The following is a 72089-nucleotide window of genomic DNA, read 5'->3' on the forward strand; positions in this document are numbered from 1 at the left end:
GTGAGAATAAAACTCCCCTCTGGGAAGGTCGTCCTCCTGTTACTCCAAGCTGGGTAACAAGCAACAGGAGCAGAACTACGGAAGAAAAACTAGACACAAAATCCTCATCAAGAGTCAGAGATCAGACATACAAATTGCCAACAGATACAGAAAAAGGTATTCAACATCACTGATCATCAGAGAAATGCAAATCAAAGCCACAAGGTATCACCTCACACCTGTTAGAATGGCTGTCATCAAAAAAAGAAGAGAGAAACGTGGGAGATGATGTGGAGATAAGGAAACACTTGTGCACTGTTGGTGGGAATGTAAATTGGGCAGCCACTATGGAAAACAGTATGGAGGTTCCTCAAAAAATTAAAAATAGAACTACCATATGATCCAGCTATTTCACTGCTTTGTATTTATCCAAAGGAAATGAAATCACTGTCGAAGAGATATCTGCACTCCTATGTTCATTGCAGTATTATTCATAATAGCCAAGACATAGAAACAACCTAAGTGCCTGTCAATGGATGAATGGATAAAGATGTGATGTGTGTGTGTATATATATATATATATATATATATACACAATGGAATATTATTCCTCCAAGAGAAAGTAGGAAATTCTGCCATTTGCAACAACTTGGATGGACTTTGAAGACCTTATGCTAAGTGAAATAAGCCAGACAAAGACAAATACTGAGTGGTATCCTTATATGTGGAATCTAAAACCAAAAAAGGTCTAAGTCATAGAAACAGAGATTAGAAAAGTGTTTTCCAAAGACTGGGGGGCTGGAGGAAACAGGGTAACTTTAGGTATAAGATGAATAAAGTTGGAGGATCTAATATAAAATATGGTGACTAGAATTGATAACACTGTATCTTGTAATTGAAATTTGCTAAGAAACCAGAACTTAAATGTTCTTACCAAAAAACCCCCCCCAAAAAACAGATAAATACGTGAAGTGATGGATGTGTTAATTAAATAGATGAGGGGGATCGTTTCACAATGAATATGTATATCGGATCATCATGATTTACACTTTAAATATCTTATAATTTTATATATTAATTATACCTCAATAAAGCTGAAATAAATTAATGAAGTGAGCCAGAGATCCTTTTAGGAGGATGGGATTGCACTGGGATTGGCATTATTCTTTGTCTTTATGCTTGTCTCTCACTGTCACCATTTCTTACCTTTAAACTGATTTATTGCTCCAAGGCAAGAGGAAAGAGGGTAATTCATTCCAGTTGTCTCTCCTTAAACTTGAACCACCCAAGGACTAGCATGAACAGATATTTAAACAGACTTTGAAAATACAGTTATTTAAACGATGTGGTACATTGGTCCAACTAAACACAACAGATAGCTTAGATTATACTTCAATACATGTGAAAATTTAACATGATAAAGAAGGAAAAAATGAGATTATTAAATAAATTCTTGGGGGATAAATAGTTAGCCATGCGAAAAGTCTCTTCAATGTTATGCACTGAAACAAATTCCAGATAGACCAAAGAGTTATTTTTTTAATCAAAGCATAAATAAGCTACAAGAAAATAGAAATGAACATTTATCAAGCTTCTAGAGAGAGGAGTGTCTAGATTTAGACAAGATTAAAAAATCACAAAGGAAAAGATGAGCAGATGTGATTACAAAAAATACAAGTCTTCTGTACATAAAAAGCATAATCAAACTTAAAAGGAAAGTGACAAACACATTTGAAGCAAATCCATCAGAAAGGAACCATGTATTTATATATTTGAATTAATATAAATCTTTAAGAAAAACAAAGATGCCAATGGATGAATGGAGTAAAGATATAACAGACATTTCCCAAAAGAAGAAATGTCACTGTAACAAACGTGGAAAAATTTTTCAGTATTACTACTAATCAAACCCATGCAAATAAAAACAACAATATTTCATGCCTTTCAAATTAGCTGGTCTTTTAAAATGATAATAGGCATATTACTACAAGCGTAGAAAAATGGGTATTTTCTTACATTGCCAATCAGAGTGTAAATTGGCACAGCCTTTTTAAAAGAGTAATTTGTAAACGTGTATTGAATGCCGTATAATGGTCACATCCTTTGATCCAGTAATTACACATTGGACTACATAGCTTAATGAAGTAACCCAAAATTCTGGTGGTGGGCTGGAGTCGGGGGGGGAGGGGTGATTTTATGCAATAAGATCATCATCACAACAACATAAGTAATAGTGAGATAAAAATTTTTTAATTTAAGTGTTTGGTTAAATAATCTGTGCCATAATCCTAGCCTGGAACATTATGGAGTCATAAAATGCAATGTTCACAAAGACTGTATAATGTGGAAAATGCTTATGATATAATAGTCACTGAAAAAAAAGATAAAAATTGCCTGTAGAGAATGGATATAATTATGTCAAAAAAAACCTATGCATAAAAAAAGCCCTGAAGAAAAGACTTTAAAATGTAAATAGTGGTTATGCATGGATGATAAAATTATGGATGATTTTTTATTTTCTCTTCTGCTTTTAAGGAATTTTCTATTTTTTCCAATAATATGAGCAAAAAAATGCACCTTTAATGCACCTCCAATAATATGAGCAAAAGGCTCCTTTGGAGGGCTTCACAGCGTGGTTCACACACAAGGTAATATCCAGTAAGACATCTAACATCAAACCTGTGTCTTACTGCGGGCTGCTCTGACAAAGTCCCATAGACTGGGTGTTTTATACACAAAAGAAATTTATTCCTCACAGTTCTGGAGGCTGGATGTTCGAGATCAGGTGCCAGCATGGTTGGGTTCTGGTGAGAACCCTCCTGTGGGTTGCAGACTCCTTGTTGTATCTTCACATGGTGAAAAGAGGGTGAGGGAGCTCTCTGGGGTGCTTTTTATATGGGCATTAATCCCATTCATGAGGGCTCCACTCTCGTGACCTCATTTCCTCCCAAAGGCCCCACCATCACATCAGGGGTTAGAATTTCAACATATGAATTTTGGGGGAACACAAACATTCAGTCCATTGCAATTTCTCAATGTAAAGTTCAGGTAGATGCACAGGGCTGGTTATAAAGTCATGCACAGTAAATAATTGTCAAATGAGTGAATCATTCAATGCTAACAGTTAGTACTTATGTAGCACTCACCATTTGCGTGGCACTGTCCTAGGATCTTTATAAATATTAACTCATTTAGTCTTCCAACAAGCAAGAGATAAGTGCTATTACTTTCCCCATTTTGTGAATGAGCAAACGCAGATGCAAAGAGGTGAAGCAAGTTGACCAAGGTCACAACGTGGCAGAGTCAGGATTCAGAACTCAAACCCAGGTGGTTGGCTCTGGGGCCAATGTTCTTTCCCTCTCCTCAAGAACTTACACAGCTCTGCAACATACACAGCCATAACAAGGTTCGCAGAATTTGTCTCTAACACAATTGGTAGAAATGGTGACAAGCGATTCTTTGGTTAACCCCAACTTGGCTCTAATCTTCACTAAAGCAAGGCTACAAGGCGGTAATTGGTAAATGTCTTACTTTTCCTCAAATTTTCGGGAACACAAGGTATCCATTCTGTTTAGGTCACTCTCAGGTTTGTTGCAGGGTCACATGAAAGAAACTCTTAGCCCATAAACTCCAAGAAACAGGTTTCCTGGTAGCACACTTAAGATTCCTCACACCCCGACTGGGTCCACCCATGTTCTCGGAGGAGGTCCCACCTGGTCCCTGTGTCCTACTGTTAGGTAGTAAAATGGTGGACACTATACTACCTACCTTACAGGACTGCTATAAGTATTAAATGAGTGAAAACATAAAATATGCTTAGAACCATGCCTGGCACGTAATGAGCATTCCATATGATTTACCTATTATTGTTACTATTATTACAATCATTATTACAGTACGAGTCCTCCCAGTTGACACAATTGGGATGAATAATAGATTAATTGAAAAAATCCATTAAAATCACTAAAATAATGCACTCTCCTTAAATGTTTTATTTTCACTTAACCAGAAAATGTATATTCAATCACCAATATTTTGATGTAGGTCAAAAAGCCTTTTCCTTCTGTGTGGAGCCACAGACTGGAACTCTCTCGTCTTCTGACATAAACCACACCCGTAAGGCATCATCAATGATTTCCAGCTTGGGTTGCTATAAGATGGAGTGGGAACTTACAGACATTTCAAAAACAATCTAAAAGCAAAACCTTATAGAACTGGATTCTTAAAAAGTTTGGCCACCATAATTCAAGAAATTGGTTTTAGTCATTCACCTTTATTTGAGCATTTAAATTTGATTTCAAGATTCAGTAACTTTTCCTTTTTTATATTTATATTTTGTTGGTTTGCATACTAATGAAATTGGTTAATTACAAAAGAAATTATTACAACTGGCCTAATTATGTGTGAGAATAAATGTAATGCCTGTTACTAAACACATAAGCCAACTAGTTGAGAGAAGCATATGGAGCGTACCAGGGGGTCACACACTGACCAGTAGAGCTCACTGAGGCCACTGAATCTGAACAGTGCTCACCATATGAATCAGTTTGGTAAGGTTGCCAGAACAAAGTTGCACCAAGTTGGTGGCTTAAAACGCCAGAAATTTATTCTCTCACAGTTCTGGAGGCCAGAAGTTCAAAATCAAGGTGTTGGCAAGATTGGTTCCTTCTGGAGGCTCTGAGGAAGAATGTTCCATGCCTCTCTCTTTACTTTCTGTGGCTCCAGATAGCCTTGGTTCCTTGGCTTGTAGATGCCTCGCTCCAATCTCTACCTCCATTTTTTCATGGCTTTTCCCTCTGTACGTGTCTGAATTCTCCCTCTCCTTTCTCTCTTAAGGAACTAGTCTCTGGATTTAGGCTCCACCCTAAATCTAGTATGATCTCTTTTTTTTTTTTTTTTGAGGAAGATTAGCCCTGAGCTAACTGCTGCCAATCCTCCTCTTTTTGCTGAGGAAGACTGGCCCTGAGCTAACATCGTGCCCATCTTCCTCTACTTTATATGTGGGACCCCTACCACAGCATGGCTTGCCAAGCGGTGCCATGTCCACACCCGGGATCCAAACCGGCGAACCCTGGGCCACCGAAGCAGAACATGTGCGCTTAACCGCTATGCCACTGGGCCGGCCCCTAACATGATCTCATTTTAAGATCCTTAACTTAATTACATCTACAAAGTCCCTATTTCTAAATCAGTTCACGTTCATAGGAACCGGGGAAGACACAGTTCAGCCCACTACACTGTTTTCCAGAAAGAATGGACAGTGTTGGGAATCCCCGGAAAAGGTTAAGTGGAGGTCACTTGAGAGACTCTTCTGTGTGACAACGTGATCTAGTTTTCGGTCTCCACTACTAAACTACGAGTTCCTTGAAGGCATAGACCAAATCTTCTTTTCTCATGTCCCCAGGACTTGGCATATTGCCTGACGACACTCAGTATCAGTCAGCTCGGGCTGTCATGACAAAATACCAGAGACAGGGGGTTTAAACAGCAGAAATTTATTTTCTCAAGGTTATGGAGGCTGGAAATCTCCTATCATGGGGCCAGCATGGTTGCGTTCTGGGGTGAGCTCTCTTCTTGGCTTGCAGACGGCTGCCTTCTCACGTGTAAAGGGAGAGAGAGAGTAAGATCTAGCTCCCTGGTGGATCTTTGTGCAAGGACACTATCATGAGCATCCCACCCTCATCTGAACCCAATTACTCCCAAAGGCCCCACCTCCAAATACCATCACATTGTGGGTTAGGGTTTCAACATAGGAATTGACGGGGAAGTGGACAGAGGCCTTTAGTCCATAGCAAGCTCATATCTGAGAGCCAGGAGGCCTTTGGAAAAGACGGCTCTGTCTTTTAAAATTATAAAATTTTCTTCATCTGTAGAGGGATCCATCCTCAATGTTGGATATGGGATAAGCAGATTGTTATCAAAACTAGAGCTCTCTTTTCTTGTACACACACAAACTCTCCTGCCTTGACTCTTCTCAAGATCATTATAAAATGTAACTATACAAGATCCAAAGAAACAAGCACACAAATATGGAGCCGGAGTCAAGAGTGCATACAAAAAGCTCTATGTGGATTCAAGAGGTTGATATTAGTCTTGGATGCAAGCCTTCATAGATATAAACCTGCTTCCCTACTGCTGGGTTCTGGGATTTGCACTGTTTCTCTGCAAAATACCTTGTTCCTTTTACTCTCTCTCCTTCGCGGAGACCAGATCTTCTTTTGATGGCTATTTTAAGTATGTTCCTTGCCTGGATCCAAGAAAGCTGAGGAAAGAGAGATTTAATAGGTCATTCCCGCTCCCCCCACCACCAATAACACGGTGCTTGAACATTAGACCAAGAAATGGCCTGACAGCTCAAGGCCACTCCTAAATTAAAGCAACTTGAGACCTCCAGAAAGAGAGGAAGCGTTCTGTCCAGCTACCCTAGTTTGAAACCCAACCCAAGAATAATACTCCAGCCAGGCACTCAAGTGGAATTTTGCAAATGAACTTTTAGGTCATGTGGGATAGTCCAACAATTTTCCAGAAGGACTAATAGTTTTACATGGCTACTTTTTCAAAGCATTGTACTAAACCAGAAATTACTGTATTTAGATGTTTATATATTTATTATCTGCTTCCTCACTCCAAAATATAACTTCCTTTGGGAAGATGGGATCTGTCTTGTTTATCACTGAAGCCCCACTGCCTGGTACCTAGTGAGGATTCCAATAAATAGTTGACTGACAAATGGACACACCTAATCTCTCCCACCGCCTAGAAGCGACAGAAGAAGTTAAACGTGGTGAGTGATATGGCTAAGATACTGATGGGAGGCCTCTTAGAGGAGGTGGCATTTGGGTGGTATGATATTGTGACTTATAAAACAAATATATATTTGGTCTTTGTCCATGGTTCCTGGCTCACAGCTCCCAAAACTCTTGAAAGTTCCTAAGCGTTGAGAGTGATAAACATGTCTTTTGGTACATTAATGAGGTGACTTTTGGACCACACCTAAGGTTGGAGGCTTGTTGCCAGGGGAACCAACCAGGTGATTAGAGGTTTGGAACTTTCCGACCTCCCCTCCCCCACCCCAGCCCTCAACCTCCTGGGAGGGAAGAGGGGTTAGAGGTTGAATCAATTGCCAATGGCCAATGGTTTAATCAATTATGCCTAGGTAATGAAGCCTCCATGAAAATCCAAAAGGACTGGGTTTGGAGAGCTTCAGGGTAGGTGTACACATAGAGATCTGGGGAGAGTAGCGTACTCAGAGAGAGCATGGACACTCCGTGCCCTTTCCCCATACATTGCCCTATGCATCTCTTCCATCTGGCTGTTTCTGAGTCATAGCCTTTGCAATAAACTAGTAATCTCGTAAGTAAAATGTTCCTCTGAGTTCTGTGAGCTGCTCTAGCAAATTAATTGAACCCAAGGAGGGCATCATGGGAACCTCTGATTTATAGCCAGTCGGTCAGAAGTACAGGTAACAACCTGGGCTTGCAACTGGTCTCTGAGCGGGAGGGGTCAGTCTCATAGGACTGAACCCCTCATCTGTGGAATCTGACTCTATATCTGGTAGATGGTGTCAGAATTGAGTTGAATTGTAGGCCCCCCGGCTGGTGCCCAAAGACTGCTTTAGGAACATTAGAGCCAGTTAATTTGAACTTGTTATCAAAATTCTGTGTGGCCAAAATTTAGTACCAAAATTCGGTTTAGTACTGAGCTACGCCTTCCAATTAAAGATGACTGTGTGTGCTATAAATGCCACTAACAGGGAAGTGACAGAGAAACAATGTACAGAGAGAACTCTCAGTTGCTTTAACTTCCAGGGGGAGGAAGGGCTGCACTGAAAACCCTTTGCATTAAAACCCCTAGTGTCGGTTATGGGCTGAATTGTGTTCCCCCCAATTTCACATGTTGAAGACCTAATGCCCAGTGTGACTGTATTAGGAGAGAGAAACTGTAAAGAGGTAATTACGATTCAATGAGTTCATAAGGGTGGAGCCCTAATCTAATGATTGGTGTCCTTATAAGAAGAGGGAAGAGACCCCAAGGATGCACGCACACAGAGAAAAAGGCCATGTGAGGAGACGGCAAGAAGATGGGCCACCTGCAGGCAGAGGGTATTGTACGTCTTTAAAACTTCTTATTTTCCTGATGGCTCGGCATCCCCGCAAACAGGCTATGAGCACCCGCCCAGAATACGAGGTACCCCAGGGTGGTAAGGCTGGTCCCTGCCACAAGTCCTCTTCTTGCTCTCCCCTGACTGTGACCCAGTAACCAATGAGCCTTTTACTTGTATGTTCCACCCTGACACCTGATAAGGGCACTTCCTGTGGGTTCTCATTCTCTGTCTCTCTCTCAGCTCCTCACCAGTTCGGTCTGGAGTGCACCTGCTCCATGGCATTCCTCCCGCATGGCCGCCTGTGTGGTGTGCTTGCCTCCTTCTTCTGGGACCTGTAAATATAATAAACCCTTTCATTTCATATGCCTTTCTGTGTGTAATTTCTGTGCCTGGGTTGGAATAATCCTTAAAGACTCCACAATAAAGACTTACTCTTCTATTTACAACACACAAGGAGAGAGGCCTCAGGAGAAACCAACCGCACCAGCACCTTGATTTTGGACTTCCAGCCTCCGGAACTGAGGGAAATAAATTTTCGTTGTTTCAGCCACCTAGTCTGGTGTTTTGCTACGGCAGACCTAGCAAGCTAGTAGTCTCCAATCCTACACTTATCCCCACAAAACCCAAACATCGGGGTGTCTTGTTCCTGTTGGTTCGCCTGAGACTGAGGGGCTTCCCAGAACTTGAGACTTGCTAACACCTGGAAAGTCCCAGACAAGCTGGGACGAGTTGGTCACCCTATCCTACCACAACCTTCCCACATCCAGTCCTTGAGAAAGGACAAGAAAGAGAAGAGGAAAAGATGGCCATAGAGCCCCATTTTCTACTGCTTGTCATCCAGGACATACCATCGACCCAGACCTGTGGGAGACGGCACAGAGTATCGTCTGTGCTGAGAAGCTGGGGCGGTTTTTGAAGGTTTTAGGTATGGAATACTTATACGGCCTTTACAACGTGCCAGGCACTGTTCTAAGCGCTTCACCTATTGACTCACGTGGTCCTCTCCCAACCCTTGAGGCTGGTACTGTTATTGTCCACATTTTACAGATGAGGGAACCGAGGCCCAGAGAGAGGAAATGACAAGGCCCTGGGGCACACAGGCAGAAAGTAGCTGAGCTAGGATTCATTCCAGTGTGTATGCTTTAAGCTACAGTGCCTGCCGGAACACTGCCTTTGGGTCCAGAGAGTCTCAGGCATCCTTCTTTGCCACTCTGGTCACCAGTGGGCCAGTGTCATCCATGAGTAAATCTAAGCACCTGCTGCAATCTACATGAGAAGTCTCCCTGGTTGATTTTCCACGGACACCTGTGGCAATGGCTTTGATACCGGGTAGTAAGAAGGTTCTCAGAAGCATCAGATCTGTCTGGCGAGGTTGGGCGGCCTCCCGACAATCTCACAGGGTTGTTAAGAGGCTTAATGAAGATCGTAACTCACGCAAAGCACTTAGCAGAGCACCCAATGCACAGTGGCCATTCAACAAATAGTCGCTAACATTAATAACAATAACAATAATATAACAGTCACCTCCGCCATGCCCTGCTTGTATCCCTTCTATTGTCAGTCTCTGCATTAGCTTTAAGATTTTCTGATTTTTCAAGCAGCTACTTGAGAGCTAAGCCATCTTCCATCTCAACACCTTGGACAGACTTCAGTTGAATGGATTCAAAACACAAGGTCAGAGTGCCCTCATGCCCAGGACAAGCACTAGGAAGAAAAGAGGCTGCCTGGTCCTCGTGATGGAAAAGCTCTGGTTCTGCCCAGCCTGCACGAGAGCAGTAACCTACCCCGTCTCGCATTTCAGAGATAACACCTTAGAAGGCACAGGTTTATTTACAGCTGACGTCCGGCTGCTGGTCTTCTCCAGTGTAAGTGAATTTCAAAATACTTTAAATTCAGGATAAAGCAATGAAATGGGAAAATCTTTACACTCCAATAAGACATCATTACTGGCAAGCATATTGCGCTTTCAATATCAGACTGAAAACCACCAGTGCATGAAAGGGAATGAGGACATCAGCGTGGGCATCGGCCAGCTCAGTAGATAGGGTCCTGCAGGGAGGGAAGAAGCTCTGGGGGACTCTGGATGAAGGGCTCCCCCCACCTTTTCTGGACCATTAGAGGTCTCCAAGATGGCACGGTTTTGAGCCCACAACCTGGACAAGGGGTGGGAGTAGGGAGAATAGACCTGTTTGCCTCTGTACAGTGTGTGTACAGAGGCGTGCTCAGTGTATCCACAGAGGGCGATGAACGGGTAGGTTAGGCAGGGATCATTAGCATTTAGATTACACAACTAAGAAACTGATGAGTGGAAAGTACTGGTTGCCGTGACACACAAGAGGAGAGACCAGGAAGTCCCTGAAATTGATCAACTGTTCTTAAATGGAGGTCTCAAGTGTGGGTGACGGAAGGGAGAGAGAGAGGAAAGGCAGGAGGTAGAGAGGAAGGAAGGTGAAAGGAAAGAAGGAAATAAAAGCAGGACAGAGGAAGGAAGGGAGGCCACCAGGGAGGGAGCAAGGGAAAAAGGAGAAAGAAAGACAGAAAGGAAGAGAGGGAGAACAGAAAAAGTAAAGGAAATAAATAAGAAAAGGTGAAAGAAGATGAAAGGAAGGCAGTGAGAGAGGGAAGTATATTTATTGAGGGTGCCAAGCACGAGGTAGACATCTTTTGCTTATTTATGTAAGGGAAGGACCTATTGCCCCCATTTATGATGAGGAACTCAGTGAAAGTCAAGTTCTTTATGGTCATATGTATGACTCAGATCCCAAAGCTCTTTGTACCCCAATACGCCACTGGCTTTCCCCCAGTTTTCCCTGAGCCAAATGTTTAAGTGTACCTGCTTGTTCAAGGCTGGGAAAAATTACGGGAATGCTTAGCATCACAATTTTCTGTTCCATGTCAGATGCTCTGCTAGACATTTTCAAACAGATTAATCCTTATAACATTACACACATTTTATAGATGAAGACACAGAGGCTCAGAGAAGCCCGACGTAGACCGCGCAGCTATTCGGCGGGGGAACCAAGACTCTTACGGAGACTGCCTTAGCTTAGAACCATTAACCTCAGTTCTAGTCGTGACTCAGCTATTGTCTTAAGCAGTGACTATGGGGCTTCTACCTTTAGAAGCCTATGGTAGGCTGAATATCGGCCTCCACAAAGATAACCCTGTCCCATTCCCTAGGACCTACAAATATGTCACCTCACATGGCAAAAGGGACTTTGTAGAGGTGACTAAATTTAGGATTTTCAGATGGGGAGATTTTCCTGGATTATCTGGGTGGGCTCAATATAATCACAAAGGTCCTTACAAAGGAAAGAGGGAGGAAGAAGGATCAGGATCAGAGTGGGAGAGATTTGAAGATGCTGTGCTGCTGGCTTGAAGATGGAAGGGGGCCAAGAGCAAGGAACGCAGGTGGCCTTTCCAAGCAGGAAATGGCAAGGAAAGAGATTCTCTCCTAGAACCTTCAGGAGGAATGCAGCGCTTGCTGACACTTTGATTTTAGCCCAGGAAGATTCATTTTGGACTTCTGACCCCTAGAACAGCAAAATAATAAATTTGTGTTGTTTTAAGCCATTAAGTTTACGGTAATTTGTCACAGCAGCAACAGGAAACTAATAGCAGAGCTTCAGTTTCCTTATCTTTCAAAGGGAAATGATCATCTTGAAACTGCTTATTCTATGTGGCTTTGATGAGGATAAAATGTTGTGTTCTTATGCTGGCTCTGAATACCACCTCTGCTAGGACACCTCACATGGACTGTGGTGCCCAAACTAGTCTTGCCCTGTCCAAGGAAGCTCTTATCTAGATTTTCCACATCTCAGCCTATATTCTTCCAGTGCTCTGTTCTGCTCCCTCCAAAAAGTAGCCAGCTAGTCTGCTGGGATCAATGAAGAATGAAGTCAAGCACAGAAGAAAACAGAGGCCAAAGATGGAGAAAGACTGAGTCCTGAGACATCGTTTGAGCCCCTGGATCCAGCTATGCCTGAAGCTGGTATGCTCTTGAAATTTTCAGTTAGGCAAGTCAAGAAATTCTCATTTTTGCTTAAGCTGGTTTGAGCTGAATTACTGTCACATATAACCTAAAGTATTTAACCTATCCTACTATGTATCAGGTCCTATTTCACAAATCTTTGCTGCAACAATCCCATACAGTAGGATTACTTCCTTTAATAGATGAGAAAATTGAGGCACAAATTAGTGAAGCAACTCGCCCAAAGTGCAATAGCTTGCATAAGTGAGTAACAGTACAATTCAAACCCAAGTTTGGGTCCAAAGTCTTTGCTCTTAGTACCAAATTTTTAACTTTCATTTAACTTGAACACAATTTGGGGGGCCATAAAGTCAAATTGAAAATGCTATTTCTCTCAGGTCTTTACTCTTGCACTAAAATAATATATCACAGTTGTTGTTAACCCGTATGACGGATCCTCTTAAAATCTCTGCTGAAAATCTTATTAAGTTGTTTATTCAGAATTCGATGCTCGGTAGTAAAAAGATACAAGCTCTTTGTGAAACAGCTTGTATCAGAAAACGTTGTAAAAGCTGTTGGCTGCAAGGTAGTCGTGGAAGGAGTCATTTTACTTAAATTCAAATAACATCTAGAACACTTAACAGCTGGCGATTTCCGTTAGGAAGGAGCTGTTGGTTCATTACTACGTAGGGGAGATTGAAGCTTGCAACTAGCAAGGCAGGAAATATCAACACATAACCCACAGCTTCCCCCTCCCCTCTCCCCTTCTAAAAAGGTTTCTGTGTTGTCTGATCAACTGGGTTTTTGTTGTTCTGTTGATCTCCACTTTAAGGTGAAAAGGGGTCTTTTTCTGTTCTGTTCATCTAATCTAGATTTCACCAACTCAGGTGCCCACAAGAATATGTAAGTGAGTAAGCAGCCACGGTTGTATTCCTTTTTCAAAGACACTTGATCTTTTTCTTCTTCTTTTTTGAAAAAAATCTTAAAACATAGAGGATTACTATTTGCATCCACAGTGAAATATGGGATTTTGAGACATGCAATGTCTTCTCTCTCCCTTTCGTTTTCCTGTCTTTAAGGAGACTCGGAAACAAGTAAGAATAGAACGAAGCCTTGTGATGGAGAGACAATAAGGATGAACGGTGGGGACGAGACTGACTGGAGAGTGTGTGTGACGGGGCGGCCAGTGATGCAGACCTACTCTTGCTAGATCTTCTGGAAACCAGGCAAGGGCAAGCCAGAAATTGGAAAGTCTGTGTGAAAGCCACTGATTTTTCGGTGTTGCGTAAGATTGTTTTAAAAATTGTGTTGGCTGAACAAAAACATATCAAGTGGTTGAATACAGCCCATGGGCTATGGGTTTGGGGCATTTGGCATTGAGAGAAGAATTGGATAAAGCCAAAAAGGTTTGATGGATTTTCATCAGAAAAGGCACAGAATTACTCCCATGAGAAAAGAGATCTGCCATGGAAGGAGCAGGGGAGGGTGAGAGAGAGAGAGAAATAGTGATGGGGAAGTTTAGAGGAGACCAGGGGAGAAATGGTAGGTATCAGCCATGCTTGTGATGTGTGTGGTCTTGGGAGAAGGATGGAGAGAGGGATTATAAGAGGCTTCCGTTTATAGCTAACAATGGAATTCCCTTTGCTGCTCCCACAGAAGGAAGACTTCAGTATCTATTTAAATTGTTTGTTTGTTTGTTTTTGACATAAGGGTGAATGTTTTGGCTACACTACACAGGGGCTGGGTGGCCTCGGACCCAGCATGTCACTCATGTCTCTGTGCCCTAGTTTCTTCATCTGTAAAATGGGAATCCTAAGAGCACCAAACTGATAGGATTATGATGAAGATAATGTTGGTAAAGCACTCGGCAGTGCCTGACCCATATTAAATTCTCAATAGACGTGAGCTGTTATTTATTACCTCATTTACTTTGGTAAGTTGTCTAAACTGTCAGAATTTCACTTTCCTTACATTTCAATGGGAGCTTAAAAAATATCTGCCCCTTGGGGAGGATTATTAAATGGCCTGGTGTACATAAAGCTTTAGCACAGTGCCGCGCACATTGTAGGCACTCCACAAATAGTTCAGTGTGCCGGAATCTCCTCTTCCTCCTGTCTCCCCTCTCCCTCTACTCTGTTCTTCTTTTTCCTTCTTCCAGGGAAGCTCTGCTGGGAGTTACTTGCAAATACGTTCAGGAAAGCAGTCCAGGAGCAGATGAGGCATCCGAGAGGCCCTGGTTGGGGTTTATTTCAAGATGATGGGGGGGGGGGGCGGGCCACGAAGGTTATTATATAACAAAAATGTTTGCAATGATTTTGAGCGAAGGGAGAGAAAAGATTAGAAGCTATACAGCTGAGAGGTGATGAGAACTGAACTAAGGCGGTAGAGATGGGAAAGGAGGGGAAGAATCGAACACGGGAAGTTAGGAGGCAGCATCGATAAAGCTGGGCAACAGAATCGATAGGAGGTTATGAGAGGAAGGGGTGAAGAATGAGGATGAGGTTCAACCCCACGTGACCAAGAAACTGTGATGCCCTTAACAGAAGTCTGCCAGGCAGAGGACAGGTTGGATGGCCAAGATAATAAATCCAGACTGGGACGGGTTTGGGGCACATGAAAGCCCAAACATCTAACAGATAGCTAGAAGAGTGAAGATGGAAGTTCCATGAGAGCCCACTGTGTCTATCTGTCATATGCCCAGTGCCTAGGGTAGGGCTGGGCATAGCATAGATGGTAAATAAATGTTTTCTGAATGAATGAATAACTGGACCAGACCATGGGCCTGGAAATGAGTGTTTTGGAGTCTTTTTATGTAGATCCATTAGGTGAAAACAAGCAATTTAAGGGGGTAGCTCAAGCAGAGAGTGAATAGGCAGAGAGTCAGAGGAGGACCAAGGAGAGATCCTCACCGTGAAGATGTTGAGAGGCGCTGGCACGTCTTTAGAAGGACTAGTAAGAGGGCAAGGAATGGGGATGAATACACAGCAGACAGATCATAGCAAAAAGTGGGTCTTCTATTCTGAGGCTTAGAACCATTACATCAGCCTCCCAAGAAGCTACAGCTTGGAATCCTAGAAGGACGAGGGCCTGTTGGCACCTGAACAAGAAAAGAGTTGCAGAAAAAGCAGCAGAGCGAAATTCTCCCCAGCTTGTTAAATCCTCCTTGAGGCAAAAAAATTCCAGCAGATTCCAGGAAATTGTCAAGAGGAGGAATTGCCCTCCCCAAGATAGCCTGGCAACCACATCCCAATAGGGCCAGGACATCTCGCCAGGGTGTCATGGAGCAGGACTCGCAGCAGCAAGAGAAGCCAGTCTGCCAGGGCCGTGGATCCTCCATTGTCTCAATCTGTCCCTCCAAGCAGTTCCAAAGACTTGCCTGTTCCCCTTTGGTTTGAGCTGCTTGCAACAAAGTGAAAGTATTTTCCCACTCAGCAACTATGATCCTTGCTAGTCTCGCGTGGTCTTTGACGAATGATTTTGCTCATCATTTAGTCATCTCCTTGCTCTTTCCTGGGTAACCCTCAAGTTGTTGCCATTGAGGTAGAAGGGCCATTGTACTGGTGCATGTGGAAAGTCCTGAAGGGGCAGAGCTTGACATTGATCTTCAAAGGGCTATGGTGTTACTTCTTTTTGCTGTGGACGCTTTCACTGTTCTTTAGAAGAGAGGAAATATCTTTTCTGGTTCTGTAGGAGGAGAGGGAGAGAGATCTAAAATATTCAGTTCCAAAGACTTTCTTGACCTTCATGCCTTACACAATCCCTTGTTCCATGTTGCGCCACCAAGGGCTTAATAAATGGTTGGTGAAGTCAATTCATGCAATCAGAGGGCATTCACACACAAACAACTCTTACTGTGGGTGAAATACAAAGATTTAAACCTTCAAGGTCAAAAAGTACTCTCCCAGCTGGTGCTCTGTCTGCCCCATCTAAGTCAGCGGCGTCTCCAAGCCAAACACTCAAAGCCATTGTTGACGTTCCTTTTACTTTGTCATTTAGCCCCTCACCAAGCTATTTGATCTTACTTCACAAGTCCCTTTCAGATCTGTCCTCACCCTTATTTCCCTACTGTCACGGCCTTCTCTTGGTGTTTCTCATCCTGAGCTAGGAACCATTACAATAACTTTCTCTCCCTGTTCTAGTCAAGAGGGACTTGTCCTAGTAACTCTGTCCTTTACTTCTGCTAGTTATCTTTGTCAAATAAAATTAGATCCTTATTCTCTTATTTAAAAACCCTCCTAGGAATCAAAATTTTTCAGAATAAAATCTAAACTCCCTACAAAGTTTTCCAGTCACACCCCTTGCTCTTCTCCCATGTCAGCCTGTGACCCAGCCACTCTGAGCTTCTCCCCACGCGTAGAACGCATCTGCTTCTAGGACGCTCTTATACTTTTGTTCCCCCTTCCCCAGAATTCCATTCCCCCTTTTTCTTGCAGAACAATTTATCGTCTATGACCCCCTTGCCAGTCCTTCATGGGTCGGAAACTTGGTCCCACTCACCCTAACTTGCTCTGCCTATACCCTCAGTGTTGAGCAAGAGATTTGTCATGCCCTGTCCTATGGGAGCTGCAAGAGAGGACACAGTCTTCCAAGATAGCCAGAGTTCAACTCCACGGTTTATTTCTTCAAATGTTCCCAGAGTGGAAACGACAAATAGTATCACATCCATTCGATATGTGGGGAAGCAAAAGGTGACGGTGTTGGGTGGGTCATAGCAAGGTGAGATGAGAACAGCAGCACAAACTTGCTTTCTGGCTCTGTATCTTCTTTGTCCACTCACTCTGCAGCTCCACAAGACACCACCTCATACCCAAGAGCTGTTCTCATCCAGAATCCCAAGAAAAGAACCACAGCTCTCAGCAGGAGCCCAGGACAACCTGCTCTGTCCTGCCAGCCAGGTAGCCTTCTAGAAAACTGTTCCAGGGGATGTAGACATTTGCCTAAAAGGAATGAAGCAGTCTCCGGGAGAAATTAAGCCCGAAAGTAAGTGCACACAACCACACAACTCGATTTTTATTATTGAAAACAAAAAACATACATAAACATGGTAAAATAAGCAAATAATACAGAAGGACATGCAAGGAAAAGTATGTCTATCTCTCAACGCTGGTGCCTCAGGAGCTCACCCCTGCCGTCGTTGTTTACCTCCTAAAAATATTCCACCTTATAAAAGCATAAGTGAGTGTCTGCACATTTTTTAAATGAATAGAAACACAGTACAAATACTAACCAACACCTTGTAATTTTTCCTTAATATACTTTGGAGCTCATTCTGTATGAGCTGTAGACATCTTCGTCCTTTCATAGCTGCATGCATTCAATTGCGTGGATGTGCCACAGTTAGTTCAACTTCCCTACTGATAGGCCCTTAGATGGTTTGCAGTCTCTAGTTATTAAAAATGTTGTCACACGCAGCAGTTAAGTGCGCATATTTCGCTTCAGCGGCCCGGGGTTCGCCGGTTTCGATCCCAGGCGCAGACACGGCACCACCTGGCAAGCCATGCTGTGGTAGGCGTCCCACATATAAAGTAGAGGAGGATGGGCATGGATGTGAGCTCAGGGCCAGTCTTCCTCAGCAAAAAGAGGAGGATTGGCAGCAGATGTTAGCTCAGGGCTAATCTTCCTCAAAAAAAAAAAATGTTGCCACAAACTGGTCACCCATATGCCATGGTGCACATATGCCAACTGTGACATAAATTCACAAAAAAGGAGAGTAACGGTCAAAGATATGAAAGTACAATTTCTTCTTAAAGATGAAGATCTTTCTGTGGATGGTCCATCCCTGGAGTCGTGACCCACTGCACATGGCTCTGTGGCCTTCAGTGGGAACTGCTGACTCCAAATACAGGGGCTGGCATGACATGACCCTAGGCAGCAGAACTTGGGGTGCTTTGGAGCTTTCAAACCTGTTGTCCATATATAAACCATTAGCATGGCATTCAAGACCTTTTATCACCCGGCGTATCATATAATAAGGTGACTTGGGCCTTACCTATAAGTCAAACTCCTTAAAAACTTGAAAGCAGAATATAAGAGGTGCCAAGATGAACTAAAAGTAGGCTAACTTTCCCCAAGGCATATAGAGACCTGGCCTCATGTTATAATATCTTCCTAATCTGCCCCAAATGACTAGCCACCCTCCGTGCATATCCCATAATAGTCATTAGCCTCTTCAAAGAGGCAGAGAAAAGACTTTTAGCAATTTAAGACCTAGGGCACACCCAATTAGGAATAAAGTTGTAGATCTGGAGTTGCAAACTCATATACCTACACAGGCCCCTCGCCACACACAGACATGCACACACACACACACACTTTGTGTTATGACCAAAGCTGAGCGGGGTCAACTGGAGAGCTCAGGCTTGTCCAGAGGGAGCCGCCTCTCCTCAGACCAGCTCCGCTTCCACTTCCTTTTGGGAAAGCAGACCTAGTATCACAAGAATTTATACGGCTTCAAGACAAATTATAAATCCAGATTTGAATGTAAATCCTCCCAATTTTACAGAATTTGAAAATAGTATTTTAAAAAGTTGATCCTGCAGGCTGAAAAAAATGTATATAGTCAGATTAGGTCGATGCGTCCTCAGATCTCTCTGCTCTAGGTGTGGCCTGGCTGCTCACATATCATTCCACCTTCTTATCCAAGCAGGTTCACTCCTGTCCTCAGCATCCATGCTTCCATCCCACATGATAGACATGTATGAAGGTCTCCAACTTACAGCTGAAACAGAGGCTGGAAAGCAAACCTGCTTTTGTTCAAAGGAGAGTTCTGAAGCACTTTTTGAGCTGTGCTCCAGCTGCAGGAATGAGGATCACACATTGGGCATTCTGAGGACCTCAGAAGACACCTTATAACTAAGAGCTAAATTACATATGACCAGTGGGCAAAATGAGTTGGTTGGGCCATAATAGCAACAATCAGGTGGATTCACTTAAGAAAGCTACATTGCTTGTCAACACAAAAGCTGCTTCATTATTAGAATCTTCTTGAGCATTTCCCACTTCCCAGGTGGTGTTCTTTCCTTGATCCTTTGAAATGAGTCGTGTGATTCTTCCTAAATTGCCTCAGAGGAAGAGCAGGAAATCCGGGGGCTCCTCACACCCATCTTTGCCATTCCCCCTTTGAGTGGAATGTGCAAATTTGCTTCTCCTTGGAACAGCCTCTGTACATATGGCATGTTCTTGGAGGAAATGTGCCTGCAGCTCAGGGAACTCACTCGGGGCAGGGCTGGCACTAGCATATGGCCTTCCCCACCAGAACTAAAACAGCAGAGACACAGGACTTCAGGTCACCAGTCAACAGCATCCCAAATCTGGCTACCATTGTGTGTGCAGGAAAACAGGGATGCATTTAGATGCATTCTGACCCTAATTCCTTGTTACCATCTTGAAATGTGAGAGAGGTTTAATGTTTTCCATGTTTGTGGTATAAACTTTGCTGGGAGATCAAAAGCATCTCTCTACATACCCCACTCTGTTGGCTGCCCAGCACCCATCCAATTCTCTCTTGATAATATCACCTTGATTTCCTTTTGGAAAATTCTCTCTTCCCCGCTGGCTTGGGCCTTAGGGACTATTTTTCCAGATGCTCTATCTTACCCCAGTCAAAGAGTGAAAACATTCTGTTATTCCTGAATTGGTTCATTTCACAAATACTCACTCAACATCTACTTTGTTTCAAACACTGGCTTGGTGCTGAAAACATAGATTGATAATTAATAGTCAATGTCTTCTCACTTCAACTTTAGGAAACTTACATGCTAGTGTACAATCCACAGCTCCCCTTGACCTAAGCCAGGCTAACTGTCGAGCTCCCTCTGGAATTAGGATCTCATACAGAATGACACAATAGCTAAAAATGACTGGCCTCATCTATTCCAGCTTGGCACTCTTGTAAGACTTAGAGGAAATCTGATTCTTAGACCCCCCCCCAGAATTGTTCACATTTCTATCCAGGGACTCCTGGGTGCTTACTCATATCTATATCCCATTTCCAGTCTTCCCATCAATGCCATGAGTACCCAAAACTTCCAATGAAACCCTCTTTTATTTTTGTTTACTGGTGTCGGTCTTTATTGCTTGTCAGCACAGAACCTCCACTGATGTTGGAGCTGCTTTTTGGTTATCTGGTCATTATGTTGTCTTGGCACCTCATCCTTCCAACACCTGGAGTGTTTTTTTTTATTTCAAATCAGGATTTGATAAAAACAACAAAGCAACTAGTTGAAAATAACTAAAGCCATGCTGTAGAAAACATTACCTGCAATTTGACCCCCTCTTTCTCTCTCTCTTTTTTTTTTCTTTTTTTTTGGTGAGCAAGATTGGCCCTGAGCTAACATCTGTTGCTAATCTTCCTCTTTTGGCTTCAGGAAGATCATTGCTGAGCTCCGTCTGTGCCAATCTTCCTCTGTTTTGTGTGGGATGCCGCCACAGTATGGCTTGAGGAGTGGTGCTACGTCTGCACCCAAGATCTGAACCTGTGAACCCTGGGCCGCTGAAGCTGAACGTGCAAACTTAACCACTATGCCACCAGGCCAGCCCCTCTCTCATTCCTTTCTTGACCCTCACCTTCAAAATCAGGGATATCTAAAGTGCAGTTTTAATGATAACTATCAGTGTCTTCCACATTTCCTAAACAGTAGTGCCCTAGGAATATGTATGACCTAGTTCTTACCTATCTTGGTTTCTTCTATGTTTAATTAACCCACTTGCCTATCCCTCAGTGACTGCCATGGCTCACTGTTTGGGACGTGCTTGTACCTGCTACTTAGTAATGACTACTTTGTTTCAGGGCAATATCCTAATGGCTTGTCTTTCAGACTTTCTGTATATAGTAGCTTCAAGTCAGTCCTGAAGGGAATATGAGTCTGTGAGATACGCCACAAATGCAGCCTGTCCCTTTCTAAGCTGACCTCCTACATGGAAGCTGAAAAGATAAATTGTTTTGGTTATTTTCAGAGTCCCAGTAGATACTATAAACAAGTAACGATAGCTGGCTGTAAGGCCGTACAAGGTGGTAGGAACCTAAAAATAGAAGAGTATGTACCCTGCCTATAGAACCAGCCACTGCTCGAGGATGCCATGTAGAAATGTGGGCCCAATTTTGGCAGATCTTCCCATTTTTCAAGAGAAGTTTTGAAATCTGGATTTGTGGGTGAAATCTACCAATTTTTAGATGTTGGCAATTAACTAAAACGGAACTCATGGTTGAAGACCAAACAAAACACGCTTATGGGCAGATTTCAGCCCACAGGCTGCCAGTTTTTAGCTCTGGATCTCTCTTCACCTATTCTGCAACGCATCTTACAATATGTCAGCTAGCTGTGCTTCTGCGTACTTTTAGCTTTATATTTTGGTTCTTCCTTATTCTCTTGCCTTGTTTGGAATTGATAACCTTCTTCTAGATCACTCGCTTTATGGTTTCGCTCTAGGAATTACCTCAGGCTTCAATCCTCGTGTGCAGCTTGACTTCATTCCAGGCCTGGGGACAGTTAGCCAGGCCTTCCAGCCTCCAGCCTCTGCTTGAATGCTCTCCACGGCAGGGAATTTATTACCACCTATCAGTTGATTCCATAAAATGAAGCCATATACTGGAGTGGAAAGGATGTGGATTCTGGAGAAAAACAAATAGGAGTTCAGCTCCCATCTTGGTTGCCTAGCCTGTGCAAGCCACAGTTTCATCTGGTAAACAAATACTTGTTTGGGGAATTAAATATAATAACGTTTGACAGCATATTGTAGCTTTCACATAGGAAGTAAGAGGGTCACAGTGGTACCTTCTCTTCTTGCTGTTATTTCCTGTTCATTTGCTCTGGGAACGCCCTCCTGAGCAGATGTCAAATCTCACTTTCACATTACAATCTTTCAAAATTAAGAGATCATGTTCACATCCCCCCTTTTTTCTCTTTTCCAGACTCAATAGAACCAGTCATTTCAAGTGCAAAGGACCCCACATGGACATTAAGCCCAGTCACTCCTGGGATTCAGGGAAGATGCGGAGGTATGCTGGCAGTCAGGATGGAGAGGGCCTTCTGGAAGCCTGTTTGAGGCACTGAGGATCCACCTGGGAAGGGGGCATCTTAGGAAGGGGGGCCCAGGGGAAAGGGTTTTGTTCCGTTACAATGCTTCTATTTGGGAGTGAGAGGCAGGAGTAGGGAAAAGGCCTCTCCCAGCACAGCACCTACGGGCACATGCCTAACTCTCTAAGGAGAAGGCAGAACATCAAGAAACGAGTAAAAGAAAAACAAAGGGGGAAGAGCTGTTGCGGCGTTGTAAAACGGTGGGACACAGGGAGGCACGGTTTGGAAACTCGTGAGACAAACTGGACTGGCCCATGAGGATGAGAGACGGTCTTCCCGCCGACCCCCAGCTTGGCTCCTCACTACCACCAGCTCCAGCAGATTCCTCTCAGGATTAAGGGGATACTGGCTCTGTAATGCTCTACACGTGAGACCTGCAATAATTGCTATTATTCGGTGTGATGGCGTGTGGCTTATAGGGTCCGTGACTTGGCAATCAAGTAATGAGCTATTGATGAGGGAAATGAACCTGATGACAGCCAAGGCTGGAGACCATTAACACATGAGCCTTTTCCTGCTGAATGTTATCACCCAGGACTCTTGGATAACAGCTAACAATTATAACTACAGTTATTGAGATGTTATTCTGTGCTGAGTGCTTTATACAGATTATTCCACGTAAGCCTCACAACAACGCTATGAGAAAAGGATTATTACTATTCTGATTTACAGATAAGGAATCTGGGCAGACGAAAACAACGAATACTCACCAAGTGTTGGGAAATGGGGGCTCACTCACCACTAGAGAGCTTGTTAAGAAATACGAGTAAGGAAGACAGAGCACACATGGTCCCCTGAGCTCTGATGGGCCTCAGAGGAGGGATGCTCAGGCCGGGCAGAGCTGGGCTGGAAGCACCACGGGTGAGAGAGAGATGCTGCTCTTGTCCTGGTACATGGTAATAGGGGAAGGGCAGGGTCATGCCCCCCAGACTTTAATGTGTGTGTGAGTCACCTGGGATCTTGTTGAAGATGCGGATTCTGACTCAGTAGGTCTGGGTGAGGCTCCAGATTCTGCATTTCTTAAAATCCCCCACGGGATGTCAATACTGCTGGTCCACAGATTACATTACGAGTATCAAGGATCTAGGCAACTCCGTAGCAATGGAGCTTTTGGTTAGAGAACTGACCTTGTTGGGAAGCAAAACTTCAGCTCTAGTCTCAGCTTATTTTGCCACTGAGCAAACTCCAACCTGGTGAGCCAACTCCCTGCTATGTCAGCACAAGGGTCTGGGGTGAGGAAATGAGGCCCCAGGGCCAGCCACAGGTATCTCTCCTTAGTTCTCCAAATGAAGCTAAAATGCGTTGTTATTACCCAACTAAAAAAAAATAGCAAATTAAACATAAGCAAAACCACAAAATTAATAAAATTAAAATTGTAATGTTAATTTAACATGACATTAATATCGTTAGTATTGTAGTAAATCAGCACCCATTAAGTGAATGGGATATAAATTACTATAGCCTAGTTTCTTCTCATGTTAGCAACGCCCCTCCAATTTTTAGCGTGAACTAACTGCAAAACTTATTTTTGGACAGCTCCCTATGATGTTATTTGGCCTCCGTTTGATTCAACAGTATCCTTTATATATCATGCTCACCTCTCTTATTTCTGTATTAGCCTGTGAGAATTGCAGTCATATGATGTTGCTTTCATGATGACTAATCAAAATCTTGATTTAATAACAACATCAAAAGCTAAAGCTTTTTTTCATGAAAATATCTTTTGATTTCTAAAAAGACTCCTCGTTTTTATTCCTGCCAAAATAATTCTAAATGAATACAGGAGCCAGAAGAAGTGAAATTATGTGTCATTTTGTTTGTCTGTTAATTTTTAAAAATCATTTTTAAAACACTTTATGTTTTCTTCCATCAAAACAGTATATTTTTGCTTCCTACTTTCCAATGTGAGAATATAGGTACCCATTTCAGTTCTGCTCCTGTTTCTACTTCCCAACTTCTGAATGGTTACTTTTACAGTGTCAAATTTACAAGACTTACATTTTGTTCTCTGACGGTAATTAGTACTCTGAGTGTTATTAGTGGGTTGATTCTTTTTTTTTTTTTAAGATTTTCTTTTATTCCTTTTTCTCCCAAAGTCCCTTGGTACACAATTGTGTATTTTTTTCAGTTGTGGGTCCTTCTAGTTGTGGCATGTGGGATGCCACCTCAGCATGGCTTGATGAGCGGTGCCATGTCCGCGCCCAGGATCCGAACTGGTGAAAGCCTGGGCCACCGAAGTAGAGTGCGCAAACTTAACCACTCGGCCGCTGGGTCAGCCTCAGTGGGTTGATTCTTAAAATTGAAAATCCATAGTGATTTCATTATTATGACTGTTTAAAAGTGGTTCACTACACAGCCACTGCTATGATTAAATGTTATTTCTCGTATGATTTTTTGCCTGGAGTTCAATTTTTGGGGAACTAATTACTTTAGACTTATTTTTAATTTTGTTCAACCTCTCCTACAAATTTAATATTCTTTCTAGTCCTCCTGTTTCCCCGGAGAGTCCCTTCTGGGCCTTACATTTATGATAATGTCTTTATTCTCCCATCATATTTATAGAACTTTAGCCATGTATTGAATCCTGAGTTGACAGGATTTTCCCTCAGAAAGTCAAAAGCTCCTAATATCTAGATTTGCTGATGGTTAGTTTGATGCTGAATTTTTGTTTTCATTTTGGATTTTTTCTCTTCTTTGCTTTTAGGATTTTCCTTTTATCTTTGATGTTCTGACATTTTGTGGTAATGTGCTACGTGGGGTTTTGTGTGTGTGTGTGTTTAATTCATTGTGCTGGGCAATTTGCAATCTGAGCCTTAAGTCCTTCAGTTGTGGAGAAATTTCCTGATTACTTGCTTCATACCTTCCCCTGGCATTTGTCTCTTGGTCAGATGTTGAATGCTCCGGTGTTGACCCTCTGGGTTTCTTTCTCATATCTTCCCCCTCTTTGTTTCCCTGTTCTACTTCTGAGAGATTTCCCAGGTCTAATATTCCTACTTTTCTATCGAATTATTTTCCACTCTGACAAATGTATCTTTACTATCTAGGAGGCATTTCTCGGTATATATTTATTCCATTGTCACTGTGCCCTACACTTGTTTTCATATTGCAACGTTTTCTCAAATCTCTCTGAGAACACATATGACAGTTTAAGTTCCCTCCTGTTCTTTGCAGGATGTCTGTTTCCTCCAGAATCATGTTTGCGTCTGTTCATTTTGATGTCTCTCCTCTATGTTGGAGGGTGTCCCATTGGAGACCTTTGACTGTTCATGCTCAAGAACAAGTCGATCAAAACTGACGCGGGTGCTGTAACATGAACAGACCTTGCTGCTTTTACCAATTTGCTCTAAGTGAGACTCATTTGAGGAAACAAGTGAATCATTACCCGGTGAGCACCGAAATGGTAAAATGTAAAAGACATTCTTCTGGGGACTTCCAATTTCTCTGGAAGAGAATACTTCTCTTTTTGAAGTCTTGGCATGGAAGCCTGGCTTCCAAGAATTATGCCCTCCAGGGCATAAGTGGGTTTGATTGTTTCGTATACACACTTTTGATTAATCACCTTGTTTTCTGCCCCACATGGTAATCCTACCCTCTTTTGTAAGTGATACTTCATAGTGTTGAGGTGCTTAAACGCATGGAAAGGCATACTAGCTCCCTCCTTCAGTTCATACTCTGGGCTGTGGCTTCCTTGATTCTCCTTCACCAGTTTTCAATCCTCCATATCTTATCTGTCTTCCAAAAATTTGATGAACTCTTTCTTCTGATGACTCTCTTTCATCTTCTTATCACTGAGTATTTAAACATTCTTTTCATTCCTATGCTATCATTTTATTGAGGCACTGGTAGAGAGAGGGAATAAACTCATGTGTCCAGTCAACTTCAACCAGAAGTCATTATTATTACTCAGGCATTGGAAATGCCAATCTGCTGACAGCCTGATCTTCTTTTCTAGATCTTTAAAGGTAAATGCTGCCTTTAATTGGCACCAACGATTACGTGGTACCAACGAAATTATAAACTACATGCAAAGACAGTACTTGATCATAAGGATATGTGTCAAATAAGATGCTTTCACCTGTAAGTACTAGGAAACCTCAGCTTAATCTATTTAAACAATAAGGAAAAGTATTATCTTATATATCATTAAGTCAGGATTAGGCAGGATCCATAAGTAAGTAAGATCAGGACTCTGTTTCCATTTCTCTGAGGTTTTGTTGACTGTTTTTCTCTGTATGTGGACACACATTAGTTTCCGTCCTTGCACAAGATGGCTTCCTGCATAGACATAAGATTACTTCCTGCATGTACACAAGATGGCTTCCTTCATGACCACTAGAGGCAAGTGGAAAAATTGGTTTCCCATTTTTACATCCTGTGAATGAGAGAGGGGAAAAAAAACTCTTCCCCCGACTACAAAATAAAAGGTCATCCAGGCAATCTTATGCCTGCTCCACATGTTTAAGTCACCAGGGAATGCTAATTTACTCAAGTCTGGGCTTCTGAAACTAATACCTGAAGGGAAATAGGATTACCATGATTTGCATAAAGAAACCAGAATTTGTCTTTAAAACCAGGGCTGCATGGGGGATGGAAATACCTGATAAAAGATGCGGCTTTGAAAAAGATGAATGGGAAATAGAACACAGGTTAGGTAAACAATAAGGTCCACCATTGGTGGTCATCTCAGTGACCCAGGACATGCTTTTAATTGTTATTCATGCCAACATAGCAATGTACCATTTAAATGTTCTCATAGAGAACTCTCAGGCATCTGACAACACATTTATGAAATACCTCCCCTGACCACACTACACTATTTCTCCAGATGTGGGCCTCCCCTTCAATCACCCTCTCTGTGCTCCCCACAGAGAGCAAGCTCAGTTTTCTCTGCCCTCTGAGATGCAAGTTGCCTGGAGGATCTTAATTGCCTGAGAAAAAGAGTGCCCAGCAAAGGTTTCTGGGAGGTAAAGCTACCCTGCTGTCCCAACCCCAGTGACGTTTGAAAAGGAATTACTGTCATTATCATTCTCCGACACTGCCATTCCTTCCTACTGCCGAACTTCAATTTACGGCTCATGCTCAGTTCTTGATCATGCTGCTGTCTGCCTCCACCTCCCACATTAATACTGTGTGTGCAAGGAATTCATCTTCAAATGTATTACAAAAGTGTCAACGTGCGAGGTTCATCCAGGCAACCTTAAAGTTCAATTAAAATAGAAACTTACAAAGTAAGTGAATCAAAGTTATCTTACCTAAGCCCAAGATTAATTTCTCAGACTTTGAAGGTCCAAGTTTTATTAGTAAAATCGTAAAAATTATGTAGCTTGGGAAAATTGTCCGGGTCAAGTCAGGCAACTTTGTTTTCACTCATGCATGCATTCCACAGACATTCCTGAATGTCTACTGCGAGGAAGCTGCTGGATGAGGCCCCTAGGAAGAACTAGACGTTCTCCACCCAGAGAGGGTGTCTTACAGTTCCCCAGGGCACAGACTGCTGAACTGGAAGTCTGAGAGCAGGAGGTCTTTTAGGGATGCTCTTGGAATTAATACCTGTAAGGCAGTGAGTGAAGCAACATGGATAATAGGAAGAAGTTGGACGATAGTGAAGGTACAGCAAAGGCCTGAGCTCGTCCCACAGGGAGGCCTGGATAAGGGATGACCTTCTGTCCTTGTCCTGAATTAAAGGAAGGGGATCAGGCCTCTGTATCTCCACCTGACCAATCACTGGACTGTAGCTGCTCCCAAGGAAAGACCCTAAGCTTGGGCAAGGCAGCTCCCTTCAGGTGAAGAAAATTCCTGTGGAGTGACTCAGCTGTGAGCAGTGAGCAGTCCACACTCCTGGAAGCTGGGGAATGAGTGCTTTAGTCTGGAGGGGAACCTGCGCAGTTCTTCACTGTATCCATGCCAGATAGCGGAGTTAAAAAGGTGTAGCTTGGGGCTGGCCCCGTGGCCGAGTGGTTAAGTTCTCGCGCTCCGCTGCAGGCAGCCCAGTGTTTCGTTGGTTCGAATCCTGGGTGCGGACATGGCACTGCTCATCAAACCACACTGAGGCAGCGTCCCACATGCCACAACTAGAAGGACCCACAACGAAGAATATACGACTATGCACTGGGGGTCTTTGGGGAGAAAAAGGAAAAAATAAAATCTTTAAAAAAAAAATGTATAGCTTGACTTCTGGTCAAGGAAGAATTAGAAGGTACATGTCTTGAAGCCCAACTGTTATTCCAAACATATGGCAACAAAAGATAAAATATAAAAAGTAATAAGTAGAAATGAATGTTTAAATAAGACATAAAAAACAAAAATTAAACAGATAGCTTCATATACTTGACACATTGTCCTGATATTAACTTTCTTCATGGTCACAATATGGTTCGTTATAGTGAAAAGATGACTTTCTGTAGCAATTAGAGTAACGGGCTTTCTTATTTCTATCCTGTGAGAGTGAGATGGAAAAATTAACCTTTCCTTGAACCACAAAATAAAAGTCCTTCCCTCCAGGCTTGTGTCACACCAATCCAAAAGCAGCCAAGGATAAGCATAGCTGTAGATCGGAAACCCAAGGTGGTAAAGGAGCTGCTGGAGCGGACAAAAGGCAGCCGGGAGCCTGCCTCCCACAAGAAAATAGAGACTAAACATTCCCTACAGTGGGAAGGGGACAAGAGCCAAGATGACTGCTCGAGCGCAGAAGCTAGACTATCTTTTCCCACCTCTGAAAGCAAGCTGAAAGAGCTGAGACTTACCACAATGGGATAATGAGGCAGGCAGGAGGTAGTAAACACAGCCCCTAACCCAAACTCGGATGAGCAGCCCAATGGCTCAGTAGCTGCATCTGTGTTATCTCAATATTATCAACAATAGCCTTAATTCAACAAGAGGAAACGGCTCTGAACTGGGGGGCGGGGTGGGGGGGGGTAGGGCCTGAAGAGCCAGCTGCAAAACTGTTCAATAGGGAGGAGTGAGCACAGAGAAAAAGAGGAAGGGAAAAATGGTTTTCACTGACAATGAGCCTACAATACAAAATAATAAAATATACAGTAAGATCTAATGGTAAAGAAGAAATCCTATAGAATCAACTATGAGCAGTCCACAATGGGTGATTATTAATGAAAATAACAATAATGAAAAGAACAGAATATTCTGAAATTAACATTAAAATAATTGTGTTCCAGAGGGTGATGTCAGCATCACGGTGGCAGAAGAAGTCCCTAATTTTTGTCCCCTCATGCCCAACAACAAAAATTCAGCGTCCATCCATGGACAAAAGTGCCTTTAGGGAGCTGTGGGATCCAGCACCATACACCAAGGGACCTGGGAGGAGTATCGCCCATCCATTTGTTAGATAATAGGCAGACAGACGTTGGTCCTGGCTGTGGACCCTGCAGTAGCCCATGTACTGGCTCTAGCAGCTCTCAGCCACAGTCTGAGCAAACAGTGTCTTAGAGAATCACCCACAGATGACAGGGTCTTTGTGGAAGTCCAGGATTCAAGAGGAGAAGTTTTAGCACACCACTGGAGCAAAAAAATATGAGTTTGGATGCATTGGATGGGGTAAAAGGAACAGTTTCACTGAATGGAAGAAAATACGGGGTATATATATAATGCAGTATTATTTAGCCATGAGAAGGAAGGAAATCCTGCCGTTTGCAACAAATTGGATGGACCTTGACAGCATTATGCTAAGTGAAATAAGTTGGACAGAGAAAGGCAAATACTGTATGTTCTCACTTATATGTGGAATCTAAGAAAGCCAAACTCATATAAACAAAGAATAGAATTGTGGTTACCAGGGGCTGGGGAGGGAGCAGGAAGATGAGGGAGATGTTGATCAAAGGGCACGAATTCCAGTTATAAGATGAACAAGTTCTGGAGATCTGTTGTATAGCATACTGATTATGGTTAACAATACTGTATTATACACTTGAGAGTTGCTAAGGGAGTAAATCTTAAATGTTCTCACCACAAGAAAGAAATAGTAATTACGTGATGAGGATGCTAGTAACGATATGGGTAATCATTCTGCAATATATGTGTATCAAATCAACGTGTTGAACACCTTAAACTTACACAATGTTATATGTCAATTATATCTTAAGAAAACTAGAAAAAAGTGAAAATCTAATTAAAAATAAATAAACTAATGTTTTGAATCCTTGAAAGAAATAAAGGCAGGAATAACGTTAATTTTAAAAAAGAACAAGAAGTTATGAGGGGACAGAAATGATTCTAAAATGTATATTTAAAAAGTGTCTCCTAGAAATGTCAGAAAAAAAAATATGGTCCTTAAAGATTTTTAATCATTAGATGATATAAACTCCAGACTGGATATAATTAGCAAGAATTAGTGAATTGGAAGATCCTACTGAGAATTTAACAAGAACACAGCATAGAGAGAGAAAAATACTTTTTTATTGAACAATGGTTAAGAAACATGGAAAATAAGTTGATAGGCTCCAAAATAAGTCTAATAGGAATGTTAAAAGTGTAGAATAAAGCAAATGGCTGAGTAAAAATATTCAAAAAGATAATGGCTGGGAATTTTCCAGACTTCCTGAAAGAATGCACCAAATCCAGGTAGTAAAAATGAAAATAAATGCACATCTGTACACATCCGAGTGAAATTTAGGGACAAGAAAAAAGTCTTGAAGTTACCAGAAAGAAAATATAGATTACCCACAAAGGAATGACAATTATACTCTCAGCAGACAACAAATGATGCCAGAAGTCGGTGGAGTAACAGATCTTCACAGTGCTGGGGGAAAATAACCATAATCTGTAATTTCATTGTGGCCAAATGAAAAGGCAAAAGAAAAGGGTTTTCAAATATACAAAGATTAAAAGAGCATCCTTCCTACAGACCCTCCTGGACACATGCAGAAAGAATTATAAAAAGACATAATTCAAGAGCAAAGAGATAATTTTTGAGCTGGGTCAGGCAGTCAGTAAACAAACTATTTATTGAGCGTCTACTCTCCGTGAGGCACTGGGTTAGACACTGCAGGTATCCCTGCCCTCATGGAGTTTGGAGTCTAAGCTCTGAAGGATTAAGTTGAAGAGTATTTCAGAGAGAAGAAACTGAGGGTAAGAAGGTATATGGGCATGAAAGCACATGGGGTGTTACAAGAATGAGGTCAAATGGCTCATGGTTGAAAGAGCTAAAACTGAAAAGACTGACTGAGTCTAGGATGCGCTCATAAGCAATGGAGATCCATTCAGGGATTTTATGAGCGCTTCAACTGTGAGGTCTGCCCCATGGCCGAGTGGTTAAGTTCGCCTGCTTCTCTTCAGTGGCCCAGGGTTTCACCGGTTCCGATCCTGGGCACGGACCTAGCACCGCTCATCCAGTCAGGCTGAGGTGGCATCCCACATAGCAGAACTAGAATATGCAACTATGTACTGGGGGGCTTTGGGGAGAAAAAGGGGAAAAAAGAAGATTGGCAACAGATGTTAGCTCAGGGCCAATCTTTAAAAAAAAAAACAAAAAAAGGAGTGATTAAACTGAATTGAATCCTGATAATTTCAGTTTGGTATCAACGTGATGGCATGAGTTGTTAAAAATGAGAATATAGAATGAGTAAATCCCAAAACCCGCCTTCCACGGAGAATAAAGTTAAAACTCTCTATGGAGACATTTAAAGGATGTCAGCCTTTTTCTGCACACCATTTGATGCATCTGAATTTTTCCAGTCCTAGCTATTGGCCATCTGTATATTTTGATGCTGTGGGTCAGAAAGGAAGAGAGTGAAAACAGGATAAATCTCAAATAAAATAGCAACAAGCTGAAATAAAAAGATAAACCCCTGACCTTTAGTCAGTTTTGCTTTCTAAAGAAAGACATGCACATGAATTTGCTTCCCTAGCTACTATGCAGAAAAACAGAAGATGAGGTATTTGGTAATTTTATGGCCATTGGAGTGATAAAGTGTCACAGAAAGTTATTGTGTTTTAAGACAGTATTCTCCTTCACGCACAGACTCTGGGGAGCAGGAAAAGACGGGGGAGACGTCATCATATACAGAAATAGTTCATATGTTTATAGGTTGTTTTAGAAAAGTTCTGTGTGCACAGCAGGCAGGCAGGACACTAGACAGCAGTGACTGTACTGTCTGCTCTTGGGAACCAGCTGACAAGGTAGCTCTGCGGAAGGTAAATACAATGTAACAAATCTGATGCTGGAGGTTTTTCGTCCAAAAGGACATAAAACTGGCCAATTTGATTTTGTGCTGAAGGAAAAATAGGGTAACACGCGAGTAGCAAACACGCAAATGCAACCATGAATATGCCTTTTCAGGGACACACAGGGGCTTTCAAGAGGGCACATGGAGGGCAAGGAGTGTTTGCTACTGTAAATGGTTGGGAAATTGGAAAGCTTGGCTTTTGTCTAGGAAAACTACCGGGTTCTACATCTTGAAAATTATAAATTCAGTCACTGGAGTTGAATGGGAAGAAATTTAAGGGAAGGAGACTTTTATGAAGCTAAAAGTCATCGAGAAATCATTCAATCCAACCCTTGGAATCCAAATACATCCTAATTATATCCACAAAAAAGGGGACGGATATGCCAACCAATGCAATGGCCTTCTCCAGGATTCCATGATCTTTGGCAATAGGAAGTCTTTCTTTGTGCTCCTGAAGGACTTGAGTAGATTACCCAACCCTCACGCAACACCATAGTGAAACCTTATCAGATGAAAGCCCATGTTTTCAAAAGTATCAACAATGCCTACTCTCTTTGTCATCTATCTCACCATTAGGAAAATCCTCCCAACATTTCAACATGTTGACATTGCTGACATTCTCCACCTTCCCTAGGTTTATATGCTCCAAAGGCCCCCATTGCCTTTGGATTCAAACAAAACCCCTTAGAATAATAAATACGGCTCCTCTTCTTCTTCCCCTACATACATGCTCTCCAGCTTACTCTCTGGACTCATATTCTTTGACTGCACCATGAGTATTCTGTGTTTCAGCCATACCAAAACATTCCGGCTTTTCAGGATATGCTGTGCTTCCTTGACTTCTGTTCTAGATGGTCCCTGAGTTAGCTTAAGAAATAAGGAAGCGCGAACTGGCATAGCCAATCCTTCCTAACGCACTCCCACAAACAGAGAAATTAAGTGTTCTTTACCCCAGCTCTTGAAATCCAGGGTGATCAAAGAAGAAAGTTGGAGTTGCACCCATGCCCCATCCCTTGCCTGAATGCTGGTGGTATACACTGAGATGGTGGTAGCTGACAGCAAATGAGATGTTCGTTGTTGATTCCACTTAGACCATGGTTTCACCATGGCTGGGCCATGACTCAGCAACTTTTTCAAGAGATAGACCAAAAAGTCAGGTCTAGAGCTGAAGCAATAGCTGAACAAGCACCAAAAAAAGGAAAAAAAAATCATTCCTATGAACAAGGTTCTGCCTTCCACCAGTTTTTTAACCTCCACCTGGTATCCATCAATGGTCCAAATACTCCAAGATTGGTATATCAGAATAAAAACTCAGCTCCTAACTGTTTTGTTAACTCTTAAGTCAAACATATTAGAAGCAAGAGCCTTTTACTTATTTAGTCAACTATTTTATCTTCGTTAACGAAGGAAATTTTAGTAATAGGAAAACAAAAAAAAAAGCTGACGATATTGAATATAAGGTTTTGACTTGCCTCTTTACTCCAGGGCGCTCCCAAACCTAAAAGTTTTCCTTTCTCTCACAAGTCAAAGTAATCATAACAATTCTTGAAGACACTTCACTATACGGCATTACACTTTACACGTTTCTTCTTCTAGCTGGTTAATTACACTTAAAAATAAATATGTATGCATTAAAGAGCTAACAATGAACTCCTTCTAAATATTAATGATTAGATTTAAAATACTATACTCATTGCAGAGCAATAAAACAATGGGGTATAACAGATATTCTCCTGCAATTTGGCCTCCTCCCAACTTTAAACTATATCTGCCTTGAAAGTTCTCTCATATTTCTTCTATAAACCTTAAATCTGCTTCAAGGTCAGTCTTCTCATCCACCTCCTTTCTGAATCCTTTCTTCAACCTTCCAGCTGGTGGTGTAACAAGGGGTGGGAACGGTCAGTCCCAGTGGAGAGAAGTATTTTATCACTGATGCTATTTTGAATAGCTGACATATAGTAACAATAGAAAGTAGACTGATTTTGAGTTGGTTTTATTACTGTTTTTGAGTTTCCTATAATTGTTTGCACCCAGGGCAAACTTCATCCCACTTCCCCAACCCCACATTGGGGTGCCACTGCTTGCAAATGAGAGTGATACTTCCCTTCTTTTTCATCTCTGGTTTCTTTGATACCACTTACATGGAACTTATCAAATTTTGTCTTCTGTGGAGGATATTGGTGTCCATACTTTATCCTAAGCTGTTTGAGAGCAGGGACTATACCTTTTCCATTCCCCCAATGCTCAGCAGGGGGTCTGAAACAAACAAGGCCATCAGTTCACACTAGTTTAATTACTAAGACATGAGTGAATATAGGTAAGAAAGCTGAGACCCAGAGAGGTTAAGCAACTTGCCCAAAGTCACAAAGAGTTGTCAATAATGCCAATATTGGAATCCATAACTTCCTGATTTAAGTAAAGCCACTAATCCTGCCGAAACTGCCCATTCATACGACTAATCTAAATTCACAGAAGGCTGACCGCTTATTTCGCATCAGCATTGACTTACAAGAGTATCTGAGGTTAAGGGTTAATACTTTTCTCTAGACAAATGTGAAATACCAAAACATTGGGAAAGATTACTAGTTTTGATTATTTTTTGAGTGTGGTAGGCCTTTTTATCTTTTGAGGAAGAATGTAAGGAAGAAAAAGCACTCGCAGGTTTTTTCAGCCTAATTGAAATATTCTCTACATCAAATATGTTCAGTGTAGTAGAAACTACAGATGTTATTGCTTTAATTTTATAACCCAATTATTCTTTTATTTCTAGTTGTCTTCAGGATAAATTAACTCTTATCAGCTATTCAAATAGGTAATTATCATAAAGCTAAATACCACACAACTTCATAATCCATGTCAATTTATAGACTAAAATGGAATAAAATCACACTCTGGAGTTACAGGAAAGGAACTCCAGATTTTTATTATTTCTCAACATTTTTTCCCAGAATACCCAAATGAAATTTAACAAGGGGATGATTTCTTTTTGTGAAGAAAAGGATCCAGAATTGGCTTTTTTATTGTAGCAGAATGAATGCTAAACTTGAGGTAAAAGATAATGAGTTTGGATACAAGATCTGTAATTTACCAGCTATGTGGCTTTGGCCAAATTATTTTACCCCTTTGAGTTTCAATTTCCTTCTCTCCAACAGAAAGATTTGGGATAGTTTATCTCTAAGATCCTTTCTACCTATAAAACCCCATGACATTAAGCTTCTAATGGTGCTGTAGTACTCTGGCCAGGACCTCTCAGGATTCAAGGCCTTATGGTTATAACAGATAATGAGGTCAAGTCACATGGCCTTCAAGAACAAAATTGTATTCATCTGCGTCGCCTCAGGGCAAGGCCGGCATTAGGGTAAGGCTAGTGAGACACTCAACTCAGTGCAAAAGTTAAGGATGCCTTCCCAAAAACTCAGCAATCAAGATTAATATTATTAATGCAATATTTTTAAAAATCAAAATTAATGCAAAAATCCGTAATGAACAAATATCAAAATTTTAAATAAAGGTAGAATCAATGCTCAGGGAGAAGAGGTGTGCATTAGTCAGAATAGGCTTATTTACACTGAAAGTCTTTTTAAAAAACATAACTCCCCTATCCCAGAAGCTTAACAGAGAAAACATTGTTTTATTGTTTCTGTTCTAAGTCCGGAGAGGGTCTGCATGAGCTGTTCTCCCCACGGTCAGACAGGGACTCAAGGTAGGCAGGCGCCTCTAAGATTGCTGCAGCAGAAAAAGAGAGAGCTGGAGGGTCGCTGTGTGAATCAGCTGAGGTTAAGAAATGCCACAGTTACAAGTGACCCTGAAATTTCAATGGCTCACAGCAACAAAGGTGGATTTCTGGTTCACATTACATGTCCATTATGAGTCAGCTGCTAAACATATATTTCACCCCAGGTCCAAGGCTGAGGAAGCAGCCCTTATCTGGGACATGCTGCTCTCATGGTGAGAAAAAGCTAAAAGGGAAGAATCTTAAGGTAATTATGAAACTCCTGCTCAAAATGGCACACCTCACTTCTGCTCACATTTCATTGGCCAAGGAAAGTTACGTGGTCTATCAGTTATCAATGGAGTGGAGAAGTATAATACTCCAGAAGGAACAACGAAAACTGTCAATATAATGCTATGTTCCACAGTCCACCCTCTTTTCACAAATATTCACTTTTCTCCCTTCTACGTATACACACACAAAACACTCCTCTTGTCCCTAAAGGAGTCAGCCTGAAAGTCCCATTCAGTCATGGCATTAGGCACAAAGCCCAAGATCTCTACATCAGGGCCAGATATAGTACCCCTCAAGCCATAAACCTATGAACTAAAAAGAAAAGTTTTCTGCCCCACACATATCCCACATACTGTCATGAGAAAAGGGTGGAATGATATTATTCTATTTGAATTGAATTGAATAATATTATTCTGTTTGAATTGAATAATATTATGCAGTTATCTATCGCTGCATAACAAATTGTCCCAAATTTAGAAGGTTAAAACAACAAATACTTCTCTCGGTTTCTGTCAACCAGGAATCCAGGAATAGCTGAGTAGTTATGGTTCAGTATTCTTCACAAAGTTACAATTGAGATGTGAGCCAGGGCTGTGGTCATGTAAGGGCTCAAGTGAGGGAAATCCACTTTTACACTCACTCATGAGGTTGGGTGCAGGCCTCAAAAGACCCACTACCAAGATCACTCACATGTTCATGGTGAACCTCAGTTTCGTGTTATGTTGACTTCTCCATAAGCTACCTGAGTGTCCTCCTGACATGGCTTCCCTCTCCTGAGAGCTGTCTCATGACATGGCAGTTGGCCCCAGAGCAAGGGAGAGAAATAAAGAATCCAAGATGGAAGTCGTTCTTCCATTTATGTCCTCAGTCAAGCTATCCTAGCCATCTCCAGCCCTTTGAGCATCTCTGAGATCCCAGGCATTGTAGAGTAGAGATAAATAATAACAATCCCCGTTATGCCCTAAGAGAATCCCATACTCAAATAATTTTGAGTGTAATAAAATGTTGTTGTTTTATGCCTTTAAGTCTTGAAGTAGTTTGTAATACATCAATAAATGATGAGAACATAAACTGGTACTTGGAGTGGGGTGCTGCCATTGAAAAAAGAAACAAACCCAAAAAACTAAGATATATGACATTATTTTTTGGACTGAATTGTAGACGAGAGCTGGAAGAATCTCAAGGAGTCTTAGTGAAAGCTTAAAGTTTGGTAAGGAACTTGTATTAGAGACTAGAATAAAGGTGATATGGATCCTTAATGGTGAAAAGTTTAGCAACATCATTGCTAGTGTTAATATGGAAAACAAAATATACATAATAAACTTACAGATTTGGCTAAGGAAATTCCCAGGAAGAACACTAGAACTGCCAGTTGATTTTGTTTGGCTACATATAATAAAGCACTGATGGGGAAAGATGAGCTGAAAAAGGAACTCTTTAGTTTTCAATTTCAATAAGAATTTAGAAGAAATATTAGGAAGCCAGGACCTATAGTTTCAAAGAAGAAAACCATCCCTCATTCCCAGACTCTCAAGACAGCAAAAAGATCTCGCTACAAGAACTAGCCTCAGGGTAAAGGTCATCTCAATCATGAGACTGAGATCCTTTCTTAATACTTCAGAAAAGATTTATGGGCATGCCTCTTGGACTCTCTCAACTAGACAAAAAAGCTTCTAAGCATCTTAAGAGTGTTGTCTCACAGCACTCTGACTCTAAAATGAAGCCAGAGAAAGCCTGTCATGAGGAGATTTGTGAGTGTTGTTTTTGTATAATGGAGGCCTAATCAGATTTATAGGAAACTCACATATATTTAAGAGAATTAAATTGGTGGAAGTACTGGTACTTTAGTAAAAGAGCCAGAAATAGCATATCATTATGGGTCTCCAGCTTTCTATGGGAAGAAAGAAGGCTAAGAAGGCTATTCAGTTACATACCTGACCTGTTTCTTATAGAATAAAAAAGTCTCAGAGTGTAGAACCAAGAACCGTGGAAAATCATTACCAGAGAGTAAAACTGGGCCCAAATCAAGGAACAAGCCATGTGTTCCTGACTGGATTTCAGAATTGCTGTAGACTAGTAACTGCTGTGTGCACCTATTTTCCCCCCTTGTAGTATCTGCTGTGGTTATCCTATCTTTGTCTTTCTATTGCATGTTGGGCGTATTTGGGAAATAGATAGCTTAGCTCTTTAGTTCATAGGTCTTCAGATGGAGAGGAACCATACTCAAGGGGACCACATCCAAAGAGCCTCATCCATACCAGGATCTGATTTAGATGATAATACCCTGAGACTTTGGTGGTTTTGGAAAAGAGTGAGTGTGTTTTTCATGTGAGAGGAATGTATTTGTGGCCAGAAGCATATTGTGACAGATGAAAGATGGCCACAAATTCTTTGACACCCACCTCCATTCTTTTCCCCCTCTTTTGATTCTGAGCTGGCCTGTGAATTCTTTGATCACTAGAGTATAGTAGAAGTGACATTGTGTGAGTTCAGAGCCTAGCCTTTAAGAGGACTGGCAGTTTCCACCTTGGTCTCTTGGATTTCTGGCTGAGCTGCTACAGAAGAAAATGATGCCAAAATCTCACTGATTTATTCCTTACTCCTATTTCAAGTCTACTGTGAGTAAGCTCTGGCCCACGTCTTCTCCATTACAGGTCACAGGATGAGTGAAGGGCCTCTGTCTGGACCATAACAGTCTCATGGCAGAGGGAAACAATAAAATGGATTAATCATATGTTGGCTCCTGGAGCTTCTCTGCAGACATGTCACACCTCACATCTGCTCTCAGCCCATGGATGAAAACCAGTCACATGGCTCATACGTACCTGCAGGGAAGCTTGTAAATGAGAAGACTTCACAAATATTTAGTAAGCAGTAAACATCTTCATCACAGAGGGAATATTAGCAAATTCATAGAAGCTTCTCTTGCTCTGAGGGCCATTTAAATGGTCAATAGTGCTTTGTGTCTTCAGTCAGAAGACCCAATAAAAGGCGACACCAAATCTCTTGTCCTTTGGAAACATAGGATCCTATTAGGATTCAATTCAATTTTGAGAAACTAGAAAATATGGCCAGATCTGCACTCTGAATATCGTAGAGTGGCTCAGACTGCTTCAGCTAGTATTTTCCATGGAAATTTTGGAGAGAAAAATTAAATGCCTGTGCTCAAATCAAAATCTTTCCTGGAAGTCCCCCAGAAGTGCTTTTCAAAAAACCACTCTGGCAACATCTGGCACTGAACTTTAGAATTCTAAATTGGAAGCAGAAAGACTATTTAGGAAGCTGTTGCAGTAACATAGGCCAAAAATAATGAATTCTTAGCCAAGGTAAGGAAATTGGAGGTGAAATGAGGGGCTACATTCCAAAGATATTATAGAAATAGAACTGTAAGAACTTCAGGAACAAATGGTTGTAGACAGGAAATCCAAAAAGGCAGAAACTAGGAGGAAAAAACTGTATCACAATTCACTCCACAAAATAAATTATGGTGAATCAAATATTTTTAAAAATAAAAAATTAAAATTCCAGAACAAAATATGGGTGAAAGTTCTTGCTTTTCTTTTCAAAAATAGAAAATCCAGAACAAATTAAAATTTGAGAAATTTGACTACTGAAGCTTTAAAAACGCCTGCATTCTTCAAATATATATGCTTACAACGTCAAAAATGAAGGGAAAATGAAGTACAAAGTGAGGAAAAAATGTTGCAATACCAATAGTAGAAAGTGAATGTCTTAATATATAAGGATTCCTTGCAATCAGTGAACAAATATGAACTCCCAAACATAAAATGGTCAACAGACACAAAGGGGAAACTCACAAAATAAGAAACACAAATCACCAATAGACATGTGATCACTGCTGATCAAATAAATTCATAGTTTAAAATGTGAACTTTCACTACTAGACCACAAATACTGCAAATATTTACAAAATCTAGTCCTGGTAATTTTGGGGTAACTATAACTCCAATCACTGTTAGTGAATGTGTAAACTAATATGATTTTTCTGAAGGGAAGTATGACAATTTGTAAACAATTTTGAATTAAAGTATCTTTTGACTAAGTAATTTAACTTCAAGAATTTACGGGAAGAAGAAAATTGTGAGTACTTTCTAAAAGTATGTTCATTGTAGGAATGAATCTATTGGGAACCTTAATATCCATTACTAAGGAGAACTTGTTAAATAACTCATAGTGTGTTCATCAAAAATGAAATACAGCCCTGATAGATTTATATTTATTGACCTGGAAAGTTGGCTAAATTATATTGTTTAATACAAAGCAAAGCTACAGTATTATATTGTCTGATTATAAATATACAACTTTATGTTTACAATCAAACCAGCTTATTCAAAAAAGGAGAGTTTTCCATAAGGACATAAAGGAATCTTACAGCCTCTAAGGACAGAATTACAACCAGAGGCAGCGGCACATAATTTCGTAACACTCTTTCAGTCTCTCTACTCTTCTTCTCTGTATATTGATGTCATTCTTAAGTCTCAGTCCACCCTATCTTTTCTCTTTTCCAGTCCATATGATAGAAAAATGGTCATCAATATCATATTCTAAATTTGCATTTCTTTCGTTGAACCAAGCAGCCAAAGTAGACTGGAATATTTTGGCCTCAACTAAAAGTCGTCAACAATCCACTCTGATTGACTCAATCTAGGGAACCATCCAACCCTGGTTTAATCAATTGTTAATTGGGTATCAGTGTCAGATTGTATAAAATTGTTTTCCCTATGGTAACCAAGGGTGGAGGGGAGGTGGTGTTGTTCCTATAAAATGATTGCAATTCTCAGAAAATCCAGGGTGGAAAAACTAATTAAATAAAACAATTGTCATCTAATATATTCCACCCATTTTCTCCCTAGCAAAAACAGACAGTCAATTCTTCCCATATGTATCAAAACCACAACCACCAACAAACTCAAGCAAGAAACATAGTAGCTACCATGTAGGTGATATCAAGATCTAGCTCTCTGAGTGATGTACTTTTTTCTCTCCAGGACCATATCCAAGAGATTCTTACTATCTCATATATTCTAAAAACAAAACTGAGGAGCTGGCCCAGTGGTGTAGTGGTTACGTTCACACGCTCTGCTTTGGCAGCCCAGGGTTCAGATCCTGGGGGCAGACATACACACCACTCATCAAGCCATGCTGTGGTGGCATCCCACATACAAAATAGAGGAAGACTGGCACAGATGTTAATTCAGGGACAATCTTTCTCACTAAAAAAAAAAAAAAAAAAAAAAAAGGGATACATAACAATGGAGGAAAACAGCATAAATTCAATAGATAGTCATTTAAAAGTGACAGTAAAGGAGGAACCATATCGGGGCCACTCCAGACGACATACTCTATTACCAGGTTTCTCGAGCTTGACACTACCGGTATTTTACACCAGGTAATTCTTTGTTATGAGGGAGCTTCTTTACATCTAGCCTCTACCCACCAGATACCAGTAGCACCTCCTGTCAGTTGTAACAATCAAAAATGTCTCCAGACATTGGCAAATAGCCCCTGGGGACAATTACCCACCAGTTGGGAACCACGGGCCTACTAGGACAGAGATAGTTTGTACCAATGAAGCGATAAGGTCAGCAAATCTCCCAGTAGGAGAATAAATTTCTGGTTCTGAAATTTTGCTATGCTGAAGTCTTCCTGGAGAAAACATCATCCTTGTCTAGTGATTTTCAGAACCACCCCTATGAGGGGGAAATTCTAGACAATTTCCCTAACGGGAACTGTTGCGCCTAGGCAGTGTACTCACGATTAGTGTAGGTATTTGGGGCCAGGAATTGCCTTGAGGGATGTGCAAGCCCAGGTCATTACTTTCCAGACTTGGAATTCTTCTGAAGAAACAACTGCCTGTAAGAATCAATAAGCTAACTATCAATCTTTCATTATGAACTTCTTTTCCTGATAGCCCATGGCAATGATATTAACAAGCATGCCTGTTGAAACTCTATCCAGGGCTTTGCCTCACCCTGTTGGCCATTCTTTCTTAATCTCATGGCAAGACAGGATCTTCCTGTGATGTTGCCCATGACTCAAGTTTTCATTCCAACCGAAAGAGGTACATAGTCTCCTTTATCCAGCATGGATTGTACTGTAATAGGTGGTTTTGGGGGGTAAAAGAAAAACTGTCCATCTCTCCTGGGCTTCTCCCTAATATCCCTCAATCTGGCACAAGTGGTCCGTTTTTCTAATCCTCACATTTATTAACAATACAGTAAAGAATCTATTACCTGCCATTGAGCAAGGCATGTTTGATCTTAATTTGCTTCAGAAGGCTGGCTATAGACAGAAAAGATATCCCTGTAAGATGCTGACTACTGGGCCAAACTACTACGGACAAGTGTTGAGTATTTCAAACTGAATACAAAGTAACAGTTCTTCTGATAATCACGGTTGGTCTAGTTGCCTCCAAAATTGAAAACAACTCCAAAAGATCAAGGAAGAGAAAAATTCTTAGACACAACTTTGAATCACTTCAGAGAGAAAGAGAGATTGGGAGGAGAAAAGATAGACATCAAAATGCTGACCTTAGTTGCCTACAAGGAATGCATCTTGGGGTAATTTTTATTAGTCATGTTTGCACCATTGTGCATTGTTTTAATTTTTCAATAAGTACATGTCAATTTTAAAATCAGAAAAATAATTTCAGTGGATAAAAATAATGAAAAGAAATTTCCAGAGGATAAGGATTCGGCTAAGAGAACTGAAAGGAAATAGCCAGTTAGGAAAAAACAAAACAGGAAAGACATCAATTCCGAATGCAAAGCAAAGATTTTCAATAAGGAAAAAGCAGTCCGTTTCAAATGCTATCAAGAGGTCAACTAAGAAAAAAATAGGTAATATCCCATTACACTTAGCAGTTAGGAGTTCTCTGGTGACCTTGGAAAGTTCAAGTTCAGTGACTGGGGAAGAGGGCAAAATATAGCAGCTGAGGAGTCACTGAGAAGAGAGATAGCAAACATAGCAAGCGGATGACTTGAGTAGCATAGAGCTAGGCACTGCCTCTTGCTGAAGAGTATGAAAAAGATCATAGACACTAGATGGTCTTTGGCCAGTCGGAATGAGCACTTAGACTTTGGGTCTGGCAGTCAGACCTCATTTTAGAGAACAGACATAAATCTTTAACTTCTCCCGCATCTAAATGGCCACCAAATCTTCTTGATTTCCATTCCTAAATTGCTCTCAAATTTGTCTTCTTCTTTTCTACCCGCTTCCATTCTGGATATTAGTTCTGGGTCACATAATTTCTTACATGGACAATAAAATGGTTGCACAACTGGTCTTTCTGCCTCCAGTGTCAACCCTTTCATTCCCTTCTCCATATGTGTACCCAGAGTCATTCTTATGAAAAACTAAGACTGCTTAAAACCATTTAGTTGCTATTCGTCACCCACAACATGAGGTGGTGATACTTTAAAAATGAAGGATAAGGCCCTTTTACTAATTGGTCCAATTCTAGCTACTTTACAAACATTATTTATCACCACCCTTTCTCACACACTTTATACTCTATTACATGTAACTCCCTTAGTAAATTCCCAGCTGGGGCCTAACATATGAGATTCCATCTTCTTGGAATACCTCCTCCTTTTTACCTGGAAATCTCCTACCAACTATTAAATGGAGAGTTAGAATGTCATTTCTTTTGTGAAGCTTTGCACTTCTCAGGGGAAAACACCATTTCTTTTTGATTTTTGTGTCATTGATGTCTTATGTGATACTTGGAAACCAGTAGGAGATAAAAAATGGAATGTTTCTGCTCTACTCTGAGCCCATGAAGCACAGTCAACACAATCACTGAATAAGCTCTAGCCAGCTCATAAAAAAGTCATGACCAGTAGATATTCCTCTTAACTCCTAACCCTTTCCCTTTTAAAACCGTTTGATCATTAAGTTAGTCATTATATAAAAAAAGTAGGTATTTTCCCGGCACTGTACAAGGGGCTGGGAACACAATGGTGAACAATAAACGTATCTTGCTCTAGAGGAGCTTAGGGTCTAGTGTGATTCTCCACGGTTTGCACTCACTCTCATCTCCTTGCCTCTGAACTCCTTGTGAATACAGCAACCTACTAACTAATGCCTCACCTTACATTTTGGACATTGACACTATTGAAGGGCTTCTGGTTTCTCCATCTCCCCTGGCTTTGGTGTATTCTGTAATCTCTACGGGGAACTTTCCATTCTAGCCCTGGGACACTGTGGGTACACAAATGCTGCTCTGACCCTTGACTCTGGTGTAGAGGAGGAAAAAAATAATTTCCTCCTACCATCTTAGGCCCTCTGGCTGGGGCCCTGGAAATTAGTCTGGCAAAATACAGATCAACAAGAGAAAAACAAATAGACATTTACTAACATGTGCATCGAGCATACACATGGGAGCAGCCAGTGGTGAGCAACTCAAAGGGGTGGTTAGAACTTGGGCTTATATTCTATTTTAGACTAAACAAAAGAAAGGAGTTTGGGGATTCTGGGAGGAGGAGGAAATTTCTGGGAAGGTGACAGGAAAAGTCTGGTAAACAAGGGTTGTTTAGTAAGGTTTGTCGTGCAGATTCAAGTGATGCCTTCTCCACTGATGAGTTGTTAAGAGTTCTTCTCGTCCTGGCAGGAGAATTTGAATCATCTCTACAAATGGAAATTTTCTTTATAACCGTAAATTGCCTTTACAAAGGGAAAACTTGTGCCTTGTTTTTAGAGCTTTTCCTGCATGGCTGGTTCTCAATGGCCTTTAGCTCAAAATAATCCATATGCCAAAGAGGCATCTTTTGAGGTGCTGCATTCTAGTACCCTTCCTCAGTATCCCATTTTACCAAACCTGACCCTTCTGCAAAGATTATGGAAAAATGGATGACTAAAGTATTTTTGTTTTTATCTTTCCCACGACTTTCTATATTTCTCTTGACTTTTAGTAGTATTTGTATAGTTTTCTCCACTTGCATTGGGGACCATAAGAATGCAAGGCTGAGGGTCTTATATTGAGACAATTAAATTTTACCGCTGTCTTTTTCAGCTTTGCAAGTGAAGGAGAGATAGAAGACTAAAAAGAGAGACGCGAGGAGCCAGCGTGAGCTGTCAGTTTCAAGAAGGTCACTGAGTATGGTCAGGTTGCCAAGTTCCTGGGATTGTTCCCAGACTCCCACCGTGCTCCTTCAATTTGGCTATGGACTCTATGCCATAGATAGGATCTCTGGCTCATTCTATGGAACTGAGCCAGGTTCCTCTGGGGTTTCAGATGCTCCAAGGGTGTTAGCTGGGCACCTCAAGAAGTCACATTCTTGCTTTCAGCTTCCTTATTCATATTTTCTGGTCATAACTAAAAGCTGGAAATATTGTATTATACTTTGAGCATGTTATTTTATCTATGTGGGTCCACCTGATACATGTTTAAAATCCTCAGAAATAGCCAGGCTGGCAGGACCATCCTGGGGAGCATGCAATGCAGCCTCCCACTGTGTCTACTGCACCTCGAAAAGCATTACCACAATAACAACAACAGTAATAATGTTACTGCCGGAATCCCTCTCCTGGGAGTCAGCGACATATCCTCCATAATTTCACAAGAAAAGTTTTGAACAATCTTATTAAGCATACTTATTGTGAAATAATAATGATGAACATTTATTGAAGGCTTATCATGTCCCAGTCACTGGTATAAGAATTTTCTACGTATTAACTCATTTAATTCTCTGTATGATTATTTTTCCCACTTTCTAGAAGAAAGGAAACTGAGGCATGAGGTGTCAGAAGTAATAAACATAAAACTTCTGAAATAGCTCCTCCTCTGAATTATACAACTTTAGCCACCCCCAAGATTTCATGGCTCTTGACGCGTTGAAAATGTCCTCTTTATGCTTTATATCTTGAAATTTCTCTGCAGAGATTCCACATATGGTCTTTTCTTCGTTCATTCTTCTCAGTACCCAGAGGGCATTTTGATCTCTAGAGAATATCTTTATTCAACCCTGGAAGGTTTCCTTATGCTATCTATTAAATTATTTCCATCTCTCCATCCTGCCTGCTGTCCTTCTGAAATACATGTTAAATCTATCTTGGTACAGCCCAACACACCCCAAATCTAAACTGGGGTCTGGAGAAAATGCCTTGTAATCGTAGTCCTTGACTATAAGTGCATCAGAGTCTCCTTTTGGAATTTTTGGAAATGCAGATGTTTAGAATCACAAGATCCTGATTCAAGAGGTTTTGAATGGAGCCCAGGCATCCATATTTTAAAAAATTTCTACGGGTTATCACATAGTTTAGAAATACATCCATATGACTGCCCTCACTCCCCAACATATGGCATATATTCCCAGTGCTTTTCTAAAAGACGGCTCCAGCTGGATTAAGGCTGGAGAGACCCCTGGATCATGCTGATTGTATTCCAGCAGAGAGCCAGTTTCAAGATTCACCCTGGCTTACAAGCTGGATACTAAAAACTCTCTTAGCATGACATTTTGATGCTGAGTGAAAGATGACTGTTTTCAATGGAACAGGAATGTTGAGAGAAAAGCCACAAAGGACAGTAAAGCCATAGCTTCCAGGTCCCAGAACCAAAATATAGGAAAGACTACAATGTTAAATTCTTGTGGGGGCCGGGTTTGTTTTATAAATCAAGAAAGATAACATGAATATTTAAAGGATCATGAAGAGCCTATATTCGTTTTTTTTGTTTTAACTACCATATCTGATTTCCCTTGCACATAAGGTAGCTGGTTAGTACTCATCTGACCAATCTGGAACCTAGAGAGCCGCTGAAAAAGTGCGGATAATCTCTTGTCAACAACTTTGTTACATGGAGCTGGAAGGAAAAACCAGCTCAAGACCTAGAACAAGAGGTCTCAACTTCAGCTGCACATTAGAATCACGCCAATGCTCAGGCTTGGTTACATCAAAATCAGACCAGTTACATCAAAATCTCTGTGGATGAAATCAAGTCCCTGATACTTTGAAAGCTCCCCAGATGATTCCAATGTGTAGCCAAAGTTGAGCGGGCAATCCTAAGGTGAGTATTGGGAACTGGTATGCAAACTTAAGAGAATTAAAGATCTAGGAAAGAGGAAAGCAACAGAGGGTTAAATGTGCAGATGGGAGTTGGCTGAACGGTTTAATGGGACAGAAAGAAATAAACACGAGTGTTCTCTAAGCCTCTACAAAGAACCCCATACTGGTCTTACCTCATTTAGGGGACAAAGAGAGGTCTGTTAGTAACTCATTCATTCCTTCTTTAAGCAACCATTTACTGGTACCTATAATGCTCCCAGCATTGTGAGGGATGGTGGAGCTACAAGAAGTAATGAAACTTAATCTTGTCTTCCAAGAAGTCAATAATGTGGCAAAGAAACATAGGTAAACAACTAACTACGCCCATCAGAGTAAATCTTCTAATAGATAAAACTGGCAATAGCTATTGGAACAGTAAGAAGGTTAGGGGAGGAAGACATTTCCTCTTCCCAAATGTGGGTTCGTCTGGCCGGACAATGAATTAAATTCACATGAGACAGAATAGCAAGAGAAAATTAAACAAAGCTTTATGAGGAACCATGGCCCGGGGCCTTTCCTCCCAAAGGAAGAAAGGGCACCGAAAAAGTGGGGTACACATAGTGGTTATATACCCCCAAACAGGGTGTTTCACATGTGATTGAAATGTCCCTCCCACAATAGTCACAAGATTGCCCTGTCGGCACAGTGCTTGATGGACACAGCAGGTAGTGGTCTGCTATCTCGGTGGGCGTAGCAGGAGGCAAGTCTATGTCTGGAGCTGGGCGGTCACAGGTGAGCACAGCAGCAATCGGTTCCCAGCCTAAGGAAAGATGCTTAATCCTTAAAGAAATGCCAACATTGGGAGGGGGAGGGAAGTCAGCTACAGGAGGTTACCAGACTAGCACAATAAAATGCAGATTTTAAGTCCTTGCCTTTGGTATTGATTAAGAGTCTTTAGAGAGAAGGTCCTCTCCTTTCTTCTTCCTGGTACAGAGAGGGAGGCAGCTTTTACAGATAGAGATTTACCTTACAAATGTAAATGTGTCCTAACAAAGGGCAAGTTCCATTCCTCAGAGCCTCCTTCCCTGTCCCAGTTTATCAAAAGCAATCAGCCTCAAATAATCCTGATGCCAAAGAGACATATCTTGGGGTGGCCAATTTCAGGTCCCCACAAAGGGATACAGCCAAATCTAACTTACAGCTGAGGAGAACCAGAAAAGATTCCAAAGGAAAAGTGATCTTTGAGCTGAGACTTCATATTTGAGTAAAAGTTTTCTGAACAGCCATGGAAAGTGGAACATTCTAGCCAGGGAGACCAGAAAAAAAATAAAGTTATATACATGAAGAGTTTATTGTGACAACTGTGTCAGAGTGGCTATGCCATAGGGTATGTGGAAAAGGGTAGCAAGAGATGAGACTGAAGCAGTAAGACAGAACTAAATTTTGAAAACTTTTGCATTGAGGAGTTTGTAATTTGTGGGCAATGGCAGATCAACTACTGAAAAGTTTTTAAAAGGAGTAACATGAATAGGTTAATGCATGTTTTAGATAATCTCTTTCTGGTTATGGTATAAAGTTTGAGTGTGGACGGGGATATATGAAAAATCAGACATATCAATTAGGTTTTTTTTTTACATAATCCGGATGTAAATCTGTACTAAAGCAGTAGCCATGTGAACAGAATAAAGAGGATTGACACAAAGAAGATTTCAGACAAGTTGGTAATTTGGATGTGAACTTGGTTACAGTGAAGGAAGGAAGAAGAAAATGAGGTGGTCTTTAGGTTTCCAGCTTGAAAGAAGGGCTGGTACCATTAACTAAAACGTGGAATAAAGGGGAAGCAAGAAGTTAGGAGATGAGACGATGGGTTCAGTTTTTGACACGAGGTTGCCCATCCTACTTCGAATGATTGAAAGACCCTCTGCTAACCTGCTTTCTATAAAGGGCATGGAAAAATAGAGCTCTGAGTTCTCCAGGATAGAGGCTCCAGAAAGCTCCTTGGGAAAGGATCCAGTTACCCTTCATGACCCTAAAACTATTAATGCTGATTTTTCACACACTCAAGAGCCCTGTATATCAATTCAGGATGAGTCACTGGGGTTCGTCAAAACCAAAGATTGTAAACTCAAAAGGCTTTGGGGCAAGGCAGGTGATACAGGCCAGGAGGGGAATGGAGAGAATTAGAAAGTTTAAGTCCTATCAAAAGGAGGAAGCTCTTGCTTAGCTCCAACAGCTGTTCGTGTGCTTTAATAGACGATCTGCATTGCCAGATCTTTGAATGTTTCACGAGAAATTGTATTTTCATGAAAATGAGTTTTTACATAAACTCTCCCACTTTTACATATTGACAGGTCATTTATTTTTTAAAAACGCTGTGCTAGTCGACGAAATTCATCCGTGAGCCCTGGACTTTAAACCTTCTGGAAGCTGAAAGTTTATATATTTGGCTGTATTATCACTTTGAGATTACTTTGTGAGAACTAGGTCCAAAAGTTTCTTTCAATTGTAAATGTAGCTCTTTTCATTGGTCCTAAATCTAACTCCCCAAATCTCTCAGAGTCCTTCTTTACACTCTGCCAGGAATTTAGAAGAAGACTCTGTTCAATTTATCCTTGTCATTCGTCATTTTATTGACTTTAATCTCAGCCCCTTTCAGCCTTATTGTTTCTGAGCAGACATTACAGATTAGTCTATGTTCACAAGAGAGTAATTCTATAGATACATAAAAGCTTATAGCTAAAATTGATACCATATTGGGTCATCTAAAATCAGTATAATCTCCTCACATTAGAAGAAACCAGAGGCAGACAGACAAAGCACATTGCTCAGGGATCATCCAATGTACTTCTGGCAGAGTGAGTATGATAACTGGTTTTACTGACGTTCACTCCTTTGTCTCCCTGATGCCTGGGCTGAAAGCTCCCCGTGTGTTTGATTAATCTTCTTTTGGTTGTATCAGTTAGCTGTCGCTGCATAACAAGCTACAAAATATCAGTGGCATACCCCAACATGCAATTATTTCTCACTCATGTGCCTGCAGGTCAGGGGTCAGCTATCTTCAGCTACAGTCTCCTGGGCTGGCTCCAGATTTCAGGTCTGGCTCAAGTCGTCCGGAAGAGTTCTGCTCCCACTTCTGGGACCCAGGCTACCTGGGAGAAAAAACAGTGGCTACCTGAGGGGCAAGCAGAAACATATGATACCCTTAAAGCCTAAGCTCAGAATTCATGTGCAGTCATTTCTACCTACATTCCTCAGACCCATACAAGTCATTTGGCAAAGTCCAACATCAATGGGATATCAAGTACACAACCCTGTCGACATCAGGGTGCGAGGAGGAAATGAACATATGCTGAACATTAATTATATCTATCACAGCTTCTGTTAATTGAGGGAATACATTGTGCCCAGCCCTGTGTCAAATACTTTATAAATATTAGCACAATCTTCACAAGAACCCTAGGTAGTGTGTATAATCACCTCCACTTTACAGATAAAGAAATTGAGTCCCAGAGAGATTAAACAGATTGACGGAGGCCACACACACTTACCAGTAAGTGGCAGAACAAATTTTGAAACCAGATCGCCTATGCACTTCACCACTATGTAATACTGCATCTTTTCTCTCTTCCACGCTCTAGAAGTCACTCACTATCTTCAGAAGCTCAATATACTTTTGAGCCCTAGAAATGTGTCAGTTACCAATAGTCAATGTCTGTCTGTGTGGCCGTGGTCAAACCCCCGTGTGGTCAAACCCCTGTGGTTACAAGACACAGAAGGAATAAAGAGAAAGGCAAGAGGACTGTAGGAGGAAGACTGACTTCTTCCGCGGCAGCAATCCCATTCTGCACGTTCCTAGACTGAAATCATGAAAAAGAATGAAAATGCAGCTCTGTGTCAAGATAATAGTGTGCAACTCTTGGGTGACATGTTAGCTGTTTTACAGTACAGTTCAGCCTTTGAGTTAGAGCTATAAATAAGAGTGAACACTTTTTCTCTTGAAACACAGCCCCAGAGACCATATAAATAACTGGAGTTGATTTAACTTGGGAGTTCAGATAGAGCAGACAAAGGGCCACAACATTAAGTCAAATGTCACTGTCTCTCCTTTGTACTAACACAGATTCCCAACTAGAAAGTACAAGACCTGGCAGTGACACTGGCCATAAAGGGACACGTGATGAATTAGGTCCTGAGTCAGAGATCATCGATCTCTCTGATGTTCTTCTTCTGATAATGAGGTAGCTGAGTCTTCCTAGCAGCTTTTATTGGGCCCTAAATCTTAATGCTGGGTTTTTAATTTGGTCCTCACTAAAAGTTGCTCTTCTGATAATTTTCTGGTTCCCCAGACTATCTCTTGAGATGGAGGAACTGCCCTAATCTGACACACTTCTCCCTGGAACCCAAGCCCTAGTCTGAATCCATCCCATCCTCTCCACTAACCACGGCCCCGAAAGATTCTTCAAGGACCTGTTGATTGACCTGATTTTTGCTGTCCACCAGCCAAGACTAAACAGTCACTAGGCTTTAATATAGGATCTGCATTGCCAGATCTTTGAATGTATTAAAAGAAATAGTATTTTTATGTAAATGGATTTTTATATAAACTCTCCCATCTGGTACTTTGATCATGAGGGAAATTCAGGAGTAGCTTCAGACTCTCAATTAGCCGTCAGAGGTCAGTGGAGGAAGGGTCTCAAGCTACCTGAGGGCAGACTTGTCAATAACAACATCACTTTCAGATATCTACCACTGAGAGCTGTCACCTCCCTGGCTAGTGTGGAGCTCAAGAAAGAACCATGGTCTAAACCGAGGGTCAGGAAACAATGACCTGCGGGCCAAAATTGGCTCACTGCCTGTTGTTATAAATAAAGTTTTATTGAAACACAGCCATGCTCATTTGTTTGTGTATTGTCTACAGCTGCTTTTGTACTATAACAGCAGATCTGAGGAGTTGTGACAGAGACCAGATGGCTTACAAAGCCTAAAATATTTACAATCTGGCCCTTTACTGAAAAAGTTTGCCAATCCTGGTCTAGTTTTCTGGATATCTAAAGAAAGATATATCCAGGTCCTTGAGCTGAGAATTATCTTCTGCACAGTTCACTGTCTCTCAATTTTTAGGGAAATGTTCTATCTTGTAATTGGATTGGAGGTATCAAGGATTAATGTGTTTAAGGCTTAGCTATTATATCAGTTTTAATATCTATCCACAAATTACATATTTATATTTTATATATGTTTATGTATATTTATGTTCTTGGACAATCCTTCCATCAAGAAGTCGGGTCTATGTCCCCTCCTCTTGAATCTAGGCAGGCTTCTAACTCATGTGTAACCAACAGGATGTGGCAGAAGTAATGTGTGATTTTTGAAGCTAAATCTGAAAAAAAGGCAGTACAGTTTTCATCTTTTTTGCTGGAACACTTCTGTTGGAGTCTGGAGCCACCATTTAAGTAGTTCGACTGACCTAAGGCCAGCATGCTGTGAGGAGGCTCAAGCCAGTTGGGGAGGCCGCCGTGTAGGTACTCTAATCAGTTGTCCTGGCTGAGTTCCCATCAGCCAGCATCACCTGCCAGTCGTGAGGATAAGTAATCTTGTACATCCAGTCCGGTTAAGCCTTTAGATCACTACAGCACCTGCTAACTTCGGACTACAATTTCATGAGAACCTCTAGCTGGGCCTCGCCTGGATTCTTGACCCACAGACCATGGGAAAACTTAAAGGACTGGGTTATTTTTTTATTGTGGTAAAAACATAACATTAAATTTACCATCCTAACCATTTTTAAATGTATAGTCCATGTTGTTGTGCAACCAATCTCTAGAACTTTTCATCTTGCAAAACTGAAACTATACCCATTGAAGACAAATTCTCCTTCCTTCCGAGTCCTTGGCCACCACCTTTCTGCTTTCTGTCTCTATGATTTAGAGGACTTTAGATACTTCATTAGGGAAGTCATCTAGCATTTCTCTGTTTGTGACTGGCTTATTTCACTTAGCATAATATCCTCGAGGTTCATCCATGGTGTAGTATGTGTCAGAATTTCCTTATATTTTTATGGCTGCATAATATTTCGTTGTGTGTATATGCCACATTTTCTTTATCCGTTCATCTGTCTACGGACATTTGGGTTGCTTCCGCCTCTTGGATATTGTGAATAATGCTGTGATGAACATGGATAAGCAAATATCTCTTCAAGATCCTGCTTTGAATTCCTTTGGATATACGCCCAGAAGTGAGAGTGCCAGATCACCTGGTAATTCTATTTTTAATTTTTTGAGGACTCTCCATACTGTTTTTCATAGCGGCTGTACCATTTTATATTTCCACCTTCAGTGTACAAGGGTTCCAATTTATCCGCATCTTTGCCAGCACTTATTATTTTCTGTTCTTTTGAGATGGCATCCTAACGGGTATGAGGTGATACCTTATTGTGGTTTTGATTTCCATTTCTCTTGTGAGTAGCAATATTCAGCATAATTTCATACGCTTGTTGGCCGTATACTTATCTTCTTCGGAGAATTGTCTGTTCAAGTCTTTTGCCCATTTTTAAATCAGGTTCTGTTGTTTTGTTGTTGGATTATGGACATTCATTGTATACTTCAAATGGCTGTTTTAAGCCTCTAAATTTCAGGCTAATTTCTTATGCAGCAATACTAATGGGACGCAAGTTTTACACTTGGAAGTTGGGTATTTCCATTAAAAAAACTAAACTAAAACACGTGGCACAGGCTTTATGGCTGGATGGCATATTAGTCAAGTCTACTGTTAAACTGTTAGTAAAAGTCTAAAGAGCTTCAAGCATAGTGTTCATGGGAGTTTAAAGATCCTCAAGGAGGCTGTAGGTAAAAACTTACAATTAAGTGAGGGAAAAGTCATTGAAAGCTGGTTGTGGGGACTGGCCCCATGGCCAAGTGGTTAAGTTCATGCACTCCACTTTGGCAGCCTGGGGTTTGCCAGTTTGGATACTGGTCACAGACCTACACACTGCTCATCAAGCCATACTGTGGCGGTGTCCCATGTAGAAGAACTAGAAGGACTTACAACTAGGATATACAACTATGTACTGGGGCTTTGGGGAGGAAAAAAACAAAGAGGAAGATTGGCAACAGATGTTAGCTCAGGGCCAATCTTCCTCACCAAAAAGGAAAAAAAGAAAGAAAGAAAGATGGTAGAAAGAAGATCATTGTTTCGTAGTGGCATTAAATATGGCAAAATTTTCATCCATCGTAACATAGAGGATCAGAAATGTACCTAAGAACTCAGTCATTTGGCTAAGGAGTGATCTTGACAGGATGCTGAACGTGCTCTCTGGCTTAATCTAAAACTATAGAAAAATCCAAGACGAAGGAGATAAACTAGTGAGTAAACCGTTCAGTTTTCAAGTGGAATTTAGAAGAATTATAAAAAAGCCAAAATTAAAAAGTTAAACTATTTCCTATGCCCAATCTGTCCCAGCAAAAGATTCTCAAAGTATAAAAGGGTCTCATGGCAAGGGTCAAGTCCAAGATGGCACTACAAAGGGAACCAAAAATACTCAATGGGGAGAAGATAGTCTCTTCAATTAACGGTGTTGGGAAAACTGGATATGCGCATGCGAAAGAGTGAAACTAGACCTCTATCTTACAACACTTACAAAATTAACTTGAACTGGATTAAAAACTTAAATGTGAGACCCGAAACCATAAACTCCCAGAAAATGTCAAAGAAAAACATCCTTGATATCGGGCTTGGCAAGGATTTTATGGATATGATAACAAAAGCTCAAGCAAGAAAATAAAAAATCAACAAGTGGGACTGCATCAAACTCAGAAGCTTCTGCACAGCAAAGGAAACAATCAACAAAATGAAAACGCAGCTTACAGAAAGGGAGAAAATATTTGCAAATCATCTCTATCTGATAAGGGGTTAATATCCAAAATATATAAGGAGTCCATACAACTCAATAACAACAACAACAACAAAAACACCGAATAATCCAGTTAAAACTGTGTAAAGGACCTGAGTAGACATTTTTCCAAAGAAGACATTTGAATGGCCAACCGGTACGTGTAAAGGTGCTCGGCATCACTAATGATCAGGGAAATGCAATTCCAAACCTACAGTGAGATATCACCTCACATCTCTTGGAATGGCTATCACCAAAAAGACAAATGCTGGCATGGAGGTGGAGAAAGTGAATACTTGCACACTGTTGGTGGGAATGTAAATTGGTACAGCCACCATGGAAAAGAGTATGGAGGTTCCTCAAAAAATTAAAAGTAGAACCACCATATGATCCAGCAATACCACTTCTTATATATCTGAAGGAAATGAAACCACTATCTCGATGAAATATTGCACTCCATGTTCATTGCAAAATGATCTATAATAGCCAAGACATGGAAACAACCTAAGTATCCATTGATGGATGAATGAATTAAAAAAATGTGAGATATATATGTGTGTGTGTGTGTATGCATATATATACATATATATGTCCATAAACACAACAGAATATCATACACACACACAATGGAATATTATTCAGCCATTGGCGACAACATGAACGAATGTTGAGGGTATTATGCTAAGCAAAATAAGTCAGACAGAGAAAAGCAAATACTGTATGATTTCATTCATACATGGAATCTAAAAATCTCAAACTCATAGGAACAGAGAGCAGATTGGTTGTTGCCAGGGGTAGAGGCAGGGTTGGGGAATGGGGGAAAGTGGTTAAAGGGTACAAACTTTCAGTTTTAAGATGAATAAGTTCTGGGGATGTGATGTACAGTATAGTGACTATAGTTAAAAATACTGGGTTGTATATTGAAAAGTTGCTAAGAGAATAAATCTTAAAAGTTCTCATCACAGTTACAAAATTTGTAACCATGTGAGGTGATGGATGTGTTAACTAACCTTATGTGGTAATCTTTTTGCAGTATATACACATATCAAATCATTACATTATACACCTTAAATTTACACAATATTATATGTCAATTATATCTCAATAAATCTGAAAGAAACATGAAAAAGAAGAACGGCTCAGAGTAGAGAACCAGAAGTCCAGAGGGTGAAGACAAGAGCCATGAGAACAACTCTCAAGGCGTAATACCGAACACGAATCAACAACTGATGTTTGCCTGGCTAGATTTCAGAATGGCTATGGACAAGTGACTGATACGTATCTCTCTCCCACACACACCTTTTCGAACTGGAGTGTCTGCTGCAGTTCCATACTTAAATCACCATTATATATTATGAGTGTGGAGGAGCAGATTTGTCCCTCCAAGTCATTAGACTGAGAGGAAGCATACCCAAGGAACCACACCCAGGAGCCTCACTCACACCTGGACCTGACTTAGAGGATGAAATCCTGAAATCTGAGTCTGATGCCAACTCAAGCTGAACTCTCACCTAACGGGGAGCACCACTGCCAGTCCTGTGCGGGAGCTAACTTTGGAAAAAACAGAGCAAAAAGAACAAGAATACTTGGAAAGGGGTCAAATAGAAATTATAGGAAAGGACATAGTCATTGAAATTAAAGTCTCAATGATGAGTTAAAATGGAGTTTAGGGAGATATGCTAGACAGCTTTGTAATTCAGCAAACTTAAAAGCAAGTCTTTCCTTGCCTACTGTGACACCATGTAACATTGAAAGCAGTATCAGACAACTTTTCTTGCTGCCTAGAGGCCAACCAAAAGCTGACCTTGCCACCCCATCTCACTTGTATCACGTACTTAGATTGACCAATGAATAAATGGCCCAGATGCCACCTTTGTGTTCACTTAAAAAGGGAGTCACACAAGGAAATTGTCAGTGTCTCTACATCATGAGCTAGAGAACAATATTTGACAGCAGTGTCTTAGTCTGCCATGCTCGGTCACACTCTGATCCCAGACTGAGTAGCAGAGTAACAGAGAGGATGACGTAGGAAAGAAACTACCAATTTGCCAAGTCTACCCCAAACTGGAGTCTATCTTAAAAGGCTTGCAAAGATTCCTTTTACAACAAGAAGATTCTTAGTCCAAAGTAGTGTCTCCTGGTGTTCACCACCTGTGGCAGGAAGATAAATTTGTTAGTTTTACTTTAGCAAACTCATATGAGTAAACCAAGCCCTTGTGACTTAGGGGAGAAGAGAAAGGGCAGAAACCAAGATGTGGACCTAATTAGCAGTCGGGTCACAAACATAGTTAGTTGTTGCTGTTAGGTTTTATCCATGTTACTTTTAGTAGTGATTTCAGGATTGGAGGTGAGTAAGAGACTAGGAGCTAAAGGCATCTTCACCTCTGAGCCCGTGTTGGGTTCCATCTTGCCAACTCTTCTCTCATCACCTTATATAAAGTTAGTGGGACAACGGGAAGATCTGAACAGGATCAGGAAAATAGCAAGGAGGAAGTAGGATGGAGAGGGGCATTGGAGGCCACTCTAAGTAATGAGGCTATAGGTAGGGAGACTGCTGGGGAACCCATTAGTTCCAGCAGTATTTTTGCCAATCCCATTGCCTGCCACAAGCCTGCTTCCCCAGGAGAACTACAAGGATGAGCATCTGGCTTGCTGCTGTGAGCACAAGCAAAGCCCTAAAAACCCAGGGGGACTTGGAACTGGAAAATCCAATTGTTAATGATGATCACTATGAACTATCCACGTCTACTGAGGAGTGACAGTTCTCAGAAACCTAAACACCTTGTCATTTGCACACCTGAGACACAGGACATTGTGAGCCTCACAAGCAGTGCTGCTGAATATCAAATTCCACATTTCAGGCACCGGCCTCTCTGGGGAACCCAAGCAACACGGAAAACATCAATGCAGACACACGCACGGTTTGATCCAGTAGAAAAGCTTTCTACAGGTACTGCAGAGTTAAGTAACACAGCAATAATGGCAGGGCAGGGAATACAGAAACTGAGGCAGGGTACACAGAAACTTTTAGCCGAGATGTTAAATGACCCAGGGAATTAATGGGGGAAAAGAAAATGGAGATGAGGGAAGGAGAACAGGCAGGAAGAGACAAATCAGGGGAGGGGAAAACAGAGACGATGAAAGAACGGTGGTTTATAACAGAGGAATGATGCAAATAAGGAAACCTCTATTTTCCAAAATCATTGTGCTTATCAGGTAGCGTTGTAATTAGTTGTTTACATCTCTGGTCCTGCCTTAAATTCAAGACTATTTAGATTGCAACTATAACTTTCACAGCATTAGCAAGGTTCTTAGAATAGCTGTTTAATAAAGATATGTAAAGAAGGGATGGAGGGAAGGAGAAAAACAGCCAAAAGAGCTTAAGTCTTTCTCTCTCTCTCTCTCCATCACCCAAGTTAAGAGCCCAGAAGGCATCCATAATTCCTCCCTCTTCCTTGCCCCAATTTTCCATCATCATCCTGCTGACTTTGCCTCCAAATGTTTCTTGTGTCCATTACTTCCTTCCCATCTTTGGCATCTCTGGCCTAAATCATTGTATGACAGCTTTATAATATCATCTACTTCTTTGGCTGCCAGTGATCACAGCCAAGACAGAAAACATATTCTATCATGTCCTTGCTTGAAATTCTATGGTGGCTCCCTATCACCTACAGGCCGAAGTCCAAGGCCAGGTATGTTCTGGTTAGCAGACACCATCAGGGCTCAGCCCAGATCCCTCTGAATCTCTTCCACTATTTCTGGGTACATCTCCCCTCCTAGCTTCTGTATACTGCGCTTCTACGGTAGCACAGCTTAGACTCCCTGGAAGACTGCCCCTGCACGAAGGGAGCCTCTTTGTCCACAGGTACAGAGTCAGAAGTGTCAGGGCAGGCCATCGACTGACTGAAACAAGAGGAGGAAAACCCAGCTCCCTTGCCTCAAGTAAGGACAAACTCTGAGGTGTAATTTACACTCCAGAGCTCCTTCGCAGGATCAAGTTAAGGGCAGGACCTTGCCTGAAATCACACCCTTACTTGGTATATTATTTATCTACTGATGCATAACAAATTCCTTAAAAACTTAATGGCTCCAAACAAACATTTATTATTTCCTACTGTATCTGAGGGTCAGGAATTTGGGAGCAGCTTACCTGGCTGCAGTCAAGCTGTCAGCTGGGGCTGCAGTCATCTGATGGTCATAGGGAATCAGCTTCCAAGATCACTCACAAGGCTGTTGGCAAGAGGCTTCAGTCCTTGCCAGATGGGCCTCTCTATAGGGCTGTTCACACAGCATGGCAGGTATCTTCTCCCAAATCAAATGATCTAAGAGAAGGAGAGAGCTAGGAAGTGAGCAAGAGAGCCCCTAAGCAGAACCTAATCTCTTGAGGGGCATGCATCTCTTCTGCTATGAGCTGTTAGTCCCACAGATCACTCTTGGTACAATGTGGGAGGGGCCTACAGGAAAGAATACCAGGAAGTGGGGATCACTGGGGGCCATCTCAGATACTGGCTACCACAGTTGGCTTCCTCCCCTTCTCCATCGTGCTCCTCCGGTTCTCTTATCAGATTTTCCTAGGAGCACTTCTTAATGAATCATTTGCACCTAACTCCTGGTCTTAGGGGCTGCTTCTGTGGAACCCAACCTGAGACAGCCTTCAAAGCCTTCCATGATATGGCCCTTGCCTACTTGTCCAATTTCATCTTTTGCTAACACATGCTTTGCCCTTGATGCAGCAGCAACATTCAAGTGATGCTAGAAATCACCTGTACGTGGCACGTAATCTTCCTATACCCTTACTCAGAGTCTTATTCATCTTTTTCAAAAAAAATTGGTACCTGAGCTAACATCTGTTGCCAATCTTTTTTTTCTTGTTCTTCTTCTTCTTTCTCTTCTCCCCAAAGCCCCCCAGTACATAGTTGTATATTCCAGTTGTAGGTCCTTCTGGCTCTGCTATGTGGGATGCTGCCTCAGCATGGCCTGATGAGTGGTGCCATGTCTGCGCTCAGGATCCGAACTGGCAAAACCCTGGGACGCTGAAGTGGAGTGGGTGAAATTAACCACCTGGCCATGGGGCCGGCCCTCTTACTCATCTTTGTATCTCTATCATTTGCTACCATTATATCTTTGTTGAATGAATGAATGAGTGTGTACATCCTAAAGTACTCTCTGTTGTCCTAAGTTGGTTACTGCACAGAATAGGTGGAGGAAAGAACAAGAAATTTTCTTCTGTCACCTTGGGCAAGTTTGAGAACTTTACCATGCCCTCCAAACTCTGGGAAAGGGAAATAAGGAAATCCATCCAGTCATTTATTCATTCATCAAATATTTATTGAAAGCTTACTGGGTGCCTGGCACTTTCCTAAGCACTGGAGAGTCAGCAGTGAAAGAAAGAGACTAAAAGTCTACCTTTAGGGGCTTACATTCTAGTGGAAGAAACAGTAACAGCTAAAAAGTATTGAGTGTTGCCAGTCCTAGGCACTATCCTAGATATGTGTATATCTATGTCTATATCTATATCTATATGCATGTCTCTATCTCTATCTCTGTCTATATCTATGCATCACTTCATTAATTCTTACACTGTGAGGTAGGTCTCATTATTATTTTCTTTTTAGTTAAGGAGAATAATACACAAATACCTAAAATTTGTAGTACTAAAGAAAATATTATTTATGACTAGTTAAAAATGGTGAAGCAGACTTTTTTCAGGGGGACCACTGCAATAGGAGTTTTGTAGTTGGGGAGAGAGATTGGCTCAACTCTGAATGCAACAAGGACAAGTAGAGATTTATAGCCAAGGCGCAGGGTGAGGGTCAGTGGATGGAAAAGTGTTAAGAGGAAACATCAGGGATAAGGATGATTCTGGCTAAACCAACTTGACAAGATTCTTGCTGAAGGCAGGCCAGGGGGATAAGAGATCAAGGGTGGGAGATGAGGAATCTGATCAGATATCAAGGGTGGGGGATTTTCACTAAACTGATCCCGCAGGATCCTTGCTAAAACTGGACTAACCGAGCCAAGGCAGAGTCCAAGGTCAAGGTTTAGTCAAAAAGAGGACTCAGAAGAGCTTGACTTGAATGAGGTTGAGGAGAGTCTTTCAGTAGCATTCCAGATCCCATGTTCTTGTCTACTCTACTCAATGAGTGGAAGAGCGCTAAGAACTGCCTTGACATGGCAGTGCTAACTGCAAACTTGTTTGCTGATCTGTATTTTCTTATCCCTACAATGTGAAACAGTGCTGATATCTAGTTTACCTAGAATAAAACTTCCGCTTTGAGCTAGAATGGGCCTAAGAGGCAACACAGTAGAGAAGTGACAATGGAAGTGGGAGTCAGGAGTCAGATCTGAACTAGAACTTAGAGTGTGGTCCTGTCTGTATCCTCATCTACAGGATAAGGGAGCCAAGCAATGTGGTTATAAGGTTCTTTCCTCCATTCCCTTGATAGCAACCTTGATCATCTAGCTTTTAAGATTCCACCACCTTTACGGCATGTAACCTTGCGTTCTATTTGTCAGCCTGCTCACCTCCTCTCCTCTGCTCGACAATAAGCCCCATGTACAGTGAACACTCCTTTACACACCATTGCACACCATGTGCACCACGCCACCTTGGGCACGTCTTACCATAGAGAATGGGCCTCTGTATCCAAGGAGCTCCCTTGAAAAGGCTCCTTCAAGGTCACAGAGAGAGCGAATAAAAGTCAAGATTTAGAGGCGGGCCTGTCACATTCCAAATCCTGTGCTTTCAACTGACACCCAGTGACTCAGGAAAGAGCAATTGCCGAAATAGAATTTCTGCTGGGTCAGCATATAATTCCTCCAAACCTCCTTCAAGTATCTTGCTCACAGCCACACACGCCTGCTCGCTCACCAGGTCAACATTTATTTTTCCGAAATGCCCCAGAAGGACTATCTCATGGTGACAACTGTCCTCTTGTGATCAAGGTAGGCTCTGGCCTGGAGTCCCAACTCGAAAGCACTGCGGGGCTGTACTTCTGAGGAAATAAAAAACATGGTTGCACCTATATTGATATTTTTATTTCTTTAGATGCACGGGAACTCGTATTGTTCCTTGCATGCCTTTACATCTTAATTGTTAAATAATAATAATTTTGTTTAAAAAGGGAGTCTTTTCTTTCTTTCTTTTTTTTTTTTTTTAACTTGAGGAAGGTTGTTGCTGAGCTAACATCTTCCTCCGTTTTATGTGGGACGCCGCCACAGCGCCCAGGATCTGAACCTGCGAACCCCAGCTGCCAAAGCAGAGCAAAGGAACTTAACCACTACACCACTGGGCTGGCCCCAAAGGGAGGCATTTTTTCCTCAAGTATACCAGTTTCTTGGAACATTCATATAGTTTCAACTTCCTAGTGATACTCTGGTTCCCATGAGTTTATGAGAGTTGGGGGTCCCAGCAGGAAACACATAACATACTCAGAAGGAGTAACTTAAGAGAATTTACAGAAGGGACCACCTAGAAAGTAGTGGGCAGAGATAAGGGAAATTAATGAGGGTGATGCGGCACTCCAGGATTAGTATTAGCAAGAAGGCTTTACCATCCCTGGGCCCCAAGGAGCAAGGGGAGGGGGCGCTTGAGACCTGCTGACAGTTGTAGAGAGGATGTCCAGAGTGCGGCCGTGGTCTCCACGGAGGAGCCTGACCACCACTCATTTGCAGCCTCATGCGGGTGGGGTGGGATGGATACCTCTTTCGTTGCTCCTTCCCATCTTCTGTTGGTGCTTCCCATTGGCCTAATGCAATCAGATGCTACAGGCAAGGGAGGCGAGGTGATGCAGCCGCCAGGTCACAGAGCAGGATGGAGAAGAGTGGAGAGTGGAACTGGAGAGGCAAAGTGAAAATCCAGCTTAGAGGCCAGTCGAGGTTGCATGACAACAGCCCCCCTTCTGCCTGGGGCACAGCTCTTCAGAAGTCTGATGTCAGAAAAGAGGTAATAGAGGCTGATATGTAGAGTATGACATATCTACTGTTCCAGGAGTGAACGAGCATCCATTTGGCTAAGATAGGACATCTCCTCTTCAGTCATCTGTGGTTGGACAGATGTATTAGCTTTGCTTTCCATAAAAGTGAAAAGTTTGTGGACAATGTGTAGAAGAAAAAGAAGTGAATCAAATGGTATAATTAGGAAGCAAAACAAAACCATAAGAGTCATGCATTTAATATCTGAAGATTCAAATCTGTTGCAGGGGTGGTCAGAAGGAAGAAGAGAACAAGTTTAAATAATGCAGGAAATTCTGCCCACCACGTACTCCATAAGCTTATGCATGAAATTGAGTGTGAGATAGATAATGTTAATCCACTCTCCTCCATCAATTTCAGTTCCCTTGAGCCTGTCATAGTCAAGCAATTGCCACACTAAGTGTGATTGTAGTGTATGTAGATTCAATCACTTAGGTAGCCTTTATTACATATTTTAGATGCCTGTATATGTTAATGTTTATGCATATGTGCAGGTTTATACACAGTAAATCATGTGTGTCATTTTTCAAAAGAAATTTAAGAAATTTTCAAGGGTTTTAATGCTTTAGAGTTGTAATCAACACTTTTTTTAAATCACAAAACACCATGAAAAAAGTTTTTGAGAATGAACTGCCTACTTTTATGCATTGTTTTCTGTTTGATGACTTTAAAATCTCACTCCTGCATAAGCTATGACTCCACGATAGTCCCCTAACAACCAGAAAGGAATTAGGAAAGGAGCCTAAGGGGAGTCCATTGTGGAAATGAGTAGAGAGTGAAAGGAGATTTCTTAGTAGAATAATGAATTAAAGTCTTCAGAAAAATCTATTAACTTACTAAATTTTGTTTCTGTGCAGAAAAATTTTTAAATGCTTAATAATTTGCCTTAGAAGGTCACAAATATGTAGCCCTTAATCATACAAAGAATCTATGTAATTATTTGCAATTTACTTGTAAGAACCAAGGCTAGTACTTTAATACTGGATGGGTTTGAACCCATCTAGAACACTCTTGGGGTTACTGGTGAACTCTGATCTCAAAGTCAGCATAGGTTAAGTTGTGCTGTAATAACGAATATCCCTCAAACTTTGGGGTCTTAAACAAGTAAGGGCTTATTTCTTTTTTCTCTCCAGCTTTATTGAGGTATAATTGGCAAATAAAATTCTATATATTTAAGATATACAATGTGATGATTTAATATACATTAAATATATTAACTCATCCATCACTTCACATAGTTAACTCTTTTTATATGAGGACAGTTAAGATCTACTCTCTTAGCAAATTTTGGGTATACAATACAGTATTACTAACTATGATCACCATGCTGCACATGAGATCCCCAGAACTTATTTATCTCATAACTGAAAGTTTGTGTCCTTTGACCAACATCTCTCTATTTCCCCCACCCTCCAGCCCCTGGCAACCACCATTCTACTCTCTGGTTCTCTGAGTTTGACTTGTTTAGATTCCACGTGTAAGTGAGATCATACAGTATTTGTCCTCTGTGTCTGGCTTATCTCACTGACCATAATGTCCTCCAGGTTCATTCAGGTTGTCGAAAATGTCAGTATTTCCTTCCTTTTTATGACAAATAACATTCCACTGTATATATATATGTTCCACATTTCTTTTATCCATTCATCCATTGATGGACACTTAGGACTCATTTCTCACTCAGCTGGGGGCTCTGCGCTCTGTCTTCGTTGCCTTCTCTCTATGATCCAGGTTGATGGAGCCCCCACAATATCAAACATTGTGGTCATGTTGGTGAAAAGGAAGGTCTCACAATAGTAATCAAATGCTTGCACTAGGAGTGACACAGTACCCTACAACTCACATCTCACTGGCCAGAACTGGTCAAATGGCTCCACCCAACGGGGCCAAGGATAGCGATTATCATGCATCTAGAAGATGGAGAGCCAGAAAAACTTAGTGCTTAGCATTAGTGGCTGCCGTATCAATAGAATGCCCTTTCCCATGTCCTGAGAGCAGAGCTTGGGACCTGAGAATCTGAACAGAGTAGAAAATTGGGATTTGCAGACTACTTGGTCATCAAATCCAGAGAAAAGATTGAGCACTTAGGTCACTGAACCTGTGCCCGTGTCATCAGGACCGTCTCTTTTGGAAGACTGGAAATGTGGCCAGTGATGTCACTTGCCAGTGTTTCAGTACCCTAGAGGTGTAGTTAACATTGTGATCATGAAACTCTGTGGAAAAAAATTTGGAGAAATGCACCACCAATGCATATACACATTTCATACACGCACTACTATGCTAATACATTATGTACATTAATAAACATTTAAAGGATGAAAAAATAAATATACGCTTTAATCTGTTTCCCATCCAGTATATCATCTCACAACCTCCCTGGGATGTCCGCACTCTACTTTGGAGACCTGCTCCCTTAGAGGACCAAGAGGGTTCAGCCACGTTCTTGGGGGCAAAAGATCAACAAGAAAGGGATATGCATTTACATAAAGTTATCTGTAATCCCAGCTATAATCCCAAAATTACAACTGTTTATATCTTGGTACATTTTCTTTTTCTCTGCACAGCTACCCATATATGTAAGTATTTTTAAAAAGAGATAACAATGGACAAACTGCTTTGTAATCTCCTTTTCCCGCAGAACACGTTGTGAACAACATATTGCATATTCTTCTACACCATTTTTATCATTTTCCTTATTTCAATGGTAATCTGTGTTCATTGTGAAGTCTTATTAAATGTGTATAAGCAAAGAGAAAAAATGAAAATTACCCATTTTTCATTATCCAGACATAACAATTTTAATACTTTGCTGTTAACGGGTTTTGTCCAGTTTCTTTTCAATGCACTCGTAGGTTTCCATTAATGGGATCACATTACACATCCTCTTCTGTAAGCTGCTTTATCATTGTATATGTATCATGGACACCTTTCCACGTAATGAAATGCTTTTCTACAATGCCATTTGAATGATTCTATATGGCAATGTTTCCAATACTGATGTCCTTTGAACATTATTCTAATAGGTACATTGAGAAAAAATAAGTTCCATGGTAAAATAATTTGGAAAATACTGCCTATTTGAACTGTTATAATGCACATCAGCTATTAATGTCTCTGAAAATTCTACAACTGAAAAAAGGTTAACTTTGTTTCACAAATTTATTTGAGCATGACTCACTTTTTTGAGGCACTTCAAATAACATGCTTCAGAGCAGTGCTAATTACTATGTATCCCAGTCCTGTCTTCTTAGACATTTAAGTCAGCACAATGAATATTCTTGTTTCCATATCTTATGCTCTTCATATATATATATATATATATTTTTTTTTTTTTTTAAAGATTGGCACCTGAGCTAACATCTGTTGCTAATCTTTTTTTCCTTCTTCTCCCCAAAGCCCCCCAGTACATAGTTGTATGTTCTTGTTGTAGGTCCTTCTGTTTGTGGCATCAGCATGGCCTGATGAGCGGTGCTAGGTCCACGCCCAGGATCTGAACCGGGAAAACCCTGGGCCGCCGAAGCTGAGTGTGCGAACTTGACCGCTCGGCCATGGGGCCAGCCCTACTCTTTATATGTTTTTAAGATAAATTTAATAAAGCAGAATTGTTAGCTTGAAGATATGCAGATTTTGAAGGTTTCTCTCCTGACAATAATTCTCCAGGAATGTTGAACTTATTTACACTCCCCCCGTGAGAACATGAGAGTACCCATTTCCACACAACCCTGCCAGCACTGGGTGTTATCACTGAAAAAGTAAGTACCCATATAAATAACTGATCTTCCTATTTCAAAAGAAATTAATGCTCAATGTAGAAAATTTAAAAATTAGTATATGAAAAAGAGACAGCAATAAAATCACCCATAATCCCACAACTCAGAGATAACCATTATCAACATGGGAGGCAGTATATAACCATGGGTGTCTGTTTCTTTGCTTTTACAAACTTATAATTATGCAAGTTATAGATCATGCTATTTTACAGCTAAAATTATATCTCTAAATTATCTCATTGCTTAAATTTACATTTGTTTAATACTAGCAAAATTTAGCAGTTTTTCATATGTTTATTTTCTCAGTTTCTTTTAGATAATTTTGTTTTAGATTTCTTTTATATTTTTTGTTTCTTTTACAAAATTTTAGATAGTTTATTCACATCTTATGCTCATATTTCTGTTGAAGTCTTCGTCTTTTTCTTATTATTTTGAGGTGTTCTTTATATACTTATATATCACTGATTTGGGGGGCACTCCTTAGATAGATAGATAGATAGATAGATAGATAGAGATAGAGATATGATTAAGAAAAGGAACTTAACTTTTTTTATGTATGCTGCATTTTCCCCAGCTTACTGTTTAGTTTTTAGTGTTATTTATGCAGTCTTCTAAATACATAAATTTCTGATTGTTATGTAGTTAAACTTATAAAAGTTTTTTGTCTTTAGATATTGGTCATGGAAAGATTAGAAATCCTTTCTATGCTTCCAGATTATATTGTTTTCTTCTAGTATTAATGGTTTTGTAAAAATATTTACATCTTTGATCCAGTGGTCAAAACAAAATGCAGGTGCCAGATACAGGAAGATGGGTTTTATCATACCCTTTTATTCATATTCAACCCTTGCCGAGATGATATTTTTTTTTTTGAGGAAGATTAGCCCTGAGCTAACATCTGCTGCCAATCCTCCGCTTTTTGCTGAGCAAGACTGGCCCTGAGCTAATATCCGTGCCCATCTTCCTCCAGTTTATATGTGGGACGCCTACCACAGCATGGTGTGCCAAGCGGTGCCATGTCGTCAACCGGGATCCGAACTGGTGAATCCCGGGCTGCCAAAGCAGGAATGTGCGCACTTAACCGCTGCGCCACTGGGCCGGCCCCTAAGATGATTTAAGTTATCCTGTTGTGCACAAACATCTCTCAAATCCCATCCCAGTTCTTCCCTCCCTTTTTTTTTTAAAGATTGACACCTGAGCTAACAACTGTTGCCAATCTTCTTCTCTTTTTTCCTTTCTGCTATTTTTCCCCAAATCCCCCCAGTACATATTTGTATATCCTGGTTGTGGGTCCTTCTAGTTGTGGCATGTGGGACACCACCACAGCATGGCCTGACGAGAGGTGGCATGTCCACACCCAGGATCCAAACCAGCGAAACCCTGGGCCACCACAGCGGAACAGGTGAACTTAACCACTCAGCCACGGGGCCGGCCCCTTCCCTCCCTTTTGTGGTCACCAGAATGTCAAAAGTATACCACGTCCTCCTCCTCATGAGGTTTGCAAAGTCAAATATCATGCTGATCGTGGCATGTTCCCCTGCCAGCAAGTTCTACCCATCTAACTCTATTGATTCAAACTATTTTATTTTTAATAACAAAATATTATATACAAAATATTCTCAAGTACATATACCCATTACAAAACCTCTCACCAAATATCTTTCCATAGTTCTGTTATTCTGTCTGATACATCTCCTTACTCTGTTAAAATAGATTTGCGCTGATCAACACTAACCATCAGATGGCATCTGACGTTATAAAGACGCTGTTAGGAGGAAACTTTCTGGAGAGTTAGCGGGAGGAAGAATGGTGGGATCAGCTTTAAGCTTTAATGAATTTGACCACATAAAAATTACAAACTTCCGCTAGTAAAAAAATACAATTAAAATAAAGATTTAATATCACTAATAATCAAAGAAGTTTGCACTAAAATAATAATGTTTCTACATTGTTTCTCACCCATAAAATTAGTAAAAATTAAAGAATGATAACACCCAGTGCTTGCAAGGCTATGATCATATACGTCTTGTCACAGTGCTTAGGGATATAAAAGCTCCAACCACATTTCTGGAACCTAATTTGACAAAACCTATCAGAAGTTTTTAAAGATCATTTGACTTAGTACCTCTATTTCTACAAAACTAACCTAAAGAAATAATCAGAAGTATGCAAAGAGATTTTTGCACAATATCAAGGGGAAAAAAATAGGCTGCAACTGTAAGGCACAAATTGGAATTTGTTAGATATATTTTGATGCACCCACACTCTTGAATTCTATGTAGCTGTTAAAATCATTTTGCAAAAGGAAAATTAATGACATGGAAAAATGCTTGCAATATAGTGTTGGATGATGTGGTGTGAGAGCAGCAAAGGCAAGCAGTTGATCCCAGGAAAGACACAAAGTGGTAGATGCCTTAAATGAGCTTACTCAGTCAGGCTGGAGGCAACAGTGTGATATAAGGAAATGGTTTGGGACTCTGAAGCCCTCGGGGCAAGTTGGCTACAGTCCATAAAGGGACAGCGCACAAAAAGGGACAGGGACAAAGGGAAGCACAGGAAACTTCAGCAATTATTTCTTAAACTCTCCCTGGTCTTTTGAAAATTCTTCCTATGTTCAGAGAATTTTCCGTATTATAAGTGTCTCCTCCCCAAGCCACCTAAAGAACTAACTTTCTCCAGCCTCCCTTGCAACTGTAGCACCATCATGTGACCCGGGCTCTGCCAATCACATAAGCCCTCATGGGAGTTTAGTTTGGATGAGAGAAACCTGAAGAACAGCTTCTGTCTGGAAGTCATTTTCTGTTGAGAATATTTAGGGATGCGTTGAAGAGTAGGATGCCGTCTCACGATGTGGGTGAAATTTCTCCTGGCTGTGTAGTTTCCAACTTTGACTCAGGCCTCTTGAAGATTCCATAAAGGACCTACCTAAAAAGATCCTTTTCACTGGCTAAAGTGAGTGAATTCAGTCATTTGCAGCCAAGCACATTGTCTGAATCAGAAATACTACATTGCAGTGCCTGCCGTGTGCTCAGTACTTTCATCTCATCCGTTCATCTCATTTAGTCCTCCTCTGCCATCTTGGCTCCTCCGTCAGTAAGCAGCAGAATTGAGAATGGATCTCCAGGTCTGCAAGAACCCAAAACCCATTCTCTAACCAAGAGCAAGTTTCTTCTCCTGTAATCCTATCTGTTCTATCCATAGAATGAGAAGTTTGGAATAGAAAGAACTCTGAGTTTCTTTCCATTTTAAGTAAGTAGGTGGTTCTACGTCCTGGAGGACTTTGCCCCTTCACTGTAGGGAACCCAGGAAATCTCTATGGGGTTTCTGGTCTGGTGGCCATCTTTCCACCATCTTAAGAAGAAGCTGGTGGAATAAGATGGAGCTAGGGGCTGCCAGTGACCCAGGGTCCGAGAGCTCCAGGCCCATAAATTTTGCTGAGGACTGGACAGGCTCTGGAATTACTCTCAACAGCTCTAAACTCACGTTCCCAGGAGGAAGTTGTTTCACACCCTGACTCTCTTCAGGCTACCAGTAGCGGTGGCCTCACAAGCGCTTTTCCAGTTAGGCTTCCAAAGTCTTTGACAAAGAAGCTGAGGCAATGCATTCCAATATTGAAAGTACAGAGCTAGCACTGGGGAAATTGGCTGTTCTCCCAGCCCTGTTACTTATTGCATGGCCCTAGGCAAGTCACAGGACCGCTCCCATCCTCTGTTTCCTCCCTGAAAAATTGAGGACTATGGTACAGGCAAAATGAGATAATGCAAGCAGAAGTGCTTTGAAAAATGAGAAGCATTGTACAAATGTGAGGAGCCGTTATTAATTTAGAGAGGAATCAAAGAATTTAAAATTGTCTTGCATTTGAATAGTGTTTCTTATTTTACAACATGCTTTTCTCATTTTGTCTTCACAGCCACCATGGGAGAAAGTAGGGCAGTTATTATTATCTTCATTCTACAGATGAGGAAACAGAAGGAAAAGTGACAGTGCCAGCCCTGGAAGCCAGTCATTCTGATTTTCCGCCCCAGATTCATTCTTATGTATTTTCAGGTAATTCATGTCTAGCCACGGTACAGGTGACATGGACTAGACACCAGAGTACACCTGTCGGTAACAGGGTTGGGGTTTGTCTGCAGGATCTGAGTCAATAGAAAGACACTTGGCTTAATGTGCTAATTTTGGACTAACAAGTGGGCTTTCTAGGAAAAAATGTAAAGTTCTAGAATTTCTCCATTGCAATGAGGGGCAGGTTAAAAACCACCATTAGGTGAAAATTAAATGCTGGAGGAGACCCAGCGTACACTTTTAGAGAGTGCACCCACTCCTGTCATCTTCTTTCTGGCATCCTAGAACTCCCAAGTCAGCATCAACAGTGTGACTAGCACTGTCCGTACCAGCAGGGGCAGCATTAGGCTGTCCCTGGAACCATCCCACAGAAAAGTAATGTGTGAGCAGGAAGCGTGGGTTAAGGACTCACAGACAAGCTTGATTTTCTCATCACCATTGTAACGATTATGAAGAGTACACTTTAGCTGCTTCTGCTTTTATGGATCACTTCAGCACCCACTGGTCTTTCAAAATAAGGCTATAAGGTAGACTGGTATCATTCTTAGAAGTGACTTTCCAAAGAACACGCAGCTGAGGAGGTTTTATCATTTGAATTGTGAGAAAACCCAATAATGCTGTTATGTGACTGTGCAAGACTGGATTATTGTCCCGCATACCCCCTTGAGACAGAGTATACCCGGGCCTTGGCCATTTGATTGGTTTGCCTCACAAACTGTGGATGCCAGTTTCAAGCCAGGGTCTGAGCAGACACTGCGTGTTCCCACTATCCTCATTCACTCATGTGACCTACACAAGAAGAGCATGCCCCAGGAAGTGGCTAATCCACAATGAAGGAGGAGACATGTGGAGAAGGCCTGAACTCAACCTGCACGCTGGTGCTCAAAACGTGGAATCCAACCGAGCCAAATTGCAGCCAAACCATGCACGAATAAGCATGAAATAAATCTTGGGCATTCTAAGCTTCTGTATTATCAGATAGCTTGTTATGCAAACTCTAGCTGCAAATAGTTGACTGGCACAGTTGCCTTCATGAGAAGCAGTGATTATAAATTATAGGGCCCGTTTGGGTTTAAAAAAA

The 72089-nt window shown here is 41.3% G+C and overlaps 1 long non-coding RNA gene across 1 annotated transcript; it reads right to left on the minus strand.

Annotated features, from left to right (window-relative positions):
• Window positions 1-5462: 5462 nt before the first annotated feature.
• LOC123276889 (uncharacterized) lies at window positions 5463-29023 on the minus strand. Its single transcript, XR_011494015.1, has 5 exons — window positions 28873-29023; window positions 21489-21663; window positions 8332-8415; window positions 6153-6241; window positions 5463-5572 (listed from the first exon to the last, which is right to left on the minus strand). It is a non-coding gene; the product is annotated as an uncharacterized lncRNA (long non-coding RNA).
• Window positions 29024-72089: the final 43066 nt, after the last annotated feature.

The sequence above is a fragment of the Equus asinus genome, chromosome 14 (assembly GCF_041296235.1).
Source record: "Equus asinus isolate D_3611 breed Donkey chromosome 14, EquAss-T2T_v2, whole genome shotgun sequence".
Lineage (NCBI taxonomy): Eukaryota > Metazoa > Chordata > Mammalia > Perissodactyla > Equidae > Equus > Equus asinus.